This window comes from Salvelinus alpinus, chromosome 10, assembly GCF_045679555.1.
Source record: "Salvelinus alpinus chromosome 10, SLU_Salpinus.1, whole genome shotgun sequence".
In the NCBI taxonomy this organism is placed as follows: Eukaryota; Metazoa; Chordata; class Actinopteri; order Salmoniformes; family Salmonidae; genus Salvelinus; species Salvelinus alpinus.
This window is the reverse complement of record NC_092095.1, coordinates 23,140,650-23,212,738: the sequence shown is the minus strand read 5'-3', so window position 1 is coordinate 23,212,738 and position 72,089 is coordinate 23,140,650. Positions and strand designations below refer to the sequence as shown.

The 72,089-nt window shown below is 41.4% G+C and overlaps 3 protein-coding genes across 6 annotated transcripts in view; 2 read left to right on the top strand and 1 right to left on the bottom strand.

Moving 5' to 3' along the window:
- LOC139531735 (melanoma receptor tyrosine-protein kinase-like) overlaps positions 1-31,490 on the bottom strand; it is a 49,136-nt gene extending 17,646 nt beyond the window's left edge. The window contains exons 1-7 of the mRNA XM_071328465.1: positions 31,291-31,490; positions 3,158-3,309; positions 2,551-2,758; positions 2,202-2,336; positions 1,882-1,950; positions 1,519-1,637; positions 1,209-1,350 (exon numbers count right to left, since the gene is read on the bottom strand). Coding sequence (XP_071184566.1) covers positions 1,209-1,350; positions 1,519-1,637; positions 1,882-1,950; positions 2,202-2,336; positions 2,551-2,758; positions 3,158-3,309; positions 31,291-31,369 — 904 coding nt within the window. The 5' untranslated portion in view covers positions 31,370-31,490. The remainder of the gene's footprint in view (positions 1-1,208; positions 1,351-1,518; positions 1,638-1,881; positions 1,951-2,201; positions 2,337-2,550; positions 2,759-3,157; positions 3,310-31,290) is intronic.
- A 13,866-nt stretch (positions 31,491-45,356) lies between these two features.
- LOC139531734 (putative nuclease HARBI1) lies at positions 45,357-49,119 on the top strand. Of its 4 annotated transcripts, none has more exons than XM_071328463.1 (9): positions 45,357-46,134; positions 46,222-46,398; positions 46,489-46,550; positions 46,633-46,719; positions 46,807-46,848; positions 46,917-47,090; positions 47,170-47,859; positions 48,141-48,252; positions 48,347-49,119. In XM_071328463.1, the coding sequence occupies exons 1-7, from the start codon at positions 46,071-46,073 to the stop codon at positions 47,203-47,205; spliced, it is 642 nt and encodes a 213-aa protein (XP_071184564.1). In that variant the 5' UTR covers positions 45,357-46,070; the 3' UTR covers positions 47,206-47,859; positions 48,141-48,252; positions 48,347-49,119. The 4 variants fall into 4 exon arrangements, with proteins under 4 accessions (XP_071184564.1, XP_071184565.1, XP_071184563.1 ...); XM_071328464.1 differs by having other exon boundaries at positions 47,170-48,044; XM_071328462.1 differs by lacking the exons at positions 48,141-48,252; positions 48,347-49,119 and having other exon boundaries at positions 46,917-47,193.
- A 3,549-nt stretch (positions 49,120-52,668) lies between these two features.
- LOC139531733 (tomoregulin-1-like) lies at positions 52,669-68,299 on the top strand. The gene is made up of 10 exons (XM_071328460.1): positions 52,669-53,378; positions 59,963-60,072; positions 60,413-60,542; positions 60,704-60,730; positions 60,921-61,017; positions 63,170-63,318; positions 66,380-66,436; positions 66,677-66,797; positions 66,977-67,138; positions 67,475-68,299. The coding sequence occupies exons 1-10, from the start codon at positions 53,225-53,227 to the stop codon at positions 67,557-67,559; spliced, it is 1,092 nt and encodes a 363-aa protein (XP_071184561.1). The 5' UTR covers positions 52,669-53,224; the 3' UTR covers positions 67,560-68,299.
- The last annotated feature ends 3,790 nt before the right edge of the window (positions 68,300-72,089 follow it).

Here is a 72,089-nt window from a genome sequence, read left to right as displayed (position 1 = left end):
CGGCCTTTCAGGTTATGTTGATATAAGACTCGTTTTACTGTGGATATAGATACTTTTGTACCTGTTTCCTCCAGCATCTTCACAAGGTCCTTTGCTGTTGTTCTGGGATTGATTTGCACTTTTCGCACCAAAGTACGTTCATCACTAGGAGACAGAACGCGTCTCCTTCCTGAGTGGTATGAAGGCTGTGTGGTCCCATGGTGTTTATACTTGCATACTATTGTTTGTACAGATGAACGTGGTACCTTCAGCGTTTGGAAATTGCTCCCAAGGATGAACCAGACTTGTGGAAGTCTACAATAATTTTTTTCTGAGGTCTTTGCTGATTTCGCCATGATGTCAGTCAAAGAGACACTGAGTGTGATGGTAGGCCTTGAAATACATCGACAGGTACACCTCCAATAGGCTAATTTACATCATTTGTGTCACGCCCTGACCTTAGAAAACCTTTTATTTCTCTATTTTGGTTAGGTCAGGGTTTGACTAGGGTGAGTAGTCTACTTTTTTATTTTCTATGTTGGCCTGGTATGGTTCCCAATCAGAGGCAGCTGTCTATCGTTGTCTCTGATTGGGGATCATATTTAGGCAGCCTTTTCCCACCTGTTGTTTGTGGGATCTTGATTTTGTATTGTTGCTTTTTAGCCCTACAAAGCTGTACGTTTCGTTTGTTACTCTTTCTTGTTTTGTGCCGGTTATCATAAATAAAAATGATTAACCTACCCCACGCTGCATCTTGGTTCGACCATCCTTCCAACAACGATCGTTACAATTTGAGTCAATCAGAAGCTTCTAAAGCCATGAGATCATTTTCTGGAATTTTCCAAGCTGTTTTAAAGGCACAGTAAACTTAGTGCATGTAAACTTCTACCCCACTGGAATTGTGATACAGTGAAATAATCTGTCTGTAAACAATTGTTGGAAAAATGACTTGTGTCATGCACAAAGTAGATATCCTAACTGACTTGCCAAAACTATAGTTTGTTAACAAGAAATTTGTGGAGTGGTTGAAAAAGTTTTAATGACTCCAACCTAAGTGTATGTAAACTTCTGACTTCAACTGTATGAAAGTAACAAATAGAGCACAATTCTTCCAGATTGTTCCTCCAGATATACATGTATGGTGTAGAACAGATGTTTGTCTGGCCATTCAGCAATGTTATGAGCAGACCCCATCTTTATTAACCCTTTGATAATGTAGATGGCCTTACGTGGGCAGTCCTTCACACAAGTGGCCCCGAACGTGTACTTGGCGTTAGGGTTGGAAGCCAACTGGTGGGTGTTGGGATTGTAGAGCATGGTAGGGGGGCAGGCATCCTTACATGTACCATCATCCTGGAAGTCTCTACAAGCCTTTGAATACAAGAACGAAAGACTACGATCACAATGAGTGTGCAATATCGCCAACGACATCTGGAACAGCCCAGGAGTGGGTCTGCCTGTTGTCTTTTTAAATGTCTTTCCTATGTGATTATAACTTTTGTAAGTTCTGAATTCATTGAAGTCAGAAGAGTCTCTCACCAGACACTCTGTTGGCCTAGGGCCGGTGCAGCCTGCAGCACAGTGTTCGTTACAGCAGTCACTGGGTTTAGGACCCCTACACCTTCCAGAGCACTGCTCTGCACACGTCAGCTTGGTAACTGAGGAGAGATGGGAGTTGGAAAGAGAGGACCAGTCAGCAAAACACACCCATCACTGAGAGCAGAAAACGAGCAACCAACAAAATACTTGCAACACAAACAAAAGTTTCTACCAATATCATGAAAGAGAAATAGCATGTGATGTTTACTGTAAGTCGCTCTGGATAAGAGCGTCTGCTAAATGACTAAAATGTAATGTAAATGTATCCCTACTAATTTCGGGGAGAGAAGAATGACTCCTTACAGGTTTGACAGTTCTCTAGTCCTGAGGTCCAGCACGATCCATTGTAGCATCCCGGGTCACACTTGTCACCTGCAAGGTGAGGAAAAACCCTGCTTAACATCTGAATGATGTCATTCATAGAATACTGGTGTTACACATGGTTAAACCTGGCCATGCAAGTTTGGTTGTAAATCACAAACCCGAAAGCTGTATCATATGGAATAATCATAATAGTTGTGCAACATCAAATGAAAAACAACGACCCCAAAATGATTCCACTGAACACAAAGCAGAGAAGGATTCATTACTATACTAAGTGTTAATGAAGCTAGCATACTTACAGTAACGGCCATAGCTCTCCAGTTTGAAGTGCATACTATGGTTTATGGCCTTATTTACCATGTCCCACCACTGAATGGTTTCCACATTACACAGCAAAGGATTGTGGGCAATTTTCACACCTCCCTTGAGAATCTCTGTGCAAAATAGAAGGACACATAGATATGTTGTCTGGCCTGTGTAATGGAACCAATGGCATAGACCCAAAAATTCAAACTCCCAAGCTAAATCAAGCGCACCTCAAATACTTCAAAGTACTTTAAATAACATTACATAATGTATTTGACCCACTCAGGTGTGGACAGAATCCGGATACAGTCACTGAAATGGACCTCCCAGTCACCCACTAACCTGTCAGTCCACTCAGCTTCAGCTCCCTCAGGCCCCGGGTGTAGTTGAGGGTCACAGAGGAGTGATTCTTCTCATAGTTGGACGTTACAGTCAGGGCATACTTGTCAAGGAAGAGGGAGTGTCCTCGGATAAGACGCAGGTTCTCCAGAGGGATGCTGGCTGCCTTATTGAGGGCGATCAGAACGTATCCTCCAACCTCCTGAATGGACTGGAGGGAGAACATAGAAATGGATAGAAGTACGGAACGTGCCAGAGTTTGGTCTGGTGGTCATGCAACCTACTCTGGACTACGTTAACCTTGCAATACAATCATTGTTCAGTTGGGGGAATTGAAGTCATAAAGGATAGAAAAGCTTTATTCTGACTATTACACTCACATTGACGTTGAGTCATTTAGCAGACTCCTATCCAGAGTTACTTACAGCCAGTGCATTCAACTAGACGCTAGAAGCCACGGCAAGAAAAGTAATAAAATGGCTGCAACACTATTTTCTCTCAGGTCATTTTAGATCAGAGAGAGGGCGAGGAACTATAGGACATAGGAAAGGTGGATAGGTAGGAAGCCACTGCAAACAAGGTATAGGAATCGAACCCTCCATCTCCTCACCTTGAGGAAGGAGAGGTCGTGGTAGTCCTGGATGTAGGTGAGCTCTAGGTTCTCCAGGACCACGGTACAGTTGCTGTACATCTTCACCAGGTTGTTGTAGTGGTCGTCTACAGTCGCCAGCAGCGTCAGCCTGTTGCTGATCCCCTGACACACTGAAACCAGAAGACAGAGAGGAAAAGTGTCACTATGGAAGTTTAGTTGCTAATTGTATACATCAAACTTTGGCGTTCATGTTAACTGTAGGAGTCATTTACATAATGATTCCAACAGAGTTCCACTTTTGGATCATTTAGTGGAAACTACATTTCCAAACAAATTTCTACTGAACATCACCATGAATCCTAACCTACTGTGGGCACAGTTCCACTTAGTGGTATTGAGGTGCACGTAATGGTGACATAATGACTGTCAGTCCTGACATAAAGTGATATGCCATTACAGAGAGTCTCCACAACATGTTGGACAGGTTCTGAGGAGATGAGAGGTTGATCTTTAACGTCTACACTGCTGCAGACTACACGCCAACCAAGGAGGGATTTTCACCACTCCATCATCTGGAAGGAGAGAAAGAAAGCTCTCCCACACATGCACTTTGCTGCCTTCTGAAACCCTAACATCATTGTGTCTCAACCGGCATAGATCGCTCAGATTTTTGGGGAGACACCTATAGCTTATTTGAATGTACCTGTTCTTCCAAGGAGAACTGTTAAAGGGTATATTTCGGGAGGAATTGTGGATGGTGTGGAGAGTTGCGCGCCGCCTGTGCTAGGGTATCTTGAGTTGAACGCGCACAGTTTTAGAGGCAGATGCTGTAGTCAGTGGGAGGTGAGGAAGAAAAGATGGAAGCAGCTGGTAAGGGAATAGACAAAGTCCCTGTGTAATTTATCTTGGGACCAGACAACAAGGCTCACAGCATGAGCACGAGGATGTAGCCAAACAAATCATTTAATAAGTCTGATATACTTGTGGTTCATATTAGTTTAGCTTAGCTTGTGGTTCATATTAGTTTAGCTCGCGAGAGCTTTTCAGAGAGTCATGCTGTGGTTAATAAAGTAGGCAGGGAAGTCATTCTTCAAGAAACCGCTTTTAACTTAACAAGTTGCAAGCTCCTAGGTCTAGAACAATCATTATAACTACATTATAAGTAAAATCATAGGCCATAATCACTTCTTGACTAAGTCAAAACATTAGTGTGTAGGTATGGCTCCATCACCCTAACCTCAGTACCCCTCCTCCCCCGTTCCACTAAACAACTGCCATCATAATGCATGTGCATTGTAACGTGTAATAACATTTGACCCTTGGGTTGATTACACAGCCGTCGTATTTCATGTTCTGGCAGGATCACCTTTGTTATCATAGATTGTATTGATAGGTGGCGTTTTATTTACATAAAAAATAGAAGATAAAACTCTAAATAAAATGTTCTGGATGGAACTTTACTCTAACTGTACTTTAATGTAACTGCAGTTCACATGCATATAGTATTAGTGTACATTGAGCTCCGTGTGTGTGCTTCTAAGCAGGCCTCACTCAGAGATGTCACTAAGGTAAACACAGCTGCACCCTCTCTCCCAGTTTTGTATCTGTTCCCCCCACGCTGCTTCAGTTCTTCAGGTCAATGTCATTCTGGGGCAATCTGACATCTGGAAGCACATCCTCGCCCGTAGTTCCTAAGAGTGCGTGCCTGTGTACGCTTGCCTGTGTATGTGTGTGCATAACTGCATATCTGTGTCCGATCTGCAGACTCTCCCTGCACTGCTGTAGCCTGCACTACTGTAGAGCTCCCCTACCTCTGGATACTCCACTCCCTGAAGGACTTGACCCTTAACCCTTTCTCCACACACTTCCTGTAATAGGATCGAGCTTGTTTCCTAAGTCTATCATCATCTGCGGTCATCCGGCCTCATACCCCTCACTCAAACCTTGTCATCCTCTCTTCCCACTCTTCTTCCTCCTCCCACAGACACATTCCCAAAGGAAAAGAGGGGGATGAGGGCCGGAGGGGTGGGTCGTACTCCTCTTGGAGCTCAATCCCTTTTACATGTGGCTCTACTCTGGAGAGAATGATGGGGGTGGACAGATGTTGGTGGTGTTAGTTTATAATAGAATGAAAAGAAAGTGAATGAAATGATCTCAGATGCTCCACAAATAATTAAACTTACTTGATATTTTTTTATTTTGGGGTCGGGGGGGTTCTAGTTACTGCCCAGTGTTTCCAGATTTCTGTTCAAGGTACTGTATTGTTTAAAGGGGAAATCAGCAGTTGTTACATCCCTTTTTGGACTTATACATTTATTATACAGTGCATTTGGGGAAGGATCCAGACCCCTTTACTTTTTCCACATTTTGTTACGTTACAGCCTTTTTTCTAAAATTGATTAAATCGTTTTTTCCCCTCATACAATACCCCATAATGACAAAGTAAAAAATGTTTTTTAGACATTTTAGCAAAAAATAAATAAAGGAAATATGACATTTTACATAAGTATTCAGACCCTTTACTCAGTACTTTGTTGAAGCACCTTTGGCAGCGATTACAGTCTTGAGTCTTCTTGGGTATGACACTACAAGCTTGGCACACCTGTATTTGCAGAAGTTTCTCCCATTATTCTCTGCAGATCCTCTCAAGCTCTGTCAGGTTGGATGGGGAGCGTTGCATCACAGATATTTTCAGGTCTCTCCAGAGATGTTCAAATCTAGGCTCTGGCTGGGCCACTCAAGGACATTCAGAGACTTGTCCCGAATCCACTCCTGCATTATCTTGGCTGTGTGCTTAAGGCTGTTGTCCTGTTGGAAGGTGAACCTTCGCCCCAGTCTGAGGTCCTGAGCACTCTGGAGCAGGTTATCATCAAGGATCTCTCTGTATGATGCTGCTGCCACCATGCTTCACCGTAGAGGTTTCCTCCAGACGTGACGCTTGGCATTCAGGCCAAAGAGTTCAATCTTGGTTTCATCAGACCAGAGAATCTTGTTTCTCATGGTCTGAGAGTCCTTTAGGTGCCTTTTGGCAAACTCCAAGCTGACTGTCATGTGCCTTTTTTACTGAGGAGTGGCTTCCGTCTGGCCACTCTACCATAAAGGCCTGATCGGTGGAGTGCTGCAGAGAAGGTTGTCCTTCTGGAATGTTCTCCCATCTCCACAGAGGAACTCTGGAGCTCTGTCAGAGTGACTATCGGGTTCTTGGTCAACTCCCTGACCAAGTCCCTTCTCCTCCAATTACTCAGTTTGGCCTGGTGGCCAGCTGTAGGAAGAGTCTGGCTGGTTCCAAACTTCTTCCATTTAAGAATGATGGAGGCCACTGTGCTCTTGGGGACCTTCAATGCTACACAAATTTTTTGGTACCCTTCCCCAAATCTGTGCCTCGACACAATCCTGTCTCGGAGCTCTATGAACAATTCCTTTGACCTCATGGCTTGGTTTTTGCTCTGACATGCACTGTCAACTGTGGGATCTTTATATAGACAGGTGTGGGCCTTTCCAAATCATGTCCAATCAATTGAATTTACCACAGGTGGACTCCAACCAAGTTGTAGAAACATATCAAGGATGATCAATGGAAACAGGATGCACCTGAGCTCATTTTCGAGTCTCATATCAAAGGGTCTGAATACTTATGTAAATAAGGTATTATTTTTTATAAATGTGCAACATTTCTAAAGCCTTTTTTCGCTTTGTCATTATGGGGTATTGTGTGTAGATTGAGGGACATTTTGATTTAATTAATTTTAGAATAAGGCTGCAATGTAACATGTGGAAAAAAAGGTTAAGGGGTCTGAATACTTTCCAAATGCACTGTATGCATCCATTGATTCTTGAAGAATATAACGTTTAAATGCCTCATGCGCTTAGTTCAACTGTCATACCACATCAGAACCCAAAATAGAACTTGTTTAACTCCAATGTTTGTAAACAAACACTGTTTAGCATAAACAAAATATGGTTAAAACTATAATTTTGATATCATGCATGGCCAGTCCTTGTATCCATAGCGCTGTCTTTGAATTTGAGTCTGGTAACATTTCTCTAGGCCCATCCCCCTGCTTTATACTGAAACAGTGGTGGAGATCATGCTTTGTTATTGTTTCAACTGCTGATAGCCACTTTGAGTAGTATTTTGATTTCAATATTATTATTTTTTTTACATTTATGAATATTGACAAATATAAAAAATAATATTGAAAAATATAACATTTTCTGATTTGGCCATTTTTCGTTTTGTTATTGTTGAACATAATATACTCTACAGGCATGTCAAAGTTACAAAGTGGGATCTCTGCTAGTTTTAAAGTTATGGCCCATTTTATACAGATAAAGTTGCATTGTATACAATGTAACCAATCACATCCTGCAAATCACCAGCACAGGGCGACCATTTTGAATCAATTTTCACATTCACTCCTTTGGTAAATTTTTTATATTTATGTTTATTTTTTTTATATTCATAAATTAATGTTAAGTGTTTAGGGTCACTTAGAAATGTCCTTGTTTTTTAAAGAAAGCACTTTTTTTGTCCATCAAAATAACATCAAATTGATCAGAAATACAGTGTAGACATTGTTAATGTTGTAAATTACTATTGTAGCTGTAAACGGCAGATTTTATTTTTAATGGAATATCTACGTAGGTGTACAGAGGCCCATTATAAGCAACCATCACTCCTGTGTTCCAACGGCATGTTGTGTTAGCTAATCCAAGTTTATCATTTTAAAAGGCTAATTGATCATTAGAAAACCCTTTTGCACAGCTGAAAACTGTTGTCATGATTTAAAGAAGCAATACAACTGGTCTCCTTTAGACTAGTTGAGTATCTAGAGCATCAGCATTTGTGGGTTCGATTACATGCTCAAAATGGCCAGAAACAAATAACTTTCTTCTGAAACTCGTCAGTCTATTCTTGTTCTGAGAAATGAAGGCTATTCCATGCGAGAAATTGCCAAGAAACTGAAGATATCATACAACGCTGTGTACTACTCCCTTCATAGAACAGCGCAAACTGGCTCTAACCAGAATAGAAAGAGGAGTGGGAGGCCCCGGTGCACAACTGAGCAAGAGGACAAGTACATTAGTGTCTATTTCGAGAAACAGACGCCTCACAAGTCCTCAACTGGCAGCTTCATTAAATAGTACCCGCAAAACACCATTCTCAACGTCAACAGTGAAGAGGCGACCCCTGGGATGCTGTTTCCAGCTGTGCTAACATAATTGCAAAAGGGTTTTCTAATGATCAATTAGCCTTTTAAAATGATACGCTTGGATTAGCTAACACAATGTGCCATTGGAACACAGGAGTGATGGTTGCTGTTAATGGGCCTCTGTACGCCTATGTAGATATTCCATTAAAAATCTGCCGTTTCCAGCTACAATATTATTTATAACATTAACAATGTCTACACTGTATTTCTGATCAATTTGATGTTATTTTAATGGACAAAAAATGTGCTTTTCTTTCAAAAACAAGAATTTCTAAGTGACCCCAAACTTTTGTGTGTCACGTTCCTGACCTGTTTTCCTTTGTCTTGTATTTATTTTAGTTGGTCAGGGCGTGAGTTGGGTGGGTTGGTCTATGGTTGATTTTCTATGTTGGGATTTGGTGTTCGGCCTGGTATGATTCTCAATCAGAGACAGCTGTCAATCGTTGTCCCTGATTGAGAATCATACTTAGGCAGCCTGGGTTTCACTTGTGTTTTGGTGGGTGTTTGTTCCTGTGACTGTGTTTGGGCCACACAGGACTGTTTCGGGTTTGTCACGTTTGTTGGTGTTGTATTTTGAAATGTTTTGTTGATTTTTCATTAAATAATGAACCCTAACTACATTTACATTTACATTTAAGTCATTTAGCAGACGCTCTTATCCAGAGCGACATACAAATTGGTGCATTCACCTTATGATATCCAGTGGAACAACCACTTTACAATAGTGCATCTAACTCTTTTAAGGGGGGGGGGGGGTTAGAAGGATTACTTTATCCTATCCTAGGTATTCCTTAAAGAGGTGGGGTTTCAGGTGTCTCCGGAAGGTTGTGATTGACTCCGCTGACCTGGCGTCGTGAGGGAGTTTGTTCCACCATTGGGGTGCCAGAGCAGCGAACAGTTTTGACTGGGCTGAGCGGGAACTGTACTTCCTCAGAGGTAGGGAGGCGAGCAGGCCAGAGGTGGATGAACGCAGTGCCCTTGTTTGGGTGTAGGGCCTGATCAGAGCCTGAAGGTACGGAGGTGCCGTTCCCCTCACAGCTCCGTAGGCAAGCACCATGGTCTTGTAGCGGATGCGAGCTTCAACTGGAAGCCAGTGGAGAGAGCGGAGGAGCGGGGTGACGTGAGAGAACTTGGGAAAGTTGAACACCAGACGGGCTGCGGCGTTCTGGATGAGTTGTAGGGGTTTAATGGCACAGGCAGGGAGCCCAGCCAACAGCGAGTTGCAGTAATCCAGACGGGAGATGACAAGTGCCTGGATTAGGACCTGCGCCGCTTCCTGCGTGAGGCAGGGTCGTACTCTGCGAATGTTGTAGAGCATGAACCTACAGGAACGGGTCACCGCCTTGATGTTAGTTGAGAACGACAGGGTGTTGTCCAGGATCACGCCAAGGTTCTTAGCACTCTGGGAGGAGGACACAATGGAGTTGTCAACCGTGATGGCGAGATCATGGAACGGGCAGTCCTTCCCCGGGAGGAAGAGCAGCTCCGTCTTGCCGAGGTTCAGCTTGAGGTGGTGATCCGTCATCCACACTGATATGTCTGCCAGACATGCAGAGATGCGATTCACCACCTGGTTATCAGAGGGGGGAAAGGAGAAGATTAATTGTGTGTCGTCTGCATAGCAATGATAGGAGAGACCATGTGAGGATATGACAGAGCCAAGTGACTTGGTGTATAGCGAGAATAGGAGAGGGCCTAGAACAGAGCCCTGGGGGACACCAGTGGTGAGAGCACGTGGTGCGGAGACAGATTCTCGCCACGCCACCTGGTAGGAGCGACCTGTCAGGTAGGACGCAATCCAAGCGTGGGCCGCGCCGGAGATGCCCAGCTCGGAGAGGGTGGAGAGGAGGATCTGATGGTTCACAGTATCAAAGGCAGCCGATAGGTCTAGAAGGATGAGAGCAGAGGAGAGAGAGTTAGCTTTAGCAGTGCCGAGCGCCTCCGTGACACAGAGAAGAGCAGTCTCAGTTGAATGACTAGTCTTGAAACCTGACTGATTTGGATCAAGAAGGTCATTCTGAGAGAGATAGCAGGAGAGCTGGCCAAGGCCGGCACGTTCAAGAGTTTTGGAGAGAAAAGAAAGAAGGGATACTGGTCTGTAGTTGTTGACATCGGAGGGATCGAGTGTAGGTTTTTTCAGAAGGGGTGCAACTCTCGCTCTCTTGAAGACGGAAGGGACGTAGCCAGCGGTCAAGGATGAGTTGATGAGCGAGGTGAGGTAAGGGAGAAGGTCTCCGGAAATGGTCTGGAGAAGAGAGGAGGGGATAGGGTCAAGCGGGCAGGTTGTTGGGCGGCCGGCCGTCACAAGACGCGAGATTTCATCTGGAGAGAGAGGGGAGAAAGAGGTCAAAGCACAGGGTAGGGCAGTGTGAGCAGAACCAGCGGTGTCGTTTGACTTAGCAAACGAGGATTGGATGTCGTCGACCTTCTTTTCAAAATGGTTGACGAAGTCATCAGCAGAGAGGGAGGAGGGGGGAGGAGGGGGAGGAGGATTCAGGAGGGAGGAGAAGGTGGCAAAGAGCTTCCTAGGGTTAGAGGCAGATGCTTGGAATTTAGAGTGGTAGAAATTGGCTTTAGCAGCAACTACTCTGCATCTTGGTCCGATCCATGCTCCTCCTCGTCTGAGGAGGAGAACGACTACGACAGCCGTTACATTGTGTGTATGTGTGTGATACTACTCATATTACAGAGCAAGCGGTAAAACTTCATATGACACCAATGCCTTATAGCACCTTCAGAAACACTATGGATTCTTAAAGGAGGCCTGGGTAAGGCCAAAGTGTCAGAAATATGCCAACTTTGATCAATTATTTCTCAATTATGCTTTTGGATACAAATGTCAAATATGTCAACAATCCTTCCTTCAAAGGACTATGCTATGGAAGACATTTTGTAAAAAGCCCTAAATCATGGTATTTTTTTTCTGAAGAATCACTCTATTGGTATAGAGCTCTATGTTCCTCCTGTTTTGTTTGTGAAAAAAAACAGGTTTCAGCTGATTGTTTAACTTGGAAATCCTTGACTACAAGGCCATGCCAGACTTCATAGGAAGAAGTTCCTGTGTGTGTTGTACTGGGTGGGTCTATATGAGAGATATTTTGCAATCTCACTCTTTTTAAAAATGTCAAATTACATTTTTCTTTACACCTACTGTATGAGTAAATTTAGCTGACATTGCAACTACTGATGTTGCCAATTGTGTGTTTGCATTACATCCAATGTTTTCTGTAAGAGGCATTGAAAGGAATTTGTCTTAGCTGAAAATATAGAACTAAAGTTCCAGTCATAGTTTCCATGTGTAACGGTCCACAGATGACCTCTCTCCTCCCCCAGAGTTCTCCTCGGTCCACCCCTGTGTGCCTGCCTCACAGAGAAGTGTGGAATTCCCTGAGTCTGTGCCATGTATCCTTTGGGCAGTGCTAGAAAGGGATGGAGGGAGGGGAGGAAGGGAGAGATGTAAGAGTGAGTGGACACTGGTTGTTGAGATAAGAGGAGCTTCACAGTCACAGAGGGTTTGTACAGTCTACGCAAACACGCACGCACACAAACACGCACGCACACAAACACGCACGCACACAAACACGCACGCACACAAACACGCACGCACACAAACACGCACGCACGCAAACACGCACGCACACAAACACACGCGGACATGCACACACTCACACTTTCTCTATATTACAGAAACACACCTGGTCCCAGTCATTCATTCGCATAGGAAATGGGATGAGTGGACTAACTGCGGCCTTCCCACTCACCTCCGCCGTCTCTTTAAACAGTCTCTCAGACTGCTGGCTGAACAAGGGAGAAGAAAGAATGAGAGGAAAGGGACTTTTCGTTTCATTCATTCTTCCTGCTAAAAATGCCCGTCGTGCTGAATGCCCCTCAATCCTGCTGTCTTATAAGGTTCCACACAGGCATCCTATTTCCCAAGTAATAATAGCCTTTGAATGACCAAAACATCACCGATAATATTTTTGTTATATTAAAATGCTCAGAATTGAAGAAATTGTACCTTCTCTCATCTCTAACTATCAGAAAGCCTGAAAGAACAGCCTGAATGGGCAGGGAGCTTGACTGGCAGCTCTTTGAAACACTCTTGTGGTCGTTGTGAGGTAACAAGATAAACAATGGGCCACATGTCATTCTGAGCCTAAATAGTATGCCTCAACACACTTTCTCTGCAAAATGTCAACAGTGCTGATCATGGACTGTTTGGATATCAGACAAACAACAGAACTGCAGAATACAGTTCACTTCACAATAATTAGTAAAGCCTGAGTCACCTTAGAAGCTTAGACATAAGAGAATGTACATGAAAATAGGATACAATAAGTATACTGGACAATGTCTTGGTGCCTCTGTATTAGCATTATAGATGACAATATGTTCAGAATTGTATTATCATTTGCAGTAGGCCAGCATAGCTGAAATATTGATCTACATGAACATATGAGAAATAATGGTGAGACATCATTTGACAGAAAGAAAAGAGCCATAGGCCTAATATAGGCGTCCGGCCACCCTACAGTGTGCAGGATCCATTGATTAGTACAATTTGTGACACTCATGTCCCGTCTGAATGCTTGAAAAAAAATATATACAAAGTAACAAAATCTGATATATCACATAAAAGTGATTTACTTAGGCTTTAGGAAATGCAACCAACTACAGAGTAGAGGTCGACCGATTATGATTTTTCAACGCCGATACCGATACCGATTATTGGAGGACCAAAAAAAGCCGATACCGATTAATCGGACGATTTTTAAATGTATTTGTAATAATGACAATTACAACAATACTGAATGAGCACTTATTTTAACTTAATATAATACATCAATAAAATCAATTTAGCCTCAAATAAATAATGAAACATGTTCAATTTGATTTAAATAATGCAAAAACTAAGTGTTGGAGAAGAAAGTAAAAGTGCAATATGTGCCATGTAAAAAAGCTAACGTTTAAGTTCCTTGCTCAGAACATATGAAAGCTGGTGGTTCCTTTTTAACATGAGTCTTTATAGGAATTATGGAACTATTTCTCTCTATACGATTTGTATTTCATATACCTTTGACTATTGGATGTTCTTATAGGCACTTTAGTATTGCCAGTGTAACAGTATAGCTTCCGTCCCTCTCCTCGCTCCTACCTGGGCTCAAACCAGGAACACATCAACAACAGCCACCCTCGAAGCAGCATTACCCATGCAGAGCAAGGGGAACAACTACTCCAAGTCTCAGAGCGAGTGACGTTTGAAACGCTATTAGCGCGCAGCCTGCTAACTAGCTAGCCATTTCACATTGGTTACACCAGCCTAATCTCGGGAGTTGATAGGCTTAAAGTCATAAACAGCGCAATAGCTGCTGGCAAACGCACGAAAGTGCTGTTTGAATGAATGCTTACGAGCCTGCTGCTGCCTACCATCGCTCAGTCAGACTGCTCTATCAAATCATAGACTTAATTATAACATAATAACACACAGAAATACGAGCCTTTGGTCATTAAAATGGTCGAATCCGGAAACTATCATTTCGAAAACAAAACGTTTATTCTTTCAGTGAAATACGGAACTGTTCCATATTTTATCTAACGGATGGCATCCATAAGTCTAAATATTGCTGTTACATTGTACAACCTTCAATGTTATGTCATAATTATGTACAATTCTGGCAAATTAATTACGGCCTTTGTTAGGAATAAATGGACTTCACACAGTTCGCAATGAGCCAGGTGGCCCAAACTGCTGCATATACCCTGACTGCTTGCACGGAACGCAAGAGAAGTGACACAATTTCCCTAATTATAAGAAATTCGGCATTGAAAATAAGAACGTGTTCATTAACTGACCTGCCTTGTTAAATATCGGTGTCCAAAAATACCAATTACCGATTGTTATGAAAACTTGAAATCGGCCCTAATTAATCGGCCATTCCGATTAATCGGTCGACCTCTACTACAGAGATTGATGGGGAGGAGAGGAGGATCCATGTACCCCGCTTCAATCATGCAGGCTTCAGTCACCCACTTGGCTTCAGTTGCCCCCAAGATTGAAGCGGGAGACCAATCCAGTTATGGCCTCCTTGCCAGACCTCTCACACTGGACAGACAGGGGTCCTGGGATGGACAGCTCGTACAGCTTCCCCACCTACGGCGCTGGATCAAAGGTGACCTCGTTAAAAAGATATCCAGGAGCCCATCTACGTACTGTAGCCTGTAATGTTCTTGAAATGTTTGTTAAATGGGTAGTGAATTTAATTTCCTTTCATTTACTGTTATGATGCTAGCAATTTGTTGTAGTGCTGATGTAATTTTTTTGAACTACTCAATTTGAAATATGCAATATATATATATATATTTTTTGGTATTTTTTTGCGTGCCTGAAATGCTCAATTGATGCAGATTTTAAATGACTATGCTGGGTCTGTCTTCCCAGGCTTCACAGCATATCCCCCTTTGCCTTGGGAAAGCTGATTATGTATCACAGCATTCCTGCTGTGGCGGTTGCCTGGGAAGCTGTGCAGACAGAGTAGTGAGAAGACAAAAGGAGATGGAAAATAATAACACCACCCTCCTCCTACCCATCATGACACAAGCTACATCCACTGTAAGACAACAACCCATACATTAGAATGGCAAAATATAATATTCAAGGATCAATTACAAAAACTATACACAACGCAACTCCTTTTGTGGACAACATTCCTTCGTGCCAGCTGTGTGCTTGAAGTTATAAGACTCGATGTAGGGGGCTAAGGGCTGGTAGAACAACAACCATATAGTGACTATCAGGTGTGTTACAGAAAATATACCGTTCACAAGTCAAAGCAGCCACAGTTGAGGTATCTAACGTTAGCCCCACGATCCCTCAAAAATGTTATCTACCGTGTCAGACTCATCAAACTGATACATTAATTATGGTCAGCGCTTGCTAGATCCACTGTCAATTATGGTTGAGCATCAGTCTTCAGGATTAGCTTCCTGGCAAGACCCATCGAATGTTCTCCCCAATTTGATAAAGCAACTTCACTCGAAATGTGCACTGCTCACGCATGACATGATCGTAATTCCGGTGCAGCCTGTCCACCTGAAATGAAAAGCAGCCACTGCTGTCAGATGTCTTTATTCTTAGGAAAATAGTGTATGGTTAATTTTACATTATGGCATGCAGTCACAAGACAGTGTGCTTTTTGCCGGCGTTCCGGTAAGTAGCTTGCTAGCTAACTGATGAAAGGTTACCAGTATCTTCGGTCGTACGTTCTGCTTGAGCTACTGTAACGTAAACTCACTTACTTTTGTACATCGCCTTGGTCCGTACAATTGACCTTATTTTAGCGCCCAAGAAACGTAATAGTTCCAGATCAACTTTAATGTCAATACCATTGTAACACACAATTTCTCTCCTTTCCAACAGAATTCATGTCGAGACCTCCACGCTGCCCGTTTCTGCATGATTCAAGAAGGCAATGAGCTCCGTCGGGTCTTTTAAAAAATGGCGGGTGGGGAAACGAAACTAATGCGTGGTAGTGAGAAGGAGAGGAGATGTATGGGAAAACGGCTTTTTTTCACTCGATCTGTCCAACTTATCACCTTATCGCCTCTAAAATGTAAATAAAACACTATAAAGAGTTTATATAATGTTTCATTACATACCTATTTGAAGGTTTGTGTCGAATTTGAATCGGGTTTTTATGGTGGCGCTAAAGTGATCTTCAGAAGTAAACAGCGGCTTTGAGAATCATGATCGCTTGCAGTGATGACGCAAAAAATGACTAGGTATCCCCCCCTTACCCCCGTCACTGTCCATTTCTTGTTTTTAAACGATGAGAGAAGTGCTACACCTGGTGGAGAGAGATTGTAAGACAGAAATAGTCGCTTTGTACGGAATGGGGTGAGTTTACGTTAGCTGGTTTAAGGTTTGTAAACAAAGCCAAAGCAAGGCATAGGTGCATGTGGTGACAGTTTTAAGGCGGTATATTTAAATTACTTACGATAATAAGACGTTACCATTGCTGTACTACATTTCTGGCTTAATTTTTTAAAAATATTTAAATTTTTTAACATTTATTTCACCTTTATTTAACCAGGTAAGCTAGTTGAGAACAAGTTCTCATTTACAACTGCGACCTGGCCAAGATAAAGCAAAGCAGTTCGACACATACAACAACACAGAGTTACACATGGAATAAACAAACATACAGTCAATAATACAGTAGGAAAAAAAGTATATATACATTGTGTGCAAATGAGGTAAGATAAGGGAGGTAAAGGCAATAAATAGGCCATGGTGGCGAAGTAATTACAATATAGCAATTAAACACTGGAATGGTAGATGTGCAGAAGATGAAGGTAGTTGGATGGGCTATGTACAGGTGCAGTGATCTGTGAGCTGCTCTGACAGCTGGTGCTTAAAGCTAGTGAGGGAGATATGTGTCTCCAGCTTCAGTGATTTTTGTAGTTCGTTCCAGTCATTGGCAGCAGAGAACTGGAAGGAAAGGCGGCCAAAGAAGGAATTGGCTTTGGGGGTGACCAGTGAGATATACCTGCTGGAGCGCGTGCTACGGGTGGATGCTGCTATGGTGACCAGTGAGCTGCGATAAGGTGGGGCTTGACCTAGCAGAGACTTGTAGATGACCTGGAGCCAGTGGGTTTGGCGACGAGTATGAAGCGAGGGCCAGCCAACGAGAGCGTACAGGTCGCAGTGGTGGGTAGTATATGGGACTTTGGTGACAAAACGGATGGGACTGTGATAGACTGCATACAATTTGTTGAGTAGAGTGTTGGAGGGTATTTTGTAAATGACATCGCCGAAGTCGAGGATCAGTAGGGTGGTCAGTTTTACGAGGGTATGTTTGGCAGCATGAGTGAAGGATGCTTTGTTGCGAAATAGGAAGCCGATTCTAGATTTAATTTTTGGATTGGAGATGTTTAATGTTAGTCTGGAAGGAGAGTTTACAGTCTAACCAGACACCTAGGTATTTGTAGTTATCCACATATTCTAAGTCAGAACCGTCCAGAGTAGTGATGCTGGACGGGCGGGCAGGTGCGGGCAGCGATCGGTTGAAGAGCATGCATTTAGTTTTCATTGCATTTAAGAGCAGTTGGAGGCCACGGAAGGAGAGTTGTATGGCATTGAAACTCGTCTGGAGGTTAGTTAACACAGTGTCCAAAAAAGGGCCAGAAGTATACAGAATGATGTCGTCTGCATAGAGGTGGATCAGAGAATCACCAGCAGCAAGAGCGACATCATTGATGTATACAGAGAAGAGAGTCGGCCCGAGAATTGAACACCGTGGCATCCCCATAGAGACTGCCAGAGGTCCGGACAACAGGCCCTCCAATTTGACACACTAAACTCTATCAGACAAGTAGTTGGTGAACCAGGCGAGGCAATCATTTGAGAAATAAAGGCTGTTGAGTCTGCCGATAAGAATGTGGTGATTGACAGAGTCGAAAGCCTTGGCCAGGTCGATGAATACGGCTGCACAGTATTGTCTCTTATCGATGGCGGTTATGATATCGTTTAGGACCTTGAGCGTGGCTGAGGTGCACCCATGACCAGCTCTGAAACCAGATTGCATAGCGGAAAAGGTACGGTGGGATTCGAAATGGTCGGTAATCTGTTAGTTATCTTGGCTTTCAAAGACCTTAGAAAGGCAGGGTAGGATAGATATAGGTCTGTAGCAGTTTGGGTCAAGAGTGTCTCCCCCTTTGAAGAGGGGGATGACCGCAGCTGCTTTCCAATCTTTGGGAATCTCAGACGATACGAAAGAGAGGTTGAACAGGCTAGTAATAGGGGTTGCAACAATTTCGGCAGATCATTTTAGAAAGAGAGGGTCCAGATTGTCTAGCCCGGCTGATTTGTAGGGGTCCAGATTTTGCAGCTCTTTCAGAACATCAGCTATCTGGATTTGGGTGAAGGAGAAATGGGGAGGCTTGGGCAAGTTGCTGTGGGGGGTGCAGGGCTTTTGACCGGGGTAGGGGTAGCCAGGTGGAAAGCATGGCCAGCTGTAGAAAAATGATTATTGAAATTCTTAATTATAGTGGATTTATTGGTGGTGACAGTGTTTCCTAGCCTCAGTGCAGTGGGCAGCTGGGAGGAGGTGCTCTTATTCTCCATGGACTTTACAGTGTCCCAGAACTTTTTTGAGTTTGTGTTACAGGATGCAAATTTCTGCTTGAAAAAGCTAGCCTTAGCTTTTCTAACTGCTTGTGTATACTGGTTCCTAACTTCCCTGAAAAGTTGCATATCACGGGGGATATTTGATGCTGATGCAGAACGCCACAGGATGTTTTTGTGCTGGTTAAGGGCAGTCAGGTCTGTTCCTGGTTCTACATTTTTTGAATGGAGCATGCTTATTTAAGATGGTGAGGAAGGCACTTTTAAAGAATAACCAGGCATCCTCTACTGACGGGATGAGGTCAATATCCTTCCAGGATACCCGGGCCAGCTCGATTAGAAAGGCCTGCTCGCTGAAGTGTTTTAGGGAGCGTTTGACAGTGATGAGGGGTGGTCGTTTGACCGCAGGCCCATTACGGATGCAGGCAATGAGGCAGTGATCGCCGAGATCTTGGTTGAAAACAGCAGAGGTGTATTTGGAGGGCAAGTTGGTTAGGATGATATCTATGAGGATGCCCGTGTTTACAGCTTTGGGGTTGTACCTGGTAGGTTCATTGATCATTTGTGTGAGATTGAGGGCATCAAGCTTAGATTGTAGGATGGCCGGGGTGTTAAGCATATCCCAGTTTAAGTCACCTAGCAGCACGAGCTCTGAAGATAGATGGGGGGCAATCAGTTCACATATGGTGTCCAGAGCACAGCTGGGGGCAGAGGGTGGTCTATAGCAGGCGGCAACGGTGAGAGACTTGTTTCTGGAAAGGTGGATTTTAAAAGGAGAAGCTTGAATTGTTTGGGTACAGACCTGGATAGTAAGACAGAACTCTGCAGGCTATTTATGTGACGTTGAATAATGCCGGAAGTAAATCCTTGGTAATGGCTGCCTCCTGAATCCAAGTGTTTGACACGAAGGGCGGAGACCAGTAACTTTCTGATCAAACTTTATCTATGTACCAGCTACAGTCATTTTTCATACTTGGGTCACCCTACTTTGAACTGGTTTCATCCAAATATCATCCAATTTGATTCGTCCATTGACAACAAGTCTGAGTTGCACATGCTTATCTCAACTTTGAATCAGGCCCTAAGAGAATGACAGTATGACTAGTAGGATGTTGATGATAACATTAGTGATTTATTATTGTGTTGTACCATGAACAATGGGCATAGTGTACGACATGGTGTTAAGTCTATTTTCACTTCCAGTTGACTGGGGCTGCCTTCCTGCACCGAACTGTCTCATTCAATAATAGGGAATGCTTGACCCCAGCCACAATATCCCCTAAAATAATCGAACAGAAATAGCCTCAAATGCTCTGCTGAGACAGCCTGCCTCAAGAATGACATTAAGGGTCTATAATTTGCACCTACTGACTTACAGCACTACTGAAGGTCTAATCAGCATACAGCGAATGACATAAGCACTACTGAAGGTCTAATCAGCATACAGCGAATGACATAAGCACTACTGAAGGTCTAATCAGCATACAGCGAATGACATAAGCACTACTGAAGTTCTAATCAGCATACAGCGAATGACATAAGCACTACTGGCCTAATCCGTGTCGACTGAATTGAATTCAGACGTGGGTTCAAATACTACGCTACGTTAAAATATAAATCTTTAAAATCCTTTAGCTGTGCTTGACTGAGCTTGTCTGGCTCAATGGAACCAATGGAATAGTCCCAAAACTCTTATCCACAGAGGACCGGTATCGATACAGGCTTTTGCTCCAATCTAAGCACCTGATACAACAAATCCGTTAAAAAAAGTCTTCAAGAAACTGAATTTGTTGAATCAGCAGTGTGACTGTTAAAAAATAAAATAAATGTATGGCCTGCTCCACCCTGACCTAAGTGCACACATGTTCCTCTATCTGACAGTCTGAGAAAAGAGTACCTGGGGATCTGAATGAACAAGCCGCTTCTGGAAAAACCCAACCATGGGAAATTGGCCTGCAGTTTTCCACGCAGTCTTCACATCCATTGAAAAATGACTAGTTATTGCATAATTTCACATTATGCAGACCGTTTCTTCAGTATGTGTCGGCCTATCTGAGTAAACGAATGATACAGTATGTTGACTTAACAGGCATTAGAAATGTGGCAGATACATTATGTACACACAATAATTAGCCTTTACCTTCCCAATGTTGGTTGCAGAGAGATTTAAATGACACTATCATTTGCATTGTGAACCTGGATGACAGGTTATGGAGCAATTGCTGATGCAAATGGACAGTGCCTTCAGAAAGTATTCACACCCCTTGACTTTTTCCACATTTTGTTGTGTTACAGCCTGAATATAAACATTATTACATTTAGATTTGTTTGTCACTGACCTACACACAATACCTCTTAATGTCAAAGTCGAGTTATTTTTTGGGACATTTTTACAAATTAATTAAAAATGATAAGTATTCAACCCCTTTGTTATGGCAGGCCTAAATAAGTTCTGGAGTAAAAATGTGCTTAACAAGCCAAATAATCAATTGCATGGACTCTGTGTGCTGTAATAGCGTTTAACATCATTTTTGAATGACTATCTCATCTCTGTACCCCATACATACAATTATCTCAAATCAAATGATTGTATTTGGCGCATGTGACAAATAAAGTTTGATTTGATATCTGTAAGGTCCCTCAGTCAAGCAGTACATTTCAAACACAGTTTAAACCACAAAGACTAGGTAGGTTTTCCAATGCCTCGCAAAGAAGGGCACCTATTGGGTAAACATAAAAAAGCATACATTGAATATCCCTTTGAGCATGCTGAAGTTATTAATTACACTTTGGCTGGTGTATCAATACACCCAGTCACTGCAAAGATAAGTACATCCTTCCTAACTCAGTTGCCAGGGATTTCACCATGAGGCCAATAGTGACTTTAAAACAGTTACAGAGTTTAATGGCTGTGATAGGATAAAACTGAGGATGGATCAACAACATTGTAAATACTCCACAATACTACTCTAATTGACAGAGTGAAAAGATGGAAAGCCTGTACAGAATACCTTTTTTTCCAAAGTATACATCCTGTTTGCAACAAGGCACTAAAGTAATACTGCAAAAAATGTGCCAAAGCAATTAACTTTTTGTCCTGAATACAAAGTGTTATGTTTCTGGCAAATCTCTTCATATTTTCAAGCATAGTGGTGGCTGCATCATGTTATGGGTATGCTTGTAATTGTTAAGAACTGGGGAGCTTTTCAGGATAAAAAAAGAGCTAAGTACAGGCAAAATCCTGGAGGAAAACCTGGTTCAGTCTTCTTTCCACCAGACACTGGGAGATTAATTCACCTTCCACCAGGACAATAACCTAAATCACAAGGCCAAATCTACACTGGAGTTGCTTACCAAGAAGACAGTGAATGTTCCTGAGTGGCCGAGTTATAGTTTTGACTTAAATCTACTTGAAAATCTATGGCAAGACCTGATTATGATTGTCTAGCAATGATCAACCACCAATGTGACAGAGCTTGAATAATCTGTTAAAGAATAATGTGCAAATGTTGCACAATCCAGGTGTGGAAAGCTCTTAGAGACTTACCCAGAATGACTCACAGCTGTAACCACTGCCAAAGTATCCACTCAGGGTTGTGAATACTTATGTAAATGAGATATTTCTGTATTTCAATAAATCATTTTCAATAAATTTGGAAAAACTTCTAAAAACATGTTTTCACGTTGTCATTATGGGGTATTGTGTGTAAAAAAAAATAGATTTAATCCATTTTGAATTCAGCCTCTGTAACACAACAAAATGTGGAATTAGTCAAGGGGTATGAATACTTTCTGAAGACACTGTAACTATATGTAGTATGTGTGTAGGATCTTAATTTGAGCCAGTTTGCTAGAGCAGGAAAATAATCATGCAGCAACAGGAAATATGAATTATTATGTGAATTATAATTAATGGCCATTTTTGTAGGGGTTAATAAAAAAAATTGTAAGGGAAATGAAGTCGGTGGAAATTACAAACTTCAGAAGCCTTTTTAAACCTCAAATATACACTACAAGTTTTACATTTCCTGCATTGCATGAAAGTTCTTCTGCAACAGGGTGATCAAATTAAGATCCTACATCTGTATGTATTAAAGTGAGCCTATTCCATAGGTGGTAGACACTTATTACGAGGAAAGCGCATGATAGCCATTAGCCACCCCTCAATAACTCAATAATAGAGTTAATGTGCATTCCATATCTACAACATTCTCCTACTATAACAGGGTTTCCTGTTCCTTGGGTATTACTGACTGTGACCGGTCAGCTGACACCAATTTAATCAGTTCACAAGTGCTAATCTTACTGAAGTTTAATCGGTGGGTATTCTAAGCTGAAAAGGGCAGATAGCTTGTATGTCTCTGGTACAATAAAGTAAAGGGGAAACACTGTCAATCACAGCTTAAGTATTTGAAAGACAAGTCTTTCTGATGCAGTGTGCACAGTGCAGGATGGTTGTTGTAGGGATAAGTGTTTTAGCATAAACCAATCACATTGAGGCACAAAATACTGTAAATATGCTGTGGGCTGATAACTCTAATCGTATCCCCCTTGATTCTTGCTAATGAAAAGCGTGAAAATCTCAGCGGTAGGCAGGAGGCTGCATTTGGAGCAGCAGAAGCACATGGTTCAGAAAATTGGCCAACATATTTATCCCCAGTGTTCCCCTCTCAAGGCCAGAGAACTTGGACTTTCTGTTGTTTACCCTTTTCCAAATGACCGGCGACCCTGTTCTCTGTGCTTTGCCGTTTAACCCTAAGCACTCTCGTCTCTCTCTCTCTCTCTCTCCCTCTCTCTCTCCCTCTTTCTCCTTATCTTCTTCATCTGTATCACTCACTCAGCTCTTTTTCCAGTCCCCCCCACCACACACATCCAGTAAGTCATATTTCATCCTGTCATTCTTTTGACTTTACTTTCTCTATCTCTTTCATTCCCCCCTCTAGTCGATGCTTTTCTCTCATTATTGTGTCTATTGTGGGAACGTGATATCGTCAAGAATAGAGGGTGTTACCAATTCTGAATCTCTTTCTAGAGTTTTACCGTCTGTAGAATTGTGGGGTTTTGTTTGACTAGCTTGGGTGCCAGTCTGTTTTGGCTTTAGCTAACTAGTCATTGTCTTGCCTTGGCATGAACACACATGAACGTTGGTCATTTCCTGCAAGAGGAGGCAACTTGGCACTTGTTTGCACATCCCTCACCTCAAGTGTGGGTCATCATTCACAATCAATAAGTGTAAAATAACTAAGCATCAGTATTGGTGTCTATGCTCTAAATCTCTACAGTCAGACCCTACAATGGATAACACATGTACATTAGCAACTTGGCATATCACTTTAGAATGTGGAACAACTTGGAACACTTTGTGTGCATTCGCGGAAGTCCAACATATGTCGGTCAAACAAACCTTTTTGGGTGGGAAATCGATAGGTTTGCTAGGGACGAATCAATGAGATTTACAGGAGATTATTAACATTGACGCCTACCACTTAGTGTCGCAAGTGCATTATCGATTCTGATGTAGAGCAGCCGTTCAAAAGTATTTGTCCTGTCCTCCCACATCAATCACGAGTCAAGTGACCCATCTATCACTTGTTATGTACACTATGTCTTGTTTAACAAATGCCTGGTATTTTGATTAAGATGTGCGCTATGGCAGATCAAGGATGTTTGAGTTGGGATTTGCTGGAAATTACGCTAGACCTCACTGAAAACCGGACCCTCATTCAAAGGCGAAATTCATTCAAAATGAACACTGAACTGAGCCAGAGGCAGGTGACCCTGATGTTTCAACATGTCATGGCAATGAGGATTTTTTTAAAACAAGCCTTGTATGTCAAAGCAGGAAGGAAGATTCAAATTGGAGGAAAGAAAAATCAACATAATTGTTTAGATCTTCAAACATATTACCCACTTGGCACAGACGTCAATTCAACGTCTATTCCACGTTGGTTCAACAAAATATCAACAAAATGACGTGGAAACAACGTTGATTCAACCAGTGTGTGCCCAGTGGGTAGAGACGTTAGAGACATATTAGAGACGCAACATATAGTCATGTCACACATCCAAGTCTCACAACTGGATTCACTCTGTCACAGATTCATTGTCATATATTTCATCCTGTCATTCTTTTGACTCTATTTTGGATGAATTTCCTGTCTTTTGTGAATGAGAAGGTGTGGTACACTATGTGATAACAATCTTAGATCCGGATTAATTCGAAGCATTGGGTCTAGGTGGAATCTTTCACTCAAAAAAACTGCCATCTGCAATCGGACACCTGAGCTGAAACAACAGGAGGGGTTGTCACTCTGAAAGAATAGGAGAAGGGCTTTTTTGCTTCTTATCTCAATAGGATCACGAAAACTCTTCTTCTCTCCCAAGTGAACGTCTCACATTTCATCACCATGACTGACTGGTCTGAATACTTTACATATGAAAAGAACACCACATAAGAAGAATCAACCCAGTGACAGGAAGTTGTTTTTCAGCCCCCAATCCGGAATTTCGCAACCCTTTGGACTCGAGAATTTCAGATAAAGTCTCCCTGTCTCTCACAGCGTATGTAGCGAGAGACAATATTATTCACTGAGCAGTCCCCCTTTAAGTCCAAGAACTGTTGCCAAGAAAGACAGAAATGTGTAACAGCAGCTTTATATTGAATTTGAGCAAATGACATTAAGGCTGCTTTAAATTAGATAGTGCAGTTAACAAGGAGGTGGCACATATGTAGTATCTATAGAAACACTTAAGTGCCTCAGATTAAATAAAATAGCATAATTGTTTGTTTGTCAGTGTGTTTTCTAGGGGTTATTGGAGAGTAAACGTTGTTTACGTTGTTGTCATTGCTTAAAATTCATGACTTATATTACATCTAAAAAGGGCCATATATTGAAAGTGTTTTGGCGTATATCTGAGTTAAACCTGTTTTGATTCGGATAGCACTCAGACAACTTGAAGTGAACAACTGTCTAGCACCAGGTTTGAGATAGTATACTTGAAACTCAAGACAAGAGAGAATCTCTACTCCAGGGGTGGCCAACACTTCCTGGAGAGCTACTGGATAGGCAGGTTATTGATCCAGCCTTGCCCTAACACACCAGTATCAGCTCTTTATCGAGACCTAAAGAGCAGCTGATTAGTAAAAATCAGGAGTGTAGGGCAGGTCTGGAACAAAAGCCTGCACACCCAGCAGCTCTCCAGGAGGAGGGTTGACCACTCCTGTTCTACTTCAACACACCAATTGCTGTAGTTATTTCTGGACATAAGAACAACATTAAAAAAAGTGAATCTAAGCCTGACCATGGTCTCTTTTAACAGTTTATTAACAGCTATTTCTCCTGGGATTTGGTGGTCTTTTTTCCAGCCAAAACTAATCCAGCCTGGTCTGTCCCATAAATTATTTTTATGATTTGCTAAATGAAAATAAGGGGATTAAGCCCAGGGGGAAACACAAATCTGTAAGTCTGCTCATGTAAAAATAGATACTAGAGATTTGGTCATTTCCATGTGAAAGGACCCATGAGCACTAACATGTGAAGTTCACAGGATCATGTAAAAATGGGTGTCAAATGAAAGTGTCAATATATATTTTTTTTAATTAAGGCATATTTATATTTTCAACCATTTCCCATCATAAAAATGAGGAATAAGCAAAGGCTTTGATTTCTGGTCAAACATATGGAAAAGGAATCTTAAAGGGTATTAGAAACACATCAAAATACAATACTGTTGAAAAATCCCTGCCAACTAATTCCATCACTTATATATACCTTTTGATCTTTTTTTCTGCCTTCTGTAAGTTTTTCAGAAACATTGCATTCTGCCTTGAAATTCCTTTACCTAATGAGGTACGATAATGAAAGTTCACAGATGTAACAAGTAAAGGTAGACCTATCAATTAGTTATACTCGACTGTACTATACTGAACTCTACTGTTCTCTACTGTACTGTATTGTAAAGGCAATGTGTCAGGTCATAGCTGACACCATTGTTTCTGCAGACATCATTGAATCTTAATTCAGAGCAGATATTTAACATTGTTTTTGGATAACTTGGGCACATAAAAAACAGATCTTCACATTTTTTCCAGTAAAAGTGTTTTTGTAAAACACAATGTGTAAATTGTTAAAAGTAGTCATTGTGTATAGAGTAGTATGATTTGCTAAACTTTGAAATCAATGGTTTTTGTTTGGCATACATTTTAAGTGAGATTCCATTACCTTGGAATTGTCAATTTACCTCTACCTACAGTATCTAGAAGTGTTTGCACCAGCTGCAAAGTTTGCACTTGTTTTTGTTAAGTTGGGAATAAAACAGCCAGAAAAAAGCTAAATCATAAAACTCTTCATTTAAACTTGACCTTACATTAAACCTTCTTTCACACTTGTTTTATCTTTACGTTCATCCCAACAACAACAAAAAATCCCTCATATACTTGTAAAAGATTTGCTTGCCAGAATTTTTCAAGCAAAATAAGTCCATTGCAATTCAGCCAACAGAGCAGCTGTGATTTGTGAGATATGATGTTATTGGACTAACACCGATAAGTGTTACAGAGTGGACACAAGTGACCTCCCCCTGGGTGATATAATAGGATATTCAGGCCTAAAATCAATGGAGCATTATTCACTCTTCACACACTCAATAACAGATGAACCCTAAATGGCCCAACAAGTGCTGTATTGACATTGTTCTTGAATCATATGTGGCATCACGTGTCAAATGTTAAAGTGTTCAAATTGATTTCTAATTCCTTTCTAGCAAATACTGATTCATGGTTAATTCTCAAAAGGTTCGATTTAGCCTAGTCAAAACGCTATTGTGAAAACAGCAATGGGAAAGCTGCCCTCCTTGGTTGGAGAGGACATATAATTCGGGGAATAGCCGATATATGCTTGAGAGGCCAGCATTTCGACAGACTCTGGAGCCAAATGCCAAGGCTGGACAGTGTCCTTGTCGTACCATAGACATAGCTGATTAGAACTAATGCCGTAGACACAACCACGGAGCTATTTAGGCAGATTAGTAAAATATATGCTAAACAACACTAAATTAATCAAATCTAAGTCATGATAGAAGAAAAACAAATCTGAAAGTTATTTGTTTACCAGCTTGGATGCTGCTCAGTTTAGTGTCATATAAGGTCATATATCTGGAACTTTTTGTTGTAACACCTGATGGAAGGTGGTTTAAGGTTCCACTAGTCAAATGGACACTGTTCTTTAGACAGGGGTCTAAAGAATATATAAAAGATTGAAAAACAAAAAAGGTAGTAAAGGCACGGTCTGGTCATCCAACCAACTGAACACGTTTCCAAAATCAGAATAATTGTGATATCAAAACAAAATATTAAAAATATTTAATCAGTTCCTTTCTTCCAAGAAACGGGGAGGTGTTTGACATTTTACCAACTTCTTTTCAACGTACATTGATACTTACTTTTAACATTTGAAACAGAGGTGTTAAAAGCATTCCAGGTAGGGTTAGAGTGCACAGGTTGATGGGTTAAACACTCTCATAAATGGAGCCTAGGGAAATTCCGCCCAGAACTTGACTCCACATGTTTCTAGAAAGAAAGAAATGTTTCCATTTCTCAAATAGATTGCTTCCGTAAAAAAATGTGTGTTACCTTTGTGTTGTTCTCTTTGCTTCTTAATACGCAAAGGCAGCACGAGCCAAGAGTTTACCGTTTCGGCATTGCAATTCAAATTGAGATGCCGCATAAACCAGACACAAAGAAAGGACATACAGACAGAATATGTAGAAGATTTCCACTTGAAGATCTTATGATACTTAATTACGAGGTCCACCGTACCTTCTCTGAGTTGATACAAAAAAAACAATTTCTTCATGCACCTGGTAGTCCATGGTGCTTCTACTATAAAATCCTTCAGTCATGTGTGTGCCCTATACCTATCTGGTTTGCTGTTGTAGTTCTTCCCCACTACACCAAGTGAGACCTTTTAGTGAGCCATCATTTAGCAGACACTCTTATCCAGAGCAACTAGGGTTAGGGGCCTTGCTCAAGGGCACATAAACACATTTTTCACCTCTGGGATTCGAACCAATGCTCTTAAACGCTCTTAACCGACTCCACTACATTACAGTATGTGGCTCAGGGTTCTTAAAGTCCTTGAATCTTTGGAATGCAAATACTTTGTGAAAAGGATTGCATGTTGACAACTGCCTGAACGTTCTTTCAATGGATTAGAAGTTGTTACATTGACTGTGTGACTTCGTAAAGATCTTCTAGAGCTTTGCAGGACTGTATTTCTAATGTGTATAGGCCAGATGAGCCTTGTGTGGCTGGCTGGTTTGACGGTTTTTACAACACATGCAGTCTGTTAGAGGCCACAGGCAAGGTATTACTAGGTAAACTCACAGGGTTCAGATTGGCAAATGCTTTACTTGTCCTCTGTCAACAGATTCTCAAAGAGGAAAACTTGTCAGAGGCTAAAACACAGGGCTGGTCATTAGACTGATGCCACAAATTGAGTTTGATGGACTTATCATGCACACCTAACTAGTCCTATAAGTGCCTAGTGGAGTGAAGGTCAGAGCTACTTTTCAGGACAACAAATCTGTTTTATTTCCCTCTTTTGCTTTTCTTTGCATTGAAAGAGGACACCATTCACTGAGAGTATCATCTCAATGCTAAGGCTATCTGTTAAGGTCTATTAATATCCATGAACAATAATAATAATACATTGGCATCTCTTCAGCTAAGTATGTCAAACCAGGAATAACATGCTTCCGACAAATGGGAGCCGAAAAAGCTTTCTCCTCAAATGCATTGAAATAATATGTAACAGCTGCACAACAAAACAAAACCCATGATGGACCCTTGACACAATAAAATTACCCTGAAATGCAGACGGCTGCAATTGAGAACCTGGCAAGAGCTTTAGAGAACAATAGCATCCATTGAATCAAAACAGCAGAAAACGTCACTGAACCACTGTCATATGAGAAGGTCATTACTTTCACCAATTTAAGATGGATCTTCCAATCAAATTAGCTATTTACTTGCATTAAACAATTGCGTTCATTTTATCAAGGACCTTGTTACATTGTTACTAACACTCAGTTATTGAATTCTTTAAGACACTGAGGATCACAATTATACGGATAAACCAATGATACTTGTTATTTGCAGTGCTAATTCCATATGTATTTTTATAAGTCTGTGTTATAGTGGAAACAGAGGGAACATGTCTAAGAAGTCAACTATGACAAATGAATTCAATTCAAACAATCCATTCAAACAATGTACTGAAGATGAACACTAATTGCCATAGACACAAACCAGGATAATTGGGGTGTGAGCCTTAAGCAAGGGTCCTTCCAGAAGCTACCCTTTGTTCAAGCTGTTGTGTGAGGCCAGTCAAAGAAAAGGAACAGTCAGCTATTCTTACTCAAAGATGAACAATAACTCAAGTATTGTCTCTTACGATGATGTCTGTTAATTACAGAAACAAAATATAAGAAAATCATGTCAGCATTTTATAGTTCAATTTACATCCATTTTAGTAGGCTACCCAAAAAGGAAAAATCATTCATCATCATAAATAATAAAACATGTCACTGTAGAAGGTAGTGAATGAAAAAAGGGAATACACATTGTAACCACCAATTCCAATTCAACTACATCTAATACGACTGAATTCATCTGGCAAGCAGAATATGCTCTTTCCTCTATATCACAGTTTATAAAGGAAACGACTGCTAAATATGTCTAATATTATAATGTTTTAACCAGAGACACTGTCTATCTCTCTGACTGCACTATAAATCAAGAAATGTAGAGCAGAATAAAATAGATACCAGAATTGTCCATCCATTTTGGTTAGAATGGAAATGTGTACCTGGCTTTTGCACAACAACCCCAGACGAACGCCTAACCAGATCAGACACTTCCACAATCTGCTAACAATCTGGTGTGTTTTGAAACTAGCGGGAGTCCCAGACAGCTAGCACTCTGGCCAGATCAGAGGGTCTCCTACTGCAGGTGGTTGTCCACAGAGGAGCCAGGGGGACAAGGGGCAGTCCCTGCTCCATGGGGGACCCCGTCTGTCATCACCACCATCTGGACTGGAGACCCACTTTGGCACAACACAGGACCAGATCTGGTCTCCTCTTTCCTAGTGGTGGCTAATGTGCCAAGACAGTTTAGACATGGAACAGGCAATGGACAGTCTCAGAGCAGTTCTGGAACTCCTTGTGGGTTAATTAGGTACAAATAATCTATAGACTATTGCATTTAATTTGAAGTTTGATGTTTAATGTGTAAGGAGTGATGATGCAGCTTTAGTTTAGGCCTATAGTCATATTGTTTCTATTCAGAAAATTAAAAGTATTATTTTGGTTAGAATTAGCCTTAAAACAGTAACGCAGTGACAGGGACAAACATTGCAGAGCTCTATGTATATATGAAGCCCTTAAGCAGGTGTTCAGAAAAGTAGGCTAAATAGCTCTCAATGGTAGGCTATTGATTTGCTTTTTTTAAAGTTTAAAGTTTATATAAGTGTATTAGCCTACTGCCTTTGTCTACTGATGCATTGAGATAAATACTATTGAAATCATGTGACATGTCTTCGGAATTATGCTACATGATGTGGATGTCTCCTTTAAAAAAAATGTTTGGCAGACTTTTCCTCAGACCAACAAACAGGTTACTGTAGAAGTAGAAGAAGCATTGTCATTTAGAATTCCGTTTCCGTGTCAATCATTCCGTTTAAGTAGCCTAGGCTAACCTAGTACTAATTCCCACATTTTACCAAATTCCCCACATGCAAAGTCGGTCTCACACCTACCTTTCTTGTGCGCTGTGAGTGTCACGCAGTAGCACATGCAGAACAAGGCAGCAATAACTATTCCAGTTTCAGGTCGCATTGTTTCCAAAATGTGTTATATTCAATGAAATTAGAGGAGAAATGTATCCATAGTCTTGGGCGAACCCCTTTATGTGATGTATCTACCCCCGCTTTACGTTCAGGAGAGGTAATAGGTGTAGTCTATTTGGGTGGGACTTCGTTGAACTGTCTCTCTCTCTTTTCACGGTGATTGGTCCTCTTCCGTCTCGTGTATCGCAGTCAGAGCAACTTTCAATTGTTTTGACGTCATTTGGAAGGAGTATCGTTCGAAAGCAAAGCAGTCATGTGCAAAGTTATATCAAGCATGGCCATTGCATACGTTATCTCAAATAGGCCTATCCCTGGCTGGAATAACATTTTATTAGGTTGATATGTTCATATTGCAAGTAGGCTACATGCCTAGGCTTCTTATTGCAAGCTATTTTCTAAACAGGGGTGTATTCAACCTAGAGTTGAATACATTTTGAATTACATAGGCTACCTACAGTAGAAAAGAGGATAATATCTTCTTTCTATTGTCAACTTTATTTCTCAACTCCTAATATTGCGAAAATTGCACTCATTAGAGGTAATTACACTCACTGAAGCAGAGTATGTGAGCTCCCACTCATCGCTCAAGGACCTACCTGATGATATGTGGCCACTGTGTTTAAAAACAACTAGCTTTTTGTCTAATCTATTGATGATCAGATAATTCAGTTGTAACTGGCTCTGTTGCACTCACATGCTGACCAGACCGGACACGTCGCGTGCGCGAGCGTTGCAAAATAAATTTAGAAATCCATGTTATTCAATTATTGCACCCACACTGCTCTAGCGCGCCAACAAGCGTCTGCGACGCAAAGGGCTAAAATAGAAGTCATTCCTATTTCTGACGCAGATCGCGCTGAAAGTCCTGCCTCTCCCATCTCCTCATTGGTTTATAGAAGCAGGTACCCACGTGCCATCTCCTCATTGGTTATACCCACATGGGTGATTGAAAGACGAACTTTGTTGCCGGTTGTCGTGGTAATACTATGAAAGTTTAGATGGATCACCATATAAATTCAAAGATAAAAATGCCTGGAAGGAGGAGAGATGACTAGAAACGATTCGGTTGGCCGTTTTATGTGTGGATTAATTGTCGGAGTAGAGGTCCTTGTGCATTTCAGGTAAAATAACAACTCAATGTTTATATCCCAGGACAAATTAGCTAGCAACAGCAAGCTAGCTAAATAGGACAAATTAATGTTAGCTAGCAAGTGCTAGCTAACTAGCTAAATTGCCATACATGTTTAATGCTTTTCGACCTGTCCCCAAATTAATGTAATTGGTTCAGAGTTTGTTTTGATATTTTGACCTGCGTGTCGTGATTACGTTTGGTGTGGGGGGGCAAAATACATTTATGCACGATAGCGCACTATGGCGCAAGCGCGCAGCCGGTTTAGGTTCCGTGTAAGGGGCACCATGACCCACACAAATCTGAGTGGGTACAAAGTATGTGAAGATGGCAGCGGGGTGGGCCGGAGGGGGGATATGGCCCCATCTGGAAGTTGGAGAATGTAGCATTTTTCAAACACCTGAAACTGCTTTTTCCTGCAATCATTGTGCTTTTTTTGGGGCATATCCAAGCATACCTCTTGAGCGGTCTGTATCCTCCTGACTGGCGGTTCTTTTTTTAAAGAAACTAAATGCTTCTCTGCATCTCTGTTAAAATCTGGGTAAAAGATTTAAAGGAATGTGAGTCTTATTCAGTACATTTAGCAATTTCTTGCATTTCTGAAGTCTACCAACCTAGCTACTCTAACTTGATTGATAGCCTGAAAAAAAGCTTGGTAGCTAGTTATAAAGTTGGGAGATTGGGAACCTGGCCTAGCTAAAGCCAACTTCATAAAATTGCTACAGATGTAGGATCTTAATTTGATTACCCAGTTGCAGGAGAACTTTCCTGCAATACAGGACATTTTTAACTTGTAGTGTATTTGAGGTTTAAAAAGGCTTCTGAAGTTTGTAATTTCCACTTTGAAATTACAGACTATTTTCCCTTACGAAAAATGTATCAACCCCTACAAAAATGTCAATTAATTAGAATCCAAATAATAATTCACATTTCCATCTGTAGGTGGTTAGTAGTACAGGGTTTCGGGTTTTCGGGAAAATTTGACCAGGAAGATTTTAATTTACCAGACATTTGAAAAATTTACCTGACATCCCTCAAATCCGACTTGGCGCAGCCAGCGCCATCAATAAATGAGTGACGTTGACCAAATGAGCCACATTTACATGTCCTTAAAAACAGCCTATAACAAATTACAAAAACATTATTCCTTGTGTTTTGATGTGTAGTATACGCAAAACTTTATAGTAATTTTTTTTAAATAGTTTTTCCTAAAACAATATTCGTCCACCTCACTGTTCAGCTGTCGGTGATTTGAGCACTAAATGCATGAGGGCATTGCATGCAAAGGCCTAAAGCCTTTGGAGTCCACTGTATGATATTAATGTAAAAAATATATATATAAAAAAGGAAGAGAAGCTTAGGCCCAGCTGCAGAGAGAAATAGAGAGCGATAGAGATATCCCAGTGGCATGCTATGACACCGACATACATTTCTTTATGTCAGATGGCTACTGCGTCTGCTATGCGGATATAGCCGTACAGGAGGCTAATTCGTAATTTATCAGAATATTTTGGATAAAGATAAGCATTATTTTGTTATATTATAGGAGTAATTCTGGTAGGCCTGAAACGTTCTTTCTCACCTCAAGTTCATCTGTCAGTTGGAGCACCAGTGAGCACAGCCTTCATAGGCCTGCAGTAGCTAAATCTTAATAATATCCACACCAAACCATTCTAAACTTTATTAGGGTAATATCAAATGTAAGTCAAGCCATTGTTCATTAGAGAAATATGAGAAGGCTGTTATACTGAGGGAAACAGCATCACAGTTGGAACTGAATTTGGCCAAAGAAAATGGCTAAATAGAATTAAACAAAACCCTTACGATCTGGTTTAAACCCTCCCAAACGTTTTGAACAGGCTATATTGCATTAATTACCAACAAAGGCTAGTGCCTACCGTACCCAACAAATGACAGAAATAGGCTAATGTTATTTATTTTACAACAGGCCTACTTATAACCTACACTATATATACAAAAGTATGTGGACACCCTTCAAATGAGTGGATTCAGCTATTTTAGCCACACTTGTTGCTGACAGGTGTATAAAATAGAGCACACAGCCATTCAATCTCCATAGACAAACATTGGCAGTAGAATGGCCTTACTGAAGAGCTTAGTAACTTTCAACGCGGCATCGTCGAAGGATACCACCATTCCAACAAGTCAGATGTCTGCCTTGCTAGAGCTGCCCCGGTCTGCCCCTGTAAGTTCTGTTATTGTGAAGTGGAAACGTCTAGGAGCAATAACGGCTCAGCGGCGAAGTGGTAGGCCACAACAACAGCTCAGCGGCGAGACGGTAGTCCATACAAGCTCACAGAATGGGACTGCCGAGTGCTGAAGCGCGTAGCACGTAAAAATTGTCTGTCCTCGGTTGCAACACTCACTACCGAGTTCCAAACCTCCTCTAGAAGCAATATCAGCACAATAACTGTTAGTCGGGAGCTTCATGAAATGGGTTTCCATGGCCAAGCAGCCGCACACAAGCCTAAGATCACCATGCGCAATGGCAAGCATCGGCTGGAGTGGTGTTCGCCGCCATTGGACTCTGGAGCAGTGGAAACTTGGAGTGTCTTTGGAGTGATGAATCACGCTTCACCATCTGGATGTCCGACAATCAAATCTGGGTTTGGCGGATACCAGGAGAACGCTACCTGCTCAAATGCATAGTGCCCACTGTAAAGTTTGGTGGAGGAAGATTAATGGTTTGGGGCTGTTTTTCATGGTTCGGGCTAGGACCCTTAGTTCCAATTGAAGGGAAATCTTAACGCTACAGCATACAATGACATTCTAGACGATTCTGTGCTTCCAGCTTTGTGGCAACCGTTTGGGCAAGACCCTTTCCTGTTTCAGCATGAAAATGCCCCCGTGCACAAAGCAAGGTCCATACAGAGATGGTTTGTCGAGAAGAACTTGACTGGCCTGCACAGAGCCCTGACCTCAACCCCATCTAACAGCTTTGGGATCAATTGGAACGCCGACTGCGGGCCAGGCCTAATCGGCCAACATCAGTGCCCAACCTCACTAATTATTTTGAGGCTGAATGGAAGCAATTCCGAGCAGCAATGTTCCAACATCTAGTGGAAAGCCTTCCCAGAAGAGTGGAGGCTGTGATTACAGCAAAGGGGGGACCAACTCCATATTAATGGCCATGATTTTGGAATGAGATGTTCGACGAGCAAGTGTCCACACACACGTTTGGTCATGTAGTGCATCTGAAACTAAATACAGAATATTTTTATTTTTAAGAGGACAAATCTGGGCATGACGCCTCTGGTTGCGCTCACATTTTACAGTCGATAGACATCTTTACGACTGTTACAAACTTAGACTCATCTGTTTTTATCTTTTCAAACAGCTCTTGCACTAAAAGTGCATTACCATAATTTTCACAATTTCACAGTATGATTACAACCTCATAGTGTGACAAAAATGATAAAATAGTCAAGTTTCTGATTACAGTGGGCCTTTAACATAAAATATCAGCTGTCAAATATCAGAGTACATTTCATCAGTGAATGTAACAGAGTTAAAGGTAGACTCAGCAAAATGACGTAGATGCAGAAAGGAAACAGTATAGTGGGTCAATTTCCGCAACAACTAAGAGCGTTGAAGCATGAGGCTCAACTTCTCCACTGTTTTGGTGCCGTGGATCCCACGCTGTAAGAGCGTGAAGCGAACCCATACACATGTGTAGATACCGGCTGTGTGACTGTATGTCTACCTTTAAGACATATTACAGATGGATGTTTGTTAAACAATTTGCATTGTGAAAGTAATGTAAAATTGCTTATAATATCATATATCCGCGGACCACAGCTTGGCAACTACGGAAGTCGGCTTTGAAAAAGCAACTGTAAGTACCAGTCCAGGCAAGTACCACTGGCTGCTGGTAACCTTTCTTGACTTGGACATACATTTTTGCCAACACATGGGTAACTTTTGTTTAACAGCTGTTATTAGCGAAAATGTGTTTGGAGTTACCTTTCTAGCTAATAGGCTATGTTAGAGATTACACTTCAACTTCCAATTATAACGTGGGGATGAGGTCAAAATAATGAACAACTATTTACCAAATCTATTCATTTTAAAATGTTGATTACTTTTCTTTGTCTTTACCTGATGTACAAGACATGTGAAAACTATTTTTTTTACAAACATATTCTAGCGACCCGCACAGACACATGTGTGTTTTGTGTTATGCTGTTAGTTGGTTGTGTTGTGCTTACCAGTACCCAGTGTTAGCAGTTTGATTGGAATGTCGGACCCCGTGATCTGCCAATCACAGAAATAGTCAATATCCTCTTGTTCTTTGGAAAGAAATAAAAATACCACACCACAAGTCTGAACAATTTGTTTAAGATTCAGGTAATGGCAGGCTGATGGCGCAACCACGGAACAAGTATGTACACCGCCCTCAACGCAGAACAGTGAATCAAAACATTCAATACTACGCTACTGAATCAAAAAACAAGTACATTGTGGCAACATACATCACCCTACCAGGGCATGATATCATTTTATATTTTAGTTTTTTTACTCATATTTCCCGTACACAATTTATATCTTCACCCATGCAGTGGGGAGAAACATAATTCAATGTTCCGCTCAACTACTGTAGGCTGCCTTTACCCATCTGTATTCTATTTGCTATCTTATTCTGATGGCAGTCTTGATATCAACCCACACAGAACCAGTCTCCATGAAAAAACGACCTCAAACAACTGATCGCTTGATTAGGATGGCACAAGAAATGTATGCATCAGACGAATAGTCAACATCCTCTTGTTCTTTGGAAAGAAATAAAAATACCACACCACAAGTCTGAACAATTTGTTTAAGATTCAGGTAATGGCAGGCTGATGGCGCAACCACGGAACAAGTATGTACACCGCCCTCAACGCAGAACAGTGAATCAAAACATTCAATACTACGCTACTGAATCAAAAAACAAGTACATTGTGGCAACATACATCACCCTACCAGGGCATGATATCATTTTATATTTTAGTTTTTTTACTCATATTTCCCGTACACAATTTATATCTTCACCCATGCAGTGGGGAGAAACATAATTTAATGTTGGAACCACTCAATTTGTTATCACTAAAACTATTAATAAATCACTTTACATCAAATGCAGTTTGAGGTCTACTGTGTTGATTAGGAGTAAACATGAGAGTCACTCACTGGGCCTTCAATGCAAAATGCATTATTAAACTGTTTCGATTATACTTTTTCTAGTTTAAAAAGGCTTTCAACATGCACAATGAATCACTTTGCAAACAACGCATTTCTGAGTACACAAAGCTTTAAGGCAAATGGGTTACCTTTTTTCTTTAAGTACATTTAGGTGACAGTGAAATAAATTCATTTGGAAGTGCAATCTTACCCACTGAGCGGAAGCAAAAAGTCAAGACCCGCAGAACGAAGATCTTGACTGAAATGTCCAATTTTAACACAATTACAATGGCATTTATCCAAGAAATGTGTGGATAACTAATTTGAATATCTCTGACTTCCATTTTGTTTACTTGTCTTATGGTTGCTGGGAAAAACTACAGTAAAGGAAACATAATCCCACCTTGCTAAATAACAGAAACTGTCCAACCAAGGTCACCTGGATCATAACGCTAACAGGTTCACCATATGTCTTAACCAGTGTGAGCATCCAGTGGGATGGCTACTGTATGAGCAACATCAATGAATTGCTCTGTTGGAATGTTTTCATGAAATTGTTTTGTTAAAAGCAGAACCTGCAGTGTATGATAAGGTGAGAAAAGTTGGGAAAAGACCCCAGTGGGAAAAGACCCCAGGTTAAGTCTGACTGAGGATGTGAAGTTTGAAACGTATTGCAGTATGCGATCTGCTTCAATATAGTACACCATACATCTTAGAAGTTGTTCTTCTTGTGGACAATGCATGTCCTTAAATATACAGTACCAGTCAAAAGTTTGGACACACCTACTCATTCCAGGGTTTTTCTTAATTTTTTTGTATTTTCTACATTGTAGAATAATAGTGAAGACATCAAAACTATGAATGAACACATATGGTATCATGTAGTATGCAAAAAAAGTGTTAAACAAATCAAAATATATTTTTCAAAGTAGCCACCCATTGCCTTGATGACAGCTTTGCACACTCTTGGCATTTTCTCAACCAGCTTCAACTGGCATGCTTTTCCAACAGTCTTGAAGGAGTTCCCACATATGCTGAGCACTTGTGTGCTGCTTTCCCTTCACTCTGTGGTCCAACTCATCCCAAACCATCTCAATTGGGTTGAGGTCGGGTGATTGTGGAGGCCAGGTCATCTGATGCAGCACTTCATCACTCTCCTTCTTGGTCAAATAGCCCTTACACAACCTGGAGGTGTGTTGGGTCATTGTCCTGTTGAAAAACAAATGATAGTCCCACTAAGTGCAAACCAGATGGGATGGCATATTGCTCAGAATGCTGTGGTAGCCATGCTGGTTAAGTGTGCCTTGAATTCTAAATGAATCACAGACAGTGTTACCAGCAAAGCACCCCCACACCATCACACCTCCTTCTCCAAGCTTCACAGTGGGAACCACACATGCGGAGATCATCAGTTCCCCTACTCTGCGTCTCACAAAGACACGGCGGTTAGAGCTAAAAATCAAAAATTTGGACTCCTCAGACCAAAGGACAGATTTTCACCGGTCTAATGTGCATTGCTCGTGCTTCTTGGCCCAAGCAAGTCTCTTCTTATTATTGGTGTCCTTTAGTAGTGGTTTCTTTGCAGCAATTCGATCTTGAAGGCCTGATTCACAGTCACCTCTGAACAGTTGATGTTGAGATATATCTGTTACTTGAACTCTGAAGTATTTATTTGGGCTGCAATCTGAGGTGCAGTTAACTCTCAAGGCTGGAGATCACTCTGTCATGCTGATTGAGTTCAGATAACAGACTGGAAGCTTGGAATCATTGTTCTTCCTCTGTCAACCACGGTTACCTGCAAGGAAACACATGCCGTCATCATTGCTTTGCACAAAAGGGCTTCACAGGCAAGGATATTGCTGCCAATAGGATTGCACCTAAATCAACCATTTATCAGATCATCAAGAACTTCAAGGAGAGTGGTTCAATTGTTGTGAAGAAGGCTTCAGGGCGCCCAAGAAAGTCCAGCAAGCGCCAGGACCGTCTCCTAAAGTTGATTCAGCTGCGGGATCGGGGCACCACCAGTACAGAGCTTGCTCAGGAATGGCAGCAGGCAGGTGTGAGTGCATCTGCACGCACAGTGAGGCGAAGACTTTTGGAGATGGCCTGGTGTCAAGAAGGGCAGCAAAGAAGCCACTTCTCTCCAGGAAAAACATCAGGGACAGACTGATATTCTGCAAAAGGTACAGGGATTGGACTGCTGAGGACTGGGGAAAAGTTGTTTTCTCTGATGAATCCCCTTTCCGATTTGTTTGGGGCATCCGGAAAAAAGCTTGTCCGGAGAAGACAAGGTGAGTGCTACCATCAGTCCTGTGTCATACCAACAGTAAAGCATCCTGAGACCATTCATGTGTGGGGTTGCTTCTCAGCCAAGGGAGTGGGCTCATTCGAAAATTTTGCCTAAGAACACAGCCATGAATAAAGAATGGTACCAACACATCCTCCAAGAGCAACTTCTCCCAACCATCCAGGAACAGTTTGGTGACGAACAATGCCTTTTCCAGCATGATGGAGCACCTTGCCATAAGGCAAAAGTGATAACTAAGTGGCTCGGGGAACAAAACATCGATATTTTGGGTCCATGGCCAGGAAACTCCCCAGGCCTTAATCCCATTGAGAACTTTTGGTCAATCCTCAAGAGGCAGGTGGACAAACAAAAACCCACAAAAACCCATACTGCAAATATTGACTCTTTGCATCAACTTCATATAATTGTCAATAAAAGCCTTTGACACTTATGAAATGCTTGTAATTATATTTCAGTATTCCATAGTAACATCTGACAAAAATATCTAAAGACACTGAAGCAGCAAACTTTGTGGAAATTAATATTGATGTCATTCTCAAAACTTTTGGCCACGACTGTGGAGATCTGTCTCAATCCACCACATCCACCTATGTCGCCCTTCCGCCTCTGCGGTGGGAAGTGGCAGAGCTCCATCGCTATTTGTCAGACCAGGAAACATTCGAGGAAAATCAGTCTTCTCACGAAAACCTCTAGCATCCGAACGGTTTGGCCTACAAAATAATATGACTACTCTATAGAAAGGGGAGACTCACGAACACGATGAACTCATCTATAGGTAACCCATACAAATGAATGGAAGTATGGAGGTAGTTTTTGTGCTCACAAATGTAAAAATATGAATTTATTTCCAGAGCTTATTTATTTCAAAACCTTATTCCTAATGATTCATTTTTTTACTGTCTTTTTTTGCCATTTATGAATGTGATATTCAATGCGTCTCTATGGGCTATAGTAGTAAAGGCCAAATTCAATATTTTATCAAACATTATTTTTATTAAAATAATGGATATACCTAAAGGGGTCCTAAAATTCTAAACCAAATAGCTAAATGGTCCATGGTATGACCTTCTGAGAACAATTAAGCTTAGAATTTCTGAGGTTTACAAAACCGTATTGCATGCAGTGATTGTTCACGGTTAGACAGACCGTCGGAAAGGTTGTACACATCGGCCTTGCTGTGGTCAGTTGTTCAAATGATAAACCTATAGCTAAGGTTAGGTTTAAGATATAAAGTAAATCTCAATGTGACTTGAATTTAAAAGGAATATCGTGAAGATTGGTGCAAAAAAATATGGAGGAAAGAAACTCTCTCGTGCCCATGTTTACACCAATCCAGTGCTTTAGTAGTACATGTTAGAAGAATCAAGTTAGCTACCTAGCAGGTTTTTTCCCCCTGTCAGCTAGCGATAGCTAGGAATAGTGATGCTCAAGCTAGGTCTATTTGAAACATCAGCTTCTCCTGGTAGCATTTACCCACCAGATTCAGTAGCTTGAAAACCCCATTAGGTTTTTGCCCGAACATAATTTGTGATTGTTTTATTTAATTTTTAGTTAGTTTTGGAGTCAAATAGTTTCAGTATAGTTTTCGTTTTTTCAAATGGGTTTGTTAATAATTTTATTTCAATTGACTAAATAATTAAATTATTGTTTTTTCATCATTAGTTATCGTTTCAGTTTTATAATATAATTAATAACCTTTATGTGCACACACACACATGCACACACACGTTATGTTCTTCTATCCTTGTGTGCACCTAAAATCTTATTTTCCCTAACCCTAACCGTAATCCATACCCTAACCGTAATCAATACCATAACCCTAACCTTAACCCGTAACCCTAAACCTACCCACTTAACACTTACCCTAACCCTAACTCTAATTGTAATCCTAACCCCTAAGATAATATAGTCTTTGTTCTCATGTGGATGTGGGGAAATGTCCCCACCAGGGAGAATTTTCATTGTATTACCATCCTTGTGGGGACTTTTGGCGATTTTAGCTCCCCACAAAGATAGAAGCACCAACCACCCCCTCCCCACACACACAGAATGAAACATGTGCATGAAACATTTATGTTGAGACCCCTCAGTGAGATTCGATCATGCATGAAGCACATTCTGCTCAGCAAGTGGGAAAAGTGCCCTCAGAGGAGAATAAGGAATGAGGGCAAAGAGGTGACCACACACTTGCTCTCATATTCAATCCACTTTTTTAAAAGCCCAATTCAATTAACCTGCTTTCACCTGCCTCTCGCAACTTGCACTTACTGCAAAAGCACAGTCCAGCTTTAAGCACTGATTGCCCTCCCCCTCTCGCTAGCAAAGATTTATGATTTAACCAAATCTCCAGAATTAAGAAGACTGGTGGCTTTGCCTAAATCAGGTATCCTTTTTCCAGTTTTGACAAGTAAACACCCATAACTGGCAGGCCATTGCATATGCCATAGAGACAGAACAAAGTTGTAGACATATTTGACATATATTAGTATTAAATTGAATATTTGTAAGTGGATGGAACTGACCTCAACACTTGAATGTTGTGCATTAATAAGTCTTCTGAGCTGTGTGTTACAGTCATTTGGAGGAGTTGTGTGTTGACAGAACTCTGAGGTCTTGGCACACAAGATGCACCATGTCACATAGAAATGAAATAAGACATAAAAATGTACCTATGCCATGTCTAATACTGGCTGGAGCACTTGTGCAGTCAATCCCCGGGATTACCATCATAGTCAAGTCCCAACCTTCCTCTTTTTTTACAAAGACAAAGGAACAGAGACATATATGGCAATGCTTAGAATAAACTGTGGCAGACATAAGGATGTACTAGCGCCAGGATACCCACAGTGACCAGTATGGTTTCACAGCTGTGTTATAGACATGGTCATTTTCAAATCTGAATGCACTTGGTCAGTCTTCAGAGGGTTGTGACCATCCTTATCGAATTGAGCTATGAATATGAACATGCTACAACCATTTTTTTGTAGCGGATAATTGTTATTGTCAATCTGAATGGTCATGTAGGCCAACTGTTATGCTTGAAGGTAACTGGGGGAATCCCCTTTCCTTTCCTCAAGCGGTTGAAAGCACATGAAGTTAGGTGAGCCGAAACTGTAATCCTTTTTAGTTCTTTTTTTTATTTTTTTTTACAATGCTTTTTAGACCGTTTTTAGATTTTAAGCTGGCCTAAATAACTCTGCAGATATAGCCTACATTCCTTGGTGGTTTCTTCAATGGAACATTCTAATGTCGATGTTTAGGTAAGGATACACTTTTCTTTCCCCGAGAGGACGACAGAGTGTATCACATCCACAAATAACTAATCTGTCCCCCAAATCTACAGATCAAGCTTTTCTCTCTAATTTAATATTTTGCCAATTAGGACCCATTAGTTAATACAAGAAAGTATTTATTTAGCATTAGACTCTTGACATGAATCCTATTGCAAGACAACAGATACACTGATTGGTTTGGGATTTTACTTTCAATGCACTAAGCACGCACAAGAAGAATCCCTACAGGCAATCACAACAGAATAACTTATCTTTCCATATTCTATCCCAAGACATTTCACAGATTTGTTGAATGTAACTTTTTATTTACTTTTTATTTTTTATTTTAAATACAAGGCGTACACATATTTTAGTGAGTAGATGCTCATCTACATCTCTCTGTATTGACTGTGCTTTTGGTCATTCTTGTTGCTGAATTTACTTTTAGAACCATGACTGACTGAGGATTGTGTGCTGCCATCTTGTGGCAAATGATACACCTTGCTTGCACATCTTTTTTTATGCAATGACGACAGTTATAGATTACATATAGGATACACATATCGAGCTCAACTTTATGTGATCAATGACTAACACAAACGCATATCTCCATAAATAATAAATGCATATGAGAACGGACTTTTAGCAATAGCAATAGCATGTTTCTCTATCTGAAATCACTGCATGTTGAGCATCCTGTCGAAGTAAAGTGGTGTGAACTTGTACCCAGATTCTTTGTAGAACTTGTTTTGGAATTGAACCCGGTAAAGGATAGATGAGACATTAAAAACATAACGTTTGGAAACATCATAAAACTGTAGTTTAATTCTGGTCTTGTTGTTGTAGTGGTTTCATTCATCAGTATTGGCTGCCACTGCTGCTTCAGTTGTGTTAATAAGCTACCGGTCTGTTATGTGAATGGAGTGTTACAGAATTCGAAGGCTATACCAGGTTGTGTGTGCACGCGCGTGTTTGTATTCACATGCACATGCATATGCACACAGTTCATTTTTAAGAAATCTGCATTGATGTGCACCCTAAATCTGTCTGTGTACACCCAGAATGCTTTGTAATTAAATCAAGTTCAGTGTACTTATTGATCCCTTTATCATAGCAGGTTTAAGTCAGACACAGGACACCAAATCTCAGCAAGAATCAGCTTCTGTGTGATGTCTATGTTACACAGGTTCAGTGTGTAATAGATGGTCTTCATCTTCTTTAGTGGTCCACTCCGGGAGGTTGGCTGCTGCTGCTGCTGCAGTGAGGGCAGTCGCACGGAACTGTTCTGTCCTCTTCATGACCTGATAGAAGCAAGGAGAAGTGGAAGAAAGGAAGGGAGGGAGGGAGGGAGGGAGGGAGGGAGGGAGGGAGGGAGGGAGGGAAAAAATGAAACAAAGTAACAAAAAAGTCAATTAATTTGATGAGATCTTCTTGTACACTTTCCATTCTGAAACCAGTGATCTGTGCAACCGTGAAAATACATAGCGATTGACAGTATAGCAATAGTCTTGACCCATCATTTTCAATCCCTCAGCTACATACATTGTGAAAGGGTTATACAACAGACCATTTACCATTCCAAGTTCTTCAATGTGTGTGTTGACATTTGTTCTCATCTTGTCAAGACTTCCGCCGAAGTTGGTTCCTCTCCTTGTTCAGGCGACGTTCGGCGGTCGGCGTCGCCGATCTTCTAGCCATCATCAATCCACTTTTCATTTTCCATTTGTTTTGTCTTGTCTAACCACACACCTGGTTTCAATTCCATCATTACATGTTGTGTATTTAACCCTATGTTCCCCCCATGTCCTTGTCCGGAATTGTTTATTGTAAGTGCTTGTGCACGTTATTCTGGTGTGCGACGGGTTTTGTACCCATTGTATTGATTGTTCTGTTTACAGTGATTTTTATTATTAAACTGCGCCGTTGTAACACAGTTCTTGCTCTCCTGCGCCTGACTTCTCTGCCGCCAGTGCGCACCCCTTACACATCTCCTTTTGTGCATACGGATTGATAATCTTTGAAGGGAATTTTATTTTCTTATAATTTTACTTCTTAAGGCTTTTGACATACTCAAGGGATAATTTCCCTCACCCATCACATAGCTTTCTGATCTTTCCTCTGACCTGGGGCCTGTTGCACAAAAGTAGAATTAAGACATCCGGGATAAATGACTCAGCTGAGCTCAATGAAGCCAAAACATGTGCGTCCAGGCTTAATTGGTTGCACAAAGACCAAGCCAGGATGAGCAGACACGGATTCATTAAGCCAGGTGAAACCAATCCTGGATAGGTGCGCGCTCACGGCTCACTCAAATAGACCCCGCCACAGATCACAGATTAACTGATTAACCATGGCAACTAGAGCCGCGTACTTTTCCCCGTCGGAAGCACAAATCCTCATGGAGGCATACGAGGACGTAAAATATATAATTAAGAAGAAAGGCAACACCGCCACAGTGATAAAGCAAAGAGAAAAAGCGTGGCAAAGTATTGCAGACCGCCTGAATGCGTAAGTAGTGCACAATTACACACTCACCGCTCCGCTGAAACATCACAATTACAATTCAAATATTTAATTCACATCTCCAAAAATGCAGTTGTACTGTAATTATGAAACGGTTAAATTTTTAATTGAAATGCACTGCAGATATGAGTGAAATTGTGTAAAGTAACTCCATCACACTGTATAAAGCTATGATACATTTTTTGATATTTTTACTGAAAACAAGACAAAAATACCAAGTAATTTTTTGCAGTGTGACTCCATTAAATGTGTGTGTGTGTGTGTGTGTAGATTAAACATGAACGGGCCAAAACGGACATGGCAGCAGGTCAAAATCAAATACAAGAACATTCTGCAGAATGGTATGGTCCCTGACTAATATTTAACAAAGCACAAGCATATATTGTACCCAGAAGGTGCCTGCTCACACATTGTCTGTACTGTTTTAGCAGTGAAAAAGAATACCCACAGACAAGGCACGGGTGGTGGGTCACCAAAGGCTGACCTTACCCCAGCAGAGGACATGGCCTTGGAGCTAAATAAAGGCAGGCCCGTCTTAGAGGGGATCCCTGGGGGGAAAGAGACGAGCATAGGTTCCTCCCAAGATGCCACCCGCTTCATTCAAGGTATGTCCTTCCATCTCTACATGGGATACAACCACATTCATATTGAATCAATTTGGACTGTCTGACTTTGGTTTACCTATTGCCTTGCAGTGTCTGGCAGCACTGTGTTCCTGTTAGAGCCACCAGCACAAGCACCAGACGATGCTGATCCAGTGAGTACTCCATCAAAGGCATACTGTAGGCCTGGCATGTCTTGTCTACTAGCTTCAATATGAATCCGATTAAATGTGATAGGGTGAAGGCCCCAGTGCAGCAGCAACAGCACATAATGGAGACGATGATGAGGAGGAGACCATCTCTCTGGATTCCAGAAGGCATGAGGTATCATGTTAAGACTGTGAAAGTACTATTTACTCTACAATGGTGAGGAGTCCTCATCAAAATCAAAAAATCTAATTTCTTTTACAGGACCCAGATGCTATACAGTGGGAAAACCAGCCTGGCAACATAGTGCGTATTAATAAAAGGACACCACATCCTGCCAAATTCCAGCTGCGCTAATTGTATTGTGTTCACAGAGCTCACAAGCTATCAGAAAGTTGTATGGCAACCACCTCCGGCGCCAAATAGAACTGGCAGACATAGACATTCAGTACAAGAAGAAAAAGATGGAAAATCTTGCACTGGAGTCCGAAATAAAAAAGAGGACAATTAGGAAACTGGACCTTGAAATAAAAAAACTTGAGAGGGAGGTGAGATATGCCTTCAATGTACACTGTATGCTAACTGTAACACAAATGTATTAATCATTATTTTTCTTTCCTCCCCCAGCTCCAAGAAGATGACACAGCTCAAAATAAACATTAGGTATATTCTCGTAAAGTCAAGTGAGCCATGACATATGAGCTCTTATTGTGAGCACACAGGACGGTGGCATCTTTCTAAGGTTTTTTTTTATTTTCCCAGCAATCAGTACAACCAAGTCATCGTTATAAGGCATCGCCCTCTTTTGCCCACCCCCCCAGCACCAGGTGTGGCCACTAGCCTATATGAAGGCCCAAAATTGTGTGTTCCTTTCTGCTCTGACAATGGCATGCCCATTCGTGCGAGATGTGGTGGATGAAGAAGCACTTGTGCTGAGGAGAGCCTTCAGGCGAGAAAGGGTCTTCAGGGACCGGTTGGACCCACTGGCCTTCCCTGATGACCATCTATATGAAAGATACAGGTTTTCTGCAGATGGCATCAGGTATCTATGCAGACTACTGGGTCCCAGGATTAAGCACCGCACTGCACGGAGCCATGCACTGAGTGTGGAGCAAATGGTTTGTGTGGCCTTGCGCTTTTTTGCTAGTGGAGCCTTCCTGTACTCAGTGGGGGATGCAGAACAGCTGAACAAGGCCACAATTTGCCGCACAATAAGGAGTGTGTGTCTGGCTATCAAAGCATTAGCAGATGTCTTCATCTCCTTCCCTGGCCACAGAAGACTCTGTGACATCAAAGAGGAGTTCTATAGGATTGCAGGTAAGAGGATCTACAAATTACAGGACAACTGTTAACACATAGTAGGATACTCATTACTTTGTGTGACAGGTTTCCCCAATGTCATTGGTGCAGTGGACTGCACACACATAAGGATAAAAGCCCCCTCAGGTGCCCATGAGGCCGATTTTGTGAATAGGAAATCCTTTCACAGCATTAATGTTCAGGTGAACATAACTTTTTGATATTGTCCATTGACGAACACTCTGCATTGCCAGTGATGTGCATTGATTGGTGTAATATTCCTCATCTTATGATTTCAGATGGTCTGCAATGCTGACTGTGTGATCAGCAATGTTGTGGCAAAATGGCCTGGCTCAGTCCATGACTCCAGAATCTTTCGGGCCTCTGAAATCTATCAGTGCCTATCACAAGGTAAGCCACACAACCCCTATTTATAACCATCATGGCTGTGTCAAGAATATCACTGTGTTTATGAGGTAGTAATGATGAGATTTTGTGTTGACAGGTGAATTCTCTGGTGTGTTGCTGGGAGACAGGGGGTATGGCTGCCAGCCTTTTCTCCTGACACCTTTCACAGACCCCCAGGAAGCACAGCAGGCCTACAACCATGCCCATGCCAGGACCAGGGCCAGAGTTGAAATGACCTTTGGCCTCCTGAAGGCACGCTTTCACTACCTTCACAAATTAAGGGTCAGCCCTGTTAGGGCATGTGATATTACTGTGGCTTGTGCTGTCCTCCACAATGTGGCCTGCCTGAGGAAGGAGAGGGCCCCCAGAGTGCCACCAGCCATGGACTGGGACAATCCGGCAATCTTCCCTGATGACGACAGTGGTCGGCTGCTGAGGGACCAATATGTGTTGAATTATTTTAGTTAGTATGTGTGCTTTCAATTTTGGTTAAATATGTCCTGCGGTGGCAGAGGAATTTGGGTTTTTTTGGGTTCGTTTTTTGACGAATTTGGCCTCTTATGATGTTTGTGCGGTATACTGTGTGTAATACAAGGCTGCAGGGAGGCTACTGCATCCATTCATTTGTCTGTTCAGTTGATGTGTATGGATTTGTCCTGCATTTATTTTAGTGTGCAGACATGCAGGGTGTGTTATATACAGACCTTTGAATGTGTATGTATCATTTTGTATAATATGCTTGGATTCTGTGCTTTCCATCTTGTAGAGTCACTGTGACTTCAGTTTCGAAAGGAGCTGATGGTTTACCTGCTTTGTTTTGTCCTTATTCAATAAAGGAACATAATGTTACACATTGTGTTTTTATATTCATATGGAATGTGTATTTGTTTATATGACAGAGTACTAGGGCCACACTGAAGAAAAAGGATAAAGTCATAAATTTATGATCTGCAGAAAAGCTACATATTGTTTTTACAGTTTTGATACTTATGACAATGTGATACTTAATATTCTGGCACATCAGCATGTCTTTGTTTATGAAACCATACTGAAGTACAATTTCACGAAATGCCCCACATCTGTCATTTTAACAACTGTCCTCCTTTAAAACAACTGGTTACAATATTATGACTTGTGTTTTTTTCCCCTCTGTGGCCCTAATATTCTATCATTTTATATATAGCCTTATAGTCTATGGGAAACTGTAAATTATCTAATGATAGCAACATCATCTAAAAATCATTTTTTATCCAAAATCATTGAAATTAATGATCACAAACGTTTAAATAATAACAGTGGGTCTAGTTATATGTGATAACAATGTATAGTGAGCAGTGAAATAACTATTGGTTTCCATTTGTGGTGACTGCTGACTGACATTAGGGATGAGATTAAATAGATCCTGGAATTTAGCCTGGTCTGGAGCAGGCTAGCTCCACAGAATAAATCTCCATGGTAATTTATACCATAACATATCCTCCTGCCCCCTATCCATCTTTAGTGCAACCGGATTACGGATCAATTGAGCCAGGATCACCAAGATATCCTGGCTTAATCCCTTATCCTAGTTTTGTGCAACAGGCCCCAGGTCTCCTTGGACAAATACAACAAAAACATCCTTCTTAACTAGATCCTCATATGAGCAGAAAACAGTCAAAACCACCACAAACCTGCCAGAGGAAAGAAGAGGAAGGCATCATGCTTCTAAGGGGGCAAAAATATGTTGTTACTTGGTTGTAATCTGGTTATCTGACTTCTCAACAACCAGACAACAACCTGAAAATGATGTAATAATGACTTCCCACGCCCATTGGGTAGCAGGCACACACACTGTAAGACCTTCTCTAGTGCTTTTTTCCATGATTAGCCTGACTAGTAACATGAGGTTAAACATCCACCCAAGTTGGTGCTGGTGTAACTGTTGCGTTGGCTTGTCATCCTGGACGAGTACACTGAGTCCTCAGAAGGAAGCTCAGCTGGGACTCAGCCTATAGGCACAACATGAGAAAAGAACAGGACTGTTAATGTTATTATTCTTTATGACATTTATGTCATTCTTATCTTGCCATCCCAGTATTGGTCATAGGAGGGCGTAAGTCTAATGCTATCGGTCATTTACCTCCTCAAAAAAGTCAGCAGTCATCTGCAGGAGATGGTTGATCTCCATTAGTTGAGTGAAGTTCTTCCTGAGTGTCTCAGTTTGAGTTGGTCTTCAGATCCTACTCCAGTTTATCAAAGATAGACTGAGGTAACAGAAATAGAGGAATGTGGATGCCATTCAAATCAGTTTGTTTCAAAGGATAGTCGTTGGCATAACTTGGCATAAACAAGTTAAACTTAAAACTAATGATAACGCAAGCTGGGAAAGATATTATGTTGGAGAAAACCATGAGAGCAAGGATCTTACCTCTGAATCCAGAACATTTTGTGCTAAAGATATTCTCTCACTGCTGGGATGGGGATGTTTGCCTTCACAACCTCCTTTTTCAGGAATCCTAGTAGAAGTGTAGCACAATATTTTGTGAGAAAATATTATATGTATCAATCAAAAGGGGCTTTCGTCCAGAGTCCTATGTATTTAAATCTACCTTTAAAAACACCAAACTTACGAATAATTCTCTCCATCTCCTCACATTTCTTCACTTCCCTCAAAAATCTACACTGTAAGGCCACTGTTCCAGGATTTAGCTAAAACATACAAATATACTGTATTCTTCAATTGGCTTATATAGCCTACCTGTTAGGAATAGCCCAATTAGCTGTTTAATTAATGATTTCAGTGTCAACTATTTTCTCATACTCTGTGTGAAGTGTTTACCTTCATTAGAAAACACAACTAACACTGAACCAAGTAATTTAACCAAACTTAATGACAAAAATAATCAATAACCTTTTACAATCATGTAATTTCATAAGTAAATGTATGATAATAAATTATGCACAAAAAGAAAAGTGTGGTTTTGTATGGTGAATGAGAGGGCAATCAAAAGGCCTATCCATGTATAATACAGACCATCCACGTTTCGCATGTTATTTGACATTACAATGCATTATACATTGGATAGTTTCAGCTCTTTCCTTCAATGACTATATGATTTCAACTTACAGTAACATTTTAATACGAATACACATTTTAGAGTGATATTGCATTCCGAGTACATGGTTGAATCAATATGTTATAGACTGGTGTGCAGATAAATGGATGTAACCTTCATGCCATATTGTGCTCAGTTTAACACCTATTTAAACTGGGGTGACCGTTACAAAAAAATCTGTTTTTTATTTGATTAATTGAATATGAAAAAAATATGAACTAAATTAATATTTCAACATATTCATGAGAAACATAAAAGTGCTAGATACAGTGAACAACACAGTGTACCACATTTCCCACTGATTTGACTGTAAATGTGATTGTTTTACTCACATCTTTAAATTGCACCAGTCCTAGATGCTCAAACTCATTGATGCAGTTGTGAGCTGACTCAGTTTGGGAAAACAGCCCCGCAAGGCACATGTCTTCACTCCGAAAAAAGGAATCCATCTTTTAGTCAAACTAGTCCTGATTTATCTTTGGTGATCTCTTCGGTGATCCTGAAACCTCAGGTGTCTGGCAAAGGCTTGACTGTGATTGCATTGTTATATGTGGTAATACTCATCAATGTGTCTTTTGAACAGCAGCCCAAACATGAAATGGAAAGAGTGGTTGTGTTATCAGGATCAATAATGCCACTGATGTTGTGGTCTCCAACACCACATGGCATGCTGCGCCACTGCAGTGCAAGGACTGAGAGAACCATAGAGACGCAATATGAGCCATGTAATAAGTCATGTAATATATAAGCCATGTTATCAAAATGTATTGTACCAAATATTTTACCATGAAATGCTTGCTTGCGAGCCCTTCCCAACATGTATAAGCGTGTAATAAACCATGTAATAAGCCTCTAGTTAGGCTACTCATGAGGTCAACTGCTACTGACAGTGCCAGAACAATCAGTTTGAGTGTTTTGAACATAATTATTATTTAGAAATGTCATGATTCACAATTTGTGAAATTGTAATTTATGCTAGTTGGTAAGTAACCTGGGAATCATCAATTTAACATGGATTGGTAAACTGTCAATCTGTATTTTCTATCTGCCAGATAGGCAGAGGAGAGATTTTCTTATACGTGAAAGAGCACATATGGCTTGCATTTTTTATACTTTAATTAACGTAATTGTCTTACTCCTTGGTTACGAAATAAAGTTAGTATCCTTAGGCTGTAGCCTTTGTACAGTTTTAGCAAATGTCGCTTTATAACGTATCCCAGTAGGCTACAACCGGAATCCCCTCCCCACACATTTTATGGTGTGATCTTGCCGCTCCACGGCAAAGTGTGCTTCAATGATTGGGGGTGGTCTCGCGTCATGTGATACCTAAGCGTCACCGAAATCCTTTGTTGATGGTGATTCACAAAACCTCACTCAGACATTGTCTGGGTAAATTGCTACAACAAAATCATTTATTTTCGCCTTTGTGGGATTGTGTTGTGGAAGGATGCAGAGATATTCTCGGAGGGACATTTTAAACCAGCTGTTTGCCGCTGGGATAAAATAGAGGCAGACGCGTCAAAGGTAAATGCGACAGTCAAAATAGCTCATTATCGCACACCCTATCCCGTACGACGGCCAGACGAGCGATCAATAGAGCAAAGCCAACATTTCGTTTGTGCAATTTGTGAGCTAAAGTCCGATATAATGCCGTTTTTTTCTATGGCTATGCTGGGAGATAATCCCCGTTCTGCAAAGGAGATTAAACATTTTTTTAGCCGTGGGTGAAACAGTTTGCCAACAACAACGCGTTTTGTTCTCCGTCTATCAATTCACATCTGGTGGATTCGTTGATGTATTTCTGCCATTTGAATGAAAAAAGGCATATGTTGTGATTTGGAGAAAATACGGTGTCCACTCTAGTCAGCATTTTAAGCATCATGTCCATAGGATATCCCCTCTCATCTCCCGGACCCTCGGCAGGCCGTTTTTTCTCTCTCCTCTGCCTTTTGGCCGTCTCTACACTGCCTGGAGCACAAGCCTCTTACCCCGAGAGCAGCGAATGTATCTCAGGAAAAGGCAAGGACTGCTTGGGTGAGTATCAATACATTTTCTTTATCAATAAACTTTTCCAAAGCAAGCACTTCTATTGGAATGATATGTGTTTATCCGACACACATCCTGGGTTTTTGCAATACAGCAGCTCATGAGGTGTTTATCGTCCTTGCTGAATGAACGCTGGTCGGTAATTGGGCAATCTCCTATCCCAGCAGACAAAGCACATCATGCTCAATTGGTCTGGATTGGACAGACATAAGGCTGGCAGTGTCACTGCTTCATAAGAGGAATCACTGAGTCAATGCATGTTAAAAAAAATATATGTATACATTTGGGAAATGTGATTTCATAGGCCTATGTTTATTGGGGGGTGGCTCGATCTGTCCCCTCTTGTTGGTGAGGTGCATGCAGGGAAACATTTCTATATTTGAACCCCACCCTGGATTGTCCTGCTGTTTTTTGAGGGGTTTCATTATTAAATGGAAACAGTAATTTCTCAGTTTCCTAGTTAGGAGTAATGACTTTTGTTTATATACACCAGTTGTAGAAAAAGTACCCAAATGACCTAATAGAGTAAAAAAAGTAAAGATACCTTAATAGAAAATGACTCAAGTAAAAGTGAAAGTCACCTAGTAAAATACTACTTGAGTAAAAGTCTGAAAGTATTTGGTATTAAATATCCTTAAGTATCAAAATTAAATGTAATTGCTAAAATATAATTAAGTATCGAAAGTAAAAGTAAATTATTTCAAATTCCTTATGTTAAGCAAACTAGACGGCACCACTTAGGTTTTTTTATTTACAGATAGCCAGGTGCAACCTTCGACATAATTTACAAACGAAGCATGTGTGTTCAGTGAGTCCGCCAGATCAGAGGCAGTAGGGATGACCAGGGATGTTCTCTGCATAACACCTTGCCCAAACCGGCTGCGCGCGTGCGCCATCGTGCGCTATCGTGCATACATTTATTTTGCCCCCCCACACTAAACGCGATCACGACACGCAGGTTAAAATATCAAAACAAACTCTGAACCAATGACATTAATTTGGGGACAGGTCGAAAAGCATTAAACATGTATGGTAATTTAGCTAGTTTGCTTGCTCTTGCTAGCTAACGTTAATTTGTCCTATTTAGCTAGCTTGCTGTTGCTAGCTAATTTGTCCTGGGATATAAACATTGAGTTGTTATTTTACCTGAAATGCACAAGGATCTCTACTCCGACAATTAATCCACACATAAAACGGCCAACTGAATCGTTTCTAGTCATCTCTCCTCCTTCCAGGCTTTTTCATCGTTTAAATTATATGGTGATCGCATCTAAACTTTCATTGTATTACCACGACTACCGGCAAAACAGTTCGTCTTTCTATCACCTACGTGGGTATAACCAATGAGGAGATGGCACGTGGGTACCTGCTTCTATAAACCAATGAGGAGATGGCACGTGGGTACCTGCTTCTATAAACCAATGAGGAGATGGGAGAGACAGGACTTGCAGCGCGATCTGCGTCAGAAATAGGAACGACATCTATTTTAGCCCTTGGTGTCGCAGACGCTCGTTGGCGCGCGCAAGCAGTGTGGGTGCAATAATTGAATAACATGGATTTCAAAATTTATTTTGCGAAGCTCGCGCACGCGACATGTCCGGTCTGGTCAGCATGTGAGTGCGTGAATTGGAACATTTTCCTGTCCTGCTTAGCATTCAAAATGTAACGAGTACTTTTGGGTGTTAGGGAAAATGTATGGAGTAAAAAGTACATTATTTTCTGTAGGAATGTAGTGAAGTAAAAGTAATCAAAAATATAAATAACCCCACCCCTCCACCCCAAAACGACTTAAGTATTACTTTAAAGTAGTTTTACTCAAGTACTTTACACCACCGGTATACAGTGTCATCGTGGGTTAAATTGAGGGTAAATTAAATTTACTCTTTATATCCGGAATATATAATATGCTTGCTAAAAGTTCACATCTGCTATGTGGTTTCCTAAGGGGTTCCACCCAAAGCCAACATTCAGTGTGACTTTGACAGATTGGCCTATGTTTGATGATATTTAAGATGAATGGAAACGTTAACCTGTTGTGGATGTAGTTCCACCCTCTCCATAATCCCATAAACCATGAGTGATGTCCTCTCATTCCCATAATAACTGTTTGTTATGAAGGCCTATGTATTGTGTTCATTCAGTAGGCTACGGTTTCCCCTTTAATTTAAAAGCAGTCCAATTTATAACGAAGAGTGAGCTGTCCTGATAAAGCCAAATGTTTTCCTCTTGTCAAGCTATTTGTTTACATTTGCTGCTTGCCTGATTAGCTTCCATCAATAAGCAGGCCATTCCTTTTCCCCATGGTCCTGGTTGCTCTTCAATGCTCCTAAAAACAACCTATAATTGGGTGCTGATCCCAAACCTCTTAGGAAACCCCATAGCAGATGTGACCTTAGCAACCGTAAGTATTCTGGATATAAAGATTCATTTCAGAAATGAATGGAAAATATAATCACTGTATCATTTCTTGCCTTTATTCGGGGCTTTTCTTTTCCATGGTTTTCAGGTTGAGGCATGTTGCTGGATCTAGGATACCCAAATGATAATGTGGGATGTGGATTAAGCTTGACCTGACATTAGACTACTTCTGAAAATATTGGACAACATTTTAATTTTAGAGTGAACTGTCCCTTTAAATGCAGTGAAGTGTGGTGTTTCCCCACTGTTACTGAGAAATACAGATTGTATTTCTCAAGGCATGCATTGATTGGGTTGAATTCGGTGGAAGCGCGGTTGTTGTTAACCTGCATTGCTGTAAAGAACAAACATTGGTAAAACAGCCAGAATTACCGTACTTACATTACTGCACCTATGCGCCTATTTTGCAGGTCAGGATCAATGCTATTTCATTAGGGTTTTATTTAATTCAAGCCCTGGTACCACTATGACTTCTACTGCAGTGTTTTAAAGACTAGTGTTCCTATACAGTGGTGGTATTGATTGATTACAGAGGAGTGTCGTGTCTTTGACTATGCCAGATTGATTGCTATGACATGCTATTCTATAAAATAATTTCTCCGGTATCAATATTACCTGATTGAACTAATCATGTAAATATTAATTAACTAGAGAGGGACACCACGAAAGAATATTTATAGAGCTGTTATCTTTCGAATAAACTCAAAGATTTTGTAATATTTTACTAAATAACAGTCACATTAATCGTCATTTTATTCAGTCTCATCTGAAGGTTGTAAGTCCTTGATTGTCTGCAAGAATCCTGGCTAACAAGTTGAATCAGCAATACAAAATTGGGTTTAATTATTTATTTACTAAATACCTAACTAATCACACAGAATCACACATATACAATTAAATCATAACTTGATCACAAATTACGTCATACAGAAAACGTCCCTAGCGGGCGGAATAGATATGACAGCTTGTTACACAAAGAGAAGGGGCGGGATTTTAGTGAAAGAGCGGGAGATTCGGAACATAGGCGAGCTGTGCTCTCGTAAATATCGTATCTTATGCATTCTAAATTACCGCCCATTTAAGAAAGAAAATGCAATACATATTTACTCTGAGCTGCGCTTCAGTAGGTTGGTGGTAGATGGAAGACCGTATCGCCAACCCGAGTCCTCTGTCCTTTGGAGGATGTCTCTGGTCTCTGGTAGTCACGGGATACTTTGTAGTACCGTTGTGTGTGGAAGACGGGATACTCGGACTGTTCTTCCTAACCTGCGTTTGTAGCAGCTGTTGCCAACTCAACGGCTAGGAGATATCACTTCTGTAGTGAACACGAGTTCAAAGTTCATACCATACACAATCAAAGTCCATGCTGATGTTGGCTTCATCTAAAGTGATTATCTGAACCATTCTGACACTGGATCGTCATCCTAGCATACCCGGAACAGGATGTTACCTTCTGGGAAAATGGCTTTTATAGTGGAGGAGAGGGGTGTGTCTGAAAAGTCTATTACCCAGGTCTCTTCACAGGGGCGGGCCCCTGGTTGAGCAGAGGAAAACTTATGAAAGCACAGATCTCTCATTTGGAAGCTAAAATTACATTTCATCTCTTCACAAATAATCTCATATTCAAACATTTGAATTAAACAACAATTCCATGTGAATCCGATACCTCTGACGTTTAGACTTTTCACAGTAGAGTTTGTCATTCTATCATTGATGAGAATGTGTCAGCGGGCAACCGAACTGACATAATATACCTTAAGTACCACCGCATATGTTCAGTTGGTTGGATTGCCAGAATATAGTTCATTTCCCCCCAACTTCTGATGTTACCCAGAATCTCTATGTTAACCCATGGGTTTCCTTATGTCACATCAGTTATAGTGGGGAGAGAGAAAAAGGGGGAAAGAGGTATTTATGACTGTCGTAAACCTACCCCCAACCCAACGTCATGACAGGAGTTTTAGGTCATGGCCTGTATTTAATGGGCTAGCTTCGGAATCCCAGGGCGACAGTGACTGTAATGAGGAAATGAACAGTTTGGTCAATAGTCCTTTATGTACAGGGTGACTAGGATCGGGGCTAGCCCCTTTATATCGAGACTGTGACCATTGGTTGAGTAGCACACAGATCTATTTAGAAGAGGAGGGGATTGTTAGGAGTGGCTGATTATAATCTTTGGCCTGGAACTACTTTGCCTCCCATTTGTTGAAAGGTTGGGTTATTATTAGTCCCTGTGGCGTGCTTACCTGTCTCAAGACAATGGATTAGTTGTGTAGTGGCTTCCTCTTCTTAAACCTTCTCTAACAGTGGGGATAAGACAACATAAAGCTCCTACTGCATGTTGAGATATGTCTTCCCTCATGGGGACTGGCGATGAGAGCAGGAGGGAACTTCAGTTCAAACCTCAGTGGGGTAGGATTCTTCCATTCCCATCACCTCTCCTATTCTCTTTTTTTCTCTCTCTCTCCCTACCTCCATCCATCCCTCTCTCTCTCGCTCTCCTTCGCTCCCTCTTTTTCTCTCCTTCGCTCCCTCTTTTCTCTCTTCTTCTCCTTTTATGTCTTCATTTCTCTCTCATTCTCTCTCCTTCTCTCCCTCCCCCCTATGTCTCCCCCCTTCCTGTAAATCTCACAGACCAGGGGTTTTCCAATGTTCTGCTAGTTGATAGGAGTGCTGTGTGATAATGTTGTTGACCCCAGGAGGATGTAAATGGCTGCTGTCAAACCTGCCTGGAAGGCTGGGAAGGTCTTCTCATTCCTCCATTAGAGCTCTGTGAGATTCAAACTCTCCCTCAGGGTGTCCATGAACCTAGAGTTGTTCTAGCACAGTAGCACAGCAGTCATTTTGCACACCTACTGTAGTTATCAAAGCTAGTGAAAAACAGATTATACTACAACTGAATGTCAACAGGGGAAATAAAATCCTCTAAATTCACTTCATCCGTAATGTTTTTGACAGTTTACTGTTACTGGTTGGTTAAAGTTAATATTGAAGACTTGCAGCACTGAGGAGTTGTTTTGACCAAATTCATTGATCCTGATGATGTAATCCAATGTAATTCCCTACTTATGACCAGGCTAATGATGAACTTATTCAAACAATATTGTGATGGCATACTTTACTATAAGTGCCTTGTAAGCCCACTTTGGCAACCTGAAATCATATTTTTCCTATCAGGAATGCCTCTCACGTATAATGTGCTTGAGCTCCTGATCAAAGATTATCAGATCGGACTTGACTCTCTTCTCCAATCTTTTCAAGTCAGCTTTCTGGGTCCCTGTTGATGGTTCGTGGCTTTGCTTTCCCATGATCATGCAATGCCAAGGCATTACTGTGTAAACGAGGACCAACTTGTCCGAATGACCAGTAGTGACTCAATTTCTCAGTCCAGTTATGCTGGGCAGTGACTGTTGTACATTGCATATTCCACTGACTCTCAATAAAGTTGTACAAACGATGCGTAGCTAAGCTCTCTCTGTACCGGATCTCTCAATAGTCCAACCATTGACGAAATGAGGCGATGACTATTGATGTCTTGTGGCAAAGGAGTTGGATGGCTACATGTTGCTAATGACCCGGGTCTTCGCTACATTGACTCCTCTCTTCCATTGATTTGTTCTTCTCCTTCCTCTGATAAATACCGCTCAGTGTGAGAGAGTGAGAGATGTTCAAGTGTATTTCTGGCTAAAGGGGAAGCTATGGGCTTTGGTGTGTCGGATGGATGAAAGTCATTACTGGAAGATGTATTCAAGTGGCCGTGAACTCTTAAGTTGTCAGGGCTTTGGTTCATAGTGTATTTTAGCCTGGAATCCAGACAGATTTACTATGTTTTGTGATGAAACAGAGCATATCAGTTTGGATTCAAGGCTAGCTGTATTTTAGGTAAAGAAAAGTGCTTCCAGGTAGGCTATACCATAGGAGTTTCTTCTCAAAGGCTGTAGTTTGGGAAAGAATTGTGTTTTGAGTTAAACGTTTTCACACACTATTTGCTCCAATCTTCATGTTAGAAAGTTTTCCCCAGATAGAAAAGCAATGTCACATAAATACTAGTACACAACATAGACTATACTAGATATTCATATGGTTTTACAATTGGAGCACTAAAATAATGGTATTTCACTGCCTTGCTGATAAGAACACCTTGTTTTTACCAGATTTATCTGAGAAGAAAAGTGACCTGAGAGTGTGTGACGCTGCGTCATGTCGTTATGGGGGGACATGTCAAGAGAACGGGGCTGACCTGAAATGTGTCTGCCAGTTCCATGTAAGTAACACAGTGGAATAAAGGCTATCATGTTCTCTGTTGTCAAGTAAGACTGTCATTACCATTGCCATGAGCAAGAAAGCAAGCAGGAATGGCTTTGCCAAAGCAAATCAGCTCCAATTGATTTTAATTTCGGAACTCTGTTCCCATAGTATTCCCACACATAATATAGAGATATACTGTATGTGATCGTATACAATGTAAACAAGGTGTTAGTCAAATGTAATATCTGTTTGGGCTTCTTGCAGTAAATTTGGTCCCGTGGCTGAATCTACTTGATGATCCCTGGTCTAGGCTATGATGGTTCAGTAACATCCTTTCATTGGCCGTTGTGTCTTAGTGCTCGAAGAAGTACATCCCTGTTTGTGGGTCCAACGGAGACACCTATCAGAATGAGTGCTTCTTGAAGAGAGCAGCGTGCAAGCAGCAGAAGTCCATAACACAGGTCTCTGACGTGGCCTGTTATACAGGTGAGTCTTAGTCGCAGGCTGCACACTTTCACTCAAGAGAGTACAGAATCACCTTTATGGAGCGCATTTTTCATCACTCGGGTTCTGTCCCTAGTCATTTTGTTATTAGTCATTTTAGACCAAGCTGAATCTAACTCATTTTTTTATCCTGTAACACACAGATGGCAGTTCTGGATCAGGCGACGGAGGTACAGTGTCGTAACTTGGTCTTGCTTCACTTTAATACGTTTGACTTGACAACCCATGTTACAATGTTACAGTAAAATCTGGTTAAACATAGCCTGCTTAAACAAAAACTTTGCAGATCCAACCACTAATAGAACAATATTAACTCTGTTTGACAGCTAACATTTTTTTAAATACTCTCCTTTTCTACAGATGATGAAGGATCAGGCACAGGCAGAGGAAAAAAGCCCACAAAATGCGTCAACTGCAAGTTTGGAGCAGAATGCGATGTGGACTCTGAGGATATATTGTGAGTACTTTCCACTGCAGCTATTGTGCTCTCAGTAGTCTCTAAGGAGGACTCGTCTTCATCAGCTGTTGTACTCTCAGTAGTCTAAGGAGGACTCGTCTTCATCAGCTACTGTGCTCTCAGTAGTCTCTGAATGGCGGGCTCGTCTTCATCAGCTGTTGTACTCTCAGTAGTCTAAGGAGGACTCGTCTTCATCAGCTATTGTGCTCTCAGCAGTCTCTGAGGATTCTTCTTCATCAGCTATTGTGCTCTCAGTAGTTTCTGAAAGGAGGACTCGTCTTCATCAGCTATTGGGCTCTCAGTAGTTTCTGAAAGGAGAACTCGTCTTCATCAGCTATTGGGCTCTCAGTAGTCTCTGAGGACTCGTCTTCATCAGCTGTTGTGCTCTCAGTAGTTTCTGAAAGGAGGACTCGTCTTCATCAGCTATTGGGCTCTCATTAGTCTCTGAGGACTCGTCTTCATCAGCTATTGGGCTCTCAGTAGTCTCTGAGGACTCGTCTTCATCAGCTATTGGGCTCTCAGTAGTTTCTGAAAGGAGGACTCGTCTTCATCAGCTATTGTGCTCTCATTAGTCTCTGAGGACTCGTCTTCATCAGCTATTGGGCTCTCAGTAGTCTCTGAGGACTCGTCTTCATCAGCTATTGGGCTCTCAGTAGTCTCTGAGGACTCGTCTTCATCAGCTGTTGTGCTCTCAGTAGTTTCTGAAAGGAGGACTCGTCTTCATCAGCTATTGGGCTCTCATTAGTCTCTGAGGACTCGTCTTCATCAGCTATTGGGCTCTCAGTAGTCTCTGAGGACTCGTCTTCATCAGCTATTGGGCTCTCAGTAGTTTCTGAAAGGAGGACTCGTCTTCATCAGCTATTGGGCTCTAGTAGTCTCTGAGGACTCGTCTTCATCAGCTATTGTGCTCTCAGTAGTTTCTGAAAGGAGGACTCGTCTTCATCAGCTGTTGTGCTCTCAGTAGTCTCTGAGGACTCGTCTTCATCAGCTATTGGGCTCTCAGTAGTCTCTGAGGACTCGTCTTCATCAGCTATTGTGCTCTCAGTAGTTTCTGAAAGGAGGACTCGTCTTCATCAGCTATTGTGCTCTCATTAGTCTCTGAGGACTCGTCTTCATCAGCTATTGTGCTCTCAGTAGTTTCTGAAAGGAGGACTCGTCTTCATCAGCTGTTGTGCTCTCAGTAGTCTCTGAAGACTCGTCTTCATCAGCTATTGTGCTCTCAGTAGTTTCTGGAAGGAGGACTCGTCTTCATCAGCTATTGGGCTCTCCGTAGTCTCTGAGGACTCGTCTTCATCAGCTATTGTGCTCTCATTAGTTTCTGAAAGGAGGACTCGTCTTCATCAGCTATTGGGCTCTCAGTAGTCTCTGAGGACTCGTCTTCATCAGCTATTGGGCTCTCAGTAGTCTCTGAGGACTCGTCTTCATCAGCTATTGGGCTCTCATTAGTCTCTAAGGGGGACTCGTCTTCATCAGCTATTGTGCTCTCAGCAGTCTCTGAGGATTCTTCTTCATCAGCTATTGGGCTCTCAGTAGTTTCTGAAAGGAGGACTCGTCTTCATCAGCTGTTGTGCTCTCATTAGTTTCTGAAAGGAGGACTCGTCTTCATCAGCTATTGGGCTCTCAGTAGTCTCTGAGGACTCGTCTTCATCAGCTATTGTGCTCTCAGTAGTCTCTGAGGACTCATCTTCATCAGCTATTGTGCTCTCAGTAGTCTCTGAGGACTCGTCTTCATCAGCTATTGTGCTCTCAGTAGTCTCTGAGGACTCGTCTTCATCAGCTATTGTGCTCTCAGTAGTTTCTGAAAGGAGGACTCGTCTTCATCAGCTATTGTGCTCTCAGTAGTCTCTGAATGGTGGACTCGTCTTCATCAGCTGTTGTGCTCTCAGTAGTTTCTGAAAGGAGGATTCGTCTTCATCAGCTATTGTGCTCTCGGTAGTTTCTGAAAGGAGGACTCGTCTTCATCTGGAAGACGACTAGTGACCACTAGTCCCTCATAGATATCTTCGCTTATTTTCTCCATATACTGGGGTCCTGGATTGTCACATTCGATTCAAATTGATTGATGATGTATGTTTGGCACTTTTAGTGAACACAGTGTTAATACAGTGTTCATTAAACAGATTTTTATATCAATGTTTTCTTCGACACCCAGGTGTATGTGCAACATTGACTGCAGTGGCCATAATGACAACCCGGTGTGTGGAACAGACGGAAAATCTTACATTACCCCCTGTCAAGTAAGAGAGGCTTCGTGCTTGAAGCAGGTGAAGATTGACGTGAAGCATCTAGGGAGGTGTCCAGGTAATGCCATGTTCTAACATCAAAATGTCATTTGGAAACATGTAATTTTGTGCCCCATGTCCTGTATTTACACTGCATTGTGGGAAAAAACAATGGATTGTGGTTTTCGATGGATTTGATTTATTATTCACAATCTCAAGGAAGGAAAATAAATCACAATTTTATATTTGACTGAGATTTTTGGTGTAGAGATGAGGGGATCCTGCTGTAATGCGACATCCTACTTAATAGTTGAATACAATGTCCTAGATATTCTCCCCTGCATGGGTTCCTGGTGCCAGTCCTGATATTCCTGATATGTGCTGTTTATATAAGCATCCCACCCACCAGTCTTGACTTTCCTCTAAATCTTTATCACTTTATCCTGCCAGTGACCTATATGATGGCTAGTTCCTGTCAAACTCTGATGTTTATGACGCCCACCCCAATTGGTTGATTGATCCTCACTATGACAATGCCGTGTGCTGTGTGGTGATGACTGAGACTATTAGGTTTGTCCCGAGATACAACATCTTTCTACAGCGCATCAAAAGACTTAAGATTCTTCTTTCAAATGCAGACTGCTTTGTGGACATAACCTCAATCTAGATGCACACAATTAGGATTTGAGCCACATTATAATGACCAAGGGGCATCGGGCAACCAGCTGGTCAGATAACTACAAAGATGTTTCTTACCAGAACATCTGTTTAAAGCCGTTTAAAAAAATGTAATTCTCGATTTGAGGGCGAAGATTTACTACCCCAAATATGTCCCTGTTTTTAAAAACGTCCCACAATCAAGTTCTAAAGTGTAGGGCTAAAAGATCTATTTACATAAATAATCGATATATTTTTTGTTTCACAGAGCATACATTGACCCTAAATATTACATGAACTTGCATACCTTATTCAAAATGCAATAGAATACATCCCAACCTGGAAATCTGAGAACAAGTTATGGATGTTCCAATATTCCTAGAATGGGATTCCTATCATTTCACATTACTAATGTCAGTCGCTCTGGATAAGAGTGTTTATTTGTTACCATAGTGATATTACATTTCTTCTCAGAGAGTAGTTGTTGTGCATGTCCTGAGATGTTTTTTAACAACATTTGTCATGTGACCCTATGTACGTGTCTATCTCTTAAATCAGTTTGGAGGCATTTCTGCTGATGGTGCAGTTGGCCAATTCTTGCAGGAGGGCCATTAAATGTAGTGAAGCATGCCTGTGTGTCACCCTACATCTCAACAGGCCAAATTGCCCTCAAGTTAAACCCAGTCACTCGCCACTTATCTGTCATTTATTTCATTTTGTAATGCAAATGAGCATTGCAAAGGCATGCACGCATTACAATAACTGTCTGTCAGAGTAATGTTACCAACAGCCTCATGCTTCGACTGGCCCAAATAGAAACCCGCCATACCTCTCACATTGTATCTATGGTTATCTTATTGTTATATATCAGAAATGTGCATCCTAAACAGCACCGTCGGTTATTAGTTTGTAATAGAAAATGGTAGGTATCTTGTACAAAATCTACATCATATAACTAACATTCAACTGGTTTGTTGATTAACCAAATGTATTTTAATGAGGCCATGTCAGAATGCTAGTTAACTGCTATTTTTACTTGGGATATTAACTATATTACAGCAGACATAGTATTTATAGTCCGTCCTTGAGGTGGAGCAGAAATGTATGTAAAATACTATGACAGCTTTTCCTCTCTAGCAAGCCACCGCTTGCTCCAGAAGTGGGGGCACTTTTCAAGCCATGGTGTGCTCTCTGATAATCAAGCCATGGTGCGCTCTCAGATAATCAAGCCATGGTGCGCTCTCTGATAATCAAGCCACGGTGCGCTCTCTGATAATCAAGCCACGGTGCGCTCTCTGATAATCAATCCATGCTGCGCTCTCAGATAATCAAGCCACGGTGCGCTCTCTGATAATCAAGCCACGGTGCGCTCTCTGATAATCAAGCCACGGTGCGCTCTCTGATAATCAAGCCACGGTGCGCTCTCTGATAATCAAGCCATGGTGCGCTCTCTGATAATCAAGCCATGGTGCGCTCTCAGATAATAAAGCCACGGTGCGCTCTCTGACTATCAAGCCACGGTGCGCTCTCTGATAATCAAGCCACGGTGCGCTCTCTGACTATCAAGCCAAGGTGCGCTCTCTGACTATCAAGCCAAGGTGCGCTCTCTGACTATCAAGCCACGGTGCGCTCTCTGACTATCAAGCCATGGTGCGCTCTCTGACTATCAAGCCATGGTGCGCTCTCTGATAATCAAGCCATGGTGCGCTCTCTGATAATCAAGCCATGGTGCGCTCTCTGACTATCAAGCCATGGTGCGCTCTCTGATAATCAAGCCATGGTGCGCTCTCTGACTATCAAGCCACGGTGCGCTCTCTGACTATCAAGCCATGGTGCGCTCTCTGACTATCAAGCCATGGTGCGCTCTCTGATAATCAAGCCAGGGTGCGCTCTCTGATAATCAAGCCATGGTGCGCTCTCTGATAATCAAGCCATGGTGCGCTCTCTGACTATCAAGCCATGGTGCGCTCTCTGACTATCAAGCCATGGTGCGCTCTCTGATAATCAAGCCATGGTGCACTCTCTGATAATCAAGCCATGGTGCGCTCTCTGACTATCAAGCCATGGTGCGCTCTCTGATAATCAAGCCATGGTGCGCTCTCTGACTATCAAGCCATGGTGCACTCTCTGATAATCAAGCCATGGTGCGCTCTCTGACTATCAAGCCATGGTGCACTCTCTGATAATCAAGCCATGGTGCGCTCTCTGATAATCGTATAATCCTTGTGATTAGGGCTCTCTTAGAACATGGAGCTTGAACACTATTTCCCTGGAGTCCCTCCAATTCGATTTCTTTTCAACTTCTTACAGTTGAAAAACTATTTTTAAGCAACCTCTAGCCTAATGAATTCTTTCACATTTTAAAATGCTGCTGTCTGTAGCTACTGAAAGGATGGCTCGCTCAGAAAATAATTTTTGAACCGATTTGCAATATTGGGAAATTTCTGTCTTGCACTCAAAAATATTTATGGTTTTTTTTTCAGAAAAAGGGAAGAAGAAAAACGAAGACGATGGTAGCAACAGCAAGACTGATCTTTTTGGTATGGCTGCTCCCTTTTACCACACTCTGTTATGTTGTTATGGTAGTTGATTTACCTCAGACCATGGTTCATGTTGTCTATATGGAAATAATACTGTTATACTATTACATATCTGCAAAGCATATTTCTGCTCTGTCATGTCAGTTATATTTGATTTGCAACTGAGGACAAGGCCTAGCTCGCTCTTTAATATTTATATCATCCATATTACTATTTGTGATTTTCTGTATACCTTTAAAGACACGGTAGACATAGGGGAGGATAGTGCTTATGGAGGGATCCCCACCCTCTGCACAGAGGACTACGCCAACTTCTGTGAACATGGCCAATGTGAAATGAAGTATAGCATCCCCACCTGCCGGTAAGATAACATGGTGTCCTTTTGTCTTACATACCTGCGTATGCTATGTTTCATCTCTTTTTGACCTAATTCATAGATAATTATTGTGTAATTACCATCTCACCATGTAATTTCTTAGTAAACACCTGGTAATTTCTGTATCATGAAATGAAGTGCTAGCGGTTTGGTTGTCTCCCCAGGTGTGACTCGGGCTACACTGGCCAGCAGTGTGATGAAATCCAAGACTTCAACATCCTGTACGTGGTGCCCAGTGGACAGAAACTCCACTACGTTCTCATAGCAGCCGTCATCGGAGCCGTACAGATCGCCATCATTGTCGCTGTTGTCATGTGTTTCACAAGGTGGGTGTGCTCTCCAAAGTGACCTATCTGATCTTATTAGCACATTTCTGATAAGCAGATTTAAATATTCTGTATTTTATAAGCTGTGTATTGTAAACAACATACAGTAGCATAAATGAGCAAGACTTATGGAAGATTCTATTCCAAATGTGACAATGTGTGTCATTTGACAAAATAAGGTTACTCTATGAAAGGTGTATACTTAGCTATACAAATTTTTACAATCGTAAATGATTTCATATTTTTCAAACTAATTTCTAAAGTGCTGAGTAATGTGTTTTGTGAGGCAGTCAAAAATGAGAGATTGATGTTATTCCATTGTCTTTTGTTTAATAGGAGGTGTCCCAAAACCCAGAGGGGACGAAGACAACAGCAACACCTTGGACACTTTCCCTCTGGGACTTCATCCAGGATGATGTAGCAGTTTTTTTGTGTGCATTTTTGCACCATATGGATCACATTTTTTGATATCTGTTGTTTTGTCTCCTTTATTTTGAGTGGATGTTTATTTATTTATTTTCTCTAATGAGGCCTTAGTTTTCTCTCCCTTCTGGACATATGCAGCTCACAGACTGCTGCATTATTTATTTTTTCCTACGGGCAGAAAACGGACAGCCATTCTACTCTGATCATCCATTGTTTGCAAGGTGGTATTGGTATATTTAGGCACACAAACCTTGGATACCTAGGGTCTGGACTCCTGCTATTTATCAGCATCTCTGACTTTCTCTCAGTACTTTTTTTTTTTTTTTTTAACGAAATACAACTATATACCAAATGCAGTTTTCTATAAATGAGGTAAAAGCTGATGTGTACAGTTTGTTTTGGTTACTTTTCAATATACCATTCCGGGGATGGAACAATTTTTTTGACTAGGTACTAATTTAAATGTTTTTATATATAATTTTTTTTTCTATGTTCTAATGTTGTTTGTATTAATGCTAATGAAATAGTTGCATATAGCATGAGCTGTGAATGTGTTTAGTGATGTAGTTTTAGTAGTATTAAATTATCTGTATTTCAAACACTCGTGTTGCCTTCATATTATTATGACTAGTTCAATGACGGAGCCGAAATAATTTATCACAATGTTAAAGTTGTTATGGAAGAAAAGGCCTATTCATATGATGTTATTGTAAAAAATAAATGCACTGATTTTAATGCAGTTCTTGATTTACTTTGTTAAATCAAAAAATCGATAACATTGTATAACATTTGGAATCAAACAGGTATTTTATCAGACAGCATTATTGCAGTTTTGTTTTCCCTGGACAGGTCACATGGCTGGGAAAGACTCTGAGCCCTAGTTATACAACTGCATGTACAGTGCCTATCAGAAAGTATTCACATCCCTTGACTTGTTGCACATTTTGTTGTGTTACATCCTGAATTTAAAATTGAGATTATTTGTCACTGGCCGACACACAGTACCCTATTAATGTCAAAGTGGGATTATGTTTTTAGACATTTTTACAAATTAATTAAAAATTAAACTGAAATGTCTTGAGTCAATAAGTATTCAACCACTTTGTTATGGCAAGCCTAAATAAATTCAGGAGTAGAAATGTGTTTAACATGTCAAATAATAAGTTGCATGGACTGATTCTTTGTGCAATAATAGTGTTTAACATGATTTTTGAATGACTCCCTCATCTCTGTACCCCACACATACAATTATCTGTAAGGTCCCTCAGTTGAGCGGTACATTTCAAACAAATTGAACCACAAAGACCATGGAGGTTTTCCAATGCCTCGCAAAGAAGGGCACCTATTGGTAGATGGGTAAAAAAAGAAAAAGGCAGACAATGAATATCCCTTTGAGCATGGTGGAGTTATTAATTCCACTTTGGATGGTGTATCAATACACCCAGTCACTACAAAGATACAGACATCCTTCCTAACTCAGTTTCCGGAGAGGAAGGAAACTGCTCAGGGATTTCACCATGAAACAGTTAGAGTTTAATGGCTGTGATTGGAGAAAACCGAGGATGGGTGAACAACATTGTAGTTACTCCACAATATTAACCTAAATGACAGAGTGAAAAGAAGGAAGCCTGTACAGAATAAACATTCTAAAACCTGTTTGCAACAAGGCACGAATGTAATACTGCAAAAAATGTGGCAAAGCAATGTACTTTTTTGTCCTGTATACAAAGTGTTATGTTGGGGCAAATACCACTCTCCAATACAATACCACTCTCCATATTTTCAAGCATAGTGGTGGCTAAATCATGTTATGGCAGGGAGGCTCCTCAGAACAAGGGGAGGACAATCTTAGTGAATTTCATAAAAATAAAAATAGTGAAGCATTTTCAAGTTATCCTTTTTAGATAAAACTATACTAAATATATTCACGTCACCAAATAATTTATTAAAACTCAGTGTTTTGCAATGGCCTATAGTAGCCTCAGCAGCACTATGTGGGGTAGCACCATGGTGTAGCCTGAGGATAGCTGTAACGGCTTTCGTCGGTGGAAGAAGGAGAGGACCAAAGCGCAGCGTGGTTAGTGTTCATCTTAATTTAATGATAATCAAAAACTGAACACTACAAATTACAAAACAACAACAGTGAAAACCGAAACAGTTCTATCTGGTGCAGACACACAAAGACTGAAAAACAACCACCCACAAAACACAATAGAACACAGGCTACCTAAATATGGTTCCCAATCAGAGACAATGACTAACACCTGCCTCTGATTGAGAACCATATCAGGCCAAACGAGAAACCCCACATAGAAACAGAAAACATAGATCATACCCACCCAACTCACGCCCTGACCACACTAAAACAAAGAAAATACAAAATAACTATGGTCAGAACGTGACAATAGCTAGCTTCTGTACTCCACTGGATACATTGACTTCAATATAAAACCTAGGAGGCTCATGGTTCTCACCCCCTTCCATACACTTAAATGGAGGAAGATGGCACCGGAAGAAATGGCAGCCGTTTTACGGGCGCCTAACCAATTGTGCTATTATGTGTTTTTTTCTGCGTTATTTGTAACTGATTTTGTACATGATGTTTCTGCCACCGTATCTTATGGCAAAAAAGAGCTTCTGGACATCAGGACAGCGATCACTCACTTCTGTTTAGACAAAGTCCCTGTCACTGGCAGGAGAAAGAGACACAGGTTGGGGTGCCTTATAATGATCCGCTGACGGTGAGTGGGAAATCTGCCTTTACCATCAATATTACTTGCTAACATACAATCATTGGACAATAAATTAGATGAGGTACGATCACGAATATCCTACCAACGGTAACATTAAAAACTGTAATATTTTATGTTTCACCGAATCGTGGCCGAATGACAACATGGATAACATTCAGCTGGCGGGATATACGCTGCACCAGCTAGCTAGAACAGTGCACTCCGGATAAGAAGAGGGGGGGTCGGTCTGTGTATATTTGTAAACAATAGCTGGTGCACGAAATATAAGGAAGTCTCTAGATTTTGCTCGCCTGAAGTAGAGTATTTCATGATAAGCTGTAGACCACACTATTTTCCAAGAGAGTTTTCATCTATATTTTTCGTGGCTGTTTATTTACAACCACAGATGGATGCTGGCACTAAGACCTCACTCAGTCAGCTGCATGAGGAAATGAGCAAACAGGAAAATGCCCACCCAGAGGTGGCACTCCTAGTGGCCGGGGACGTTAATGCAGGGAAACTGAAATCTGTCTTACCTCATTTCTATCAGCATGTTAAATGTGCAACCAGAGGAAAAAAACTCTAGACCACCTTTACACCACACAGAGACGCATACAAAGCACTCCCTTGCCCCCCATTTGGCAAATCTGACCATAATTCTATCCTCCTGATTCCTGCCTACAAGCAAAACTAAAGCAGGAAGCACCAGTGACTCGGTCGATAAAGAAGTGGTCAGATGACGCAGATGCTAAGCTACAGGACTGTTTTGCTAGCACAGACTGGAATATGTTCTGGGATTCCTCTGATGGCATTCAGGAGTACACCACATCAGTCACTGGCTTCATCAATAAGTGCATTGATGTCGTCGTCCCCACAGTGACTGTATGTACATACCCCAATCAGAAACCATGGATTACAGGCAACATCTGCACTGAGCTAAAGGGTAGAGCTGCTGCCTTCAAGGAGCGGGACTCTAACCCGGACGCTTATAAGAAACCCCGCTATGCCCTCAGACGAACCATCAAACAGGCAAAGCGCCAATACAGGACTAAGATTTAATCGTACTACACCGGCTCCGATGCTCGTCGGATGAGGCAGGGCCTGCAAACTATTACAGACTACAAAGGGAAGCACAGCCGCGAGCTTTCCAGTGACACGAGCCTACCAGACGAGCTAAATCACTTCTATGCTCTCTTCGAGACAAGCAACACTGAGGCGTGCATGAGAGCACCAGCTGTTCTGGACAACTGTGTGATCACGCTCTCCGTAGCCGACGTGAGTAAGACCTTTAAACAGGTCAACATTCACAAGGCCGCAGGGCCAGACGGATTACCAGGACGGGTGCTCCGGGCATGTGCTGACCAACTGGCAGGTGTCTTCACTGACATTTTCAACATGTCCCTGATTGAGTCTGTAATACCAACATGTTTCAAGCAGACCACCATAGTCCCTGTGCCCAAGAACACTTAGGTAACCTGCCTAACGGCTGGTCATGGCTCACATTAACACCATTACCCCAGAAACCCTAGACCCACTCTACAAGAGGGAACTGAGCACACACCCCTGAGGGGCTCCAGTGTTGAGGATCGGCGTGGCAAATGTGTTTTTACCTACCCTTACCACATGGGGGCAGCCCGTCAGGAAGTCCAGGATCCAATTATAGAGGCATTTGTGTGAACATTAACCTGGGGAATGTTTTCTGTAGTATTATAAATGTAAGAGTTCTAAACTTCCTTAATAAGTACAATGTCCTGAGTAAAAGCCAATCTGGATTTATACCAAAACATCGCACG

Coding starts and splice junctions, on each gene's coding strand:
- LOC139531733 (XM_071328460.1), top strand. CDS start 53,225: ATGTCCATAGGATATCCCCTCTCATCTCCCGGACCCTCGGCAGGCCGT. Junction 53,379..59,962: donor AAAAGGCAAGGACTGCTTGG/GTGAGTATCAAT, acceptor TGTTTTTACCAG/ATTTATCTGAGAAGAAAAGT. Junction 60,731..60,920: donor TTCTGGATCAGGCGACGGAG/GTACAGTGTCGT, acceptor CCTTTTCTACAG/ATGATGAAGGATCAGGCACA.
- LOC139531734 (XM_071328461.1), top strand. CDS start 47,388: ATGAAGGCCCAAAATTGTGTGTTCCTTTCTGCTCTGACAATGGCATGC. Junction 47,860..47,928: donor GGAGTTCTATAGGATTGCAG/GTAAGAGGATCT, acceptor TTTGTGTGACAG/GTTTCCCCAATGTCATTGGT. Junction 48,045..48,140: donor TTCACAGCATTAATGTTCAG/GTGAACATAACT, acceptor TTATGATTTCAG/ATGGTCTGCAATGCTGACTG.